The sequence below is a fragment of the Rhinolophus hipposideros genome (genome assembly GCF_964194185.1).
Source record: "Rhinolophus hipposideros genome assembly, chromosome: 13".
Lineage (NCBI taxonomy): Eukaryota > Metazoa > Chordata > Mammalia > Chiroptera > Rhinolophidae > Rhinolophus > Rhinolophus hipposideros.
In genome coordinates this window covers 36,166,123-36,238,211 of record NC_138059.1, presented here as the reverse complement: position 1 = coordinate 36,238,211, position 72,089 = coordinate 36,166,123, and the positions used below count along the sequence as shown (strand labels likewise).

Here is a 72,089-nt window from a genome sequence, read left to right as displayed (position 1 = left end):
TAGAAACTGCACAAATGCTGCTCCTCACTTCCTCTGCAACACCTCCCTAATGTTACTAAACATTAGTAATAAGTTCACTTTATTCTCTACCCTCCCTCTAAACACACACACACACACACACACACACACACACACACACACACACACACTGTATTATTAAAGTTCTCTCTTCCCCTGGCTTCCATGACATTGTCTTCTTTTGAACCATCTTCTATGTTGCTGATCTCCTCTTGCTCTGTGTCTTTCTCTAACACTTCTACCCTCTTAAATGAGCTGTTCACCAGTGATATGTTTTTTCACTCCATTGATGTTTTACAACTCTCGCTGAATGTCAGAATTACCTGTGTAGCTTTGGAAAGAAATATGCTCCAAGCCCTGCTCTTGGAGTTTCTGGTTCAGTATGTCTGGAGTGGAGAGCAGCTATTTAATTTTTTAAAACTGCCCAGATGATTCTGACATACATCTAAGATGGAAACCACTGTTCTGCCGTTTTTGTTCATCAGAAATCTCATCAAGTAAATGAATGAATAAAGGAGTGAATAAAGGAATGAGTGGCTTCATTATTATGCCCATGTTGATGACAACCATGACAAACTACAAGTTTTCCCTGGATTTAAATTTAGCATGTCAAGAAGTCATTTATTAATTTTCTTGTACCATAGAGCTGAGATTTAGTTTCAGCTTTAAGCACATTATTGGTTTCCAATAAATAATGATTGAATGATTAGTGGAGTAGTTATTCTAGCCCTAACATCTCTTATAAGCTCTAGCCCAACATGTCCAACTGTTTGCATGCATCTCAAACTAAATTTGTCTAAAACTGAACTCATCATCTTTCATGCAAAAATTGAATTACTAGCATCACCATCATCTCAGTCTCTCAGAACTGAAACTTCAGCATCATCTTTGTCTCCATGTTTGTGCAAATTGTAGATCTGACCAGTTAACAAATCCTTTTCAACACTTTTCAATAGTGTCCTTTGCATCTTGGGAGTAGAACACCCAGGTGTGAAATATGCTACCTCCAGGTGCTAGATGAGGTAAACATTCTTCATTTTGAGGAGGATGTCATAGCATGTTCTAGACCACAAGACCTCTGAAGGTTTCACTGATAGGGCAGGCCCTTAAATCGTTTATGGTTTATCTTCACCCTCTGGAACTTATGTATCTTATCAGCACTCTAAATTTACTTGACACTTCTTAGTCATTTGGTTTGATTAGCATGTTGTCATCAGTAGAGTAGATTAGTGTTATGTTCTGAATGTCCAGATGGCCCAGGTTTCTTTGAACTATAATATGACAGAGAACAGGAGAGTCACCATAGCCCTGGGGCAACACTATAAAAGCATCCTGTTGTCCACTCCAAGTGAATGCCAAATGTTTCTGATCTTCTTTTCTGATACTGGCAATGGGTGGGGGAAAAACAACTATTTCCCAGATCAGTGGCTGCATACCATATTCCTGAGGCCATGTCAATGTGCTTTAGCAAAGATACCACATCTGGAAGAGCAGCCTCAAATAGGGACTTGTAATTGGTTGAGTTGTGGGGATCTACTATCATCTTCCACGATTACCTGGTTTTTTAAGGATCAGAATAATGAATTAAATATGGACATAATCAGGGCCACCAACCTTACATGTGTTAGATATTTAAAGGTGGCAGCAATTTCTCTCATCCCCCTGAGAGGTAATATTAGTTTTATTTACTATCTTGGCTGGAGGCTTCCAGTTGGGTTTCTCCACTATAAGAGCTCTTAACCCAGTAGCCAAGGAACCCAGTATTAAGTTTATTCAGGTGTGTTCATGGTCCCAGTGAACCCACTGTGTAGAAATCTAGGCTAGGACTCCACTTACCATTTAGTCCTTGTGTGTCCTTATTCTAAGAGTAGCCTATGGTGACACTTAGAGTCCCCAGATATAAAGTCCATCGGGCCTTGAAATGTTTAGCTATTTCCTTTTTCTCAGTATATAGTTACAGCATCCTGTAATTATTTTTGGAAAATTTCTAGCTAATAAAACAGAAAGAATAAAGCACCATTTGCAGCCCCCAATGAAAGAGTGAGTACAGGCAACAATTATATAGTAAAACCATTAACTAAATGAATGAAGGTGTACCTTATAATGAATGGATGAGGCTGACAACACACAAACGCATTGCTCAGTCTTAGCACCACTAAAAGAGGAACAAACACACATTATGTGCCTCCTAACATAATAGAATAGAAAGTACACCACCTTTCAAATAGTCTCCCCTAAATAAAATGAACATGAATCAAATTAATCCTAGAACTAACTACTAGTTTATAGGAAAATAAAAGGAATAAAATAGTAAGTTAAAGGGCACCAAGAAGAAGCAATCAGCCAAATCTGGAATGTGAGACATTCTACAGAACAAACTGCCCAGTCTCTTCAACAAAGAAACAGCATGGAGGGGAGGAAGGTGGACAAAAGTGGGTGGACTGACGTAGATGAAAGAAGACAAGAGACATAATTAAATGCAATGTATGGACCTTGTTTGGATCCTTATTTGAACAAACCAACTGTAAAATGCTATTTTCAGACAAATAAAGAAAATTTAAAAGAAATTGTGTATCCATGGTATTTAGGGAACATTGTTAACTGTGGTAGGTGTGACGACGATACTGTAGTTTAGTTAAAAAGCAGCATTTTGGTCAAATGGTATAGAACTTATTTTAAAATGTCCAGGTAAACCAGTGCTAATGTATGTTCTTTTTTATTCACCCTGTACATTGTCCTATACCATGCTTCCTGTCTTTATGACATGGCAAAATGAAACAAGATGTGACAAAACGTACCTATAAAAATCCCTGTGGAATATAAGAAGCACCCGTGAATACAGTTCAGGGGAAATTACATTATTTTTGGATGAGATAGTGGCAATTGGTTTAAGCAACAGGTTTCCAGGGCAAATTCATGGTCCAATTCAGCAAGCTAAGAGCCCTCAGAAAGCAGATCAGTTCCACAGTAGTATCAGTGAACCAGCCACGAACCCCAGTTTTCAATGGTGCTCATGTGAACAGATCTTCCTGCCTGTCATTTTGGATTTTTTAAAAATTAGTGGTTGTGAGCCAGTTTTGTGCAACATGGCAGGTCTCCCCTGAAGAGAGTTTCATGCTTGTATCTTGCAATCCAACACAGGATGTAGAAACCAAATTCCCCAAAACAGAGAATATCTGGATATCACTGCATCTCAAAATATCTGAATTTCCTCCAAATGATAATAGGAAACTTTCTTTTTTTTTTCTTTTTTTTAAATTTATTGGGGTGACATTTGTTAGTAAAATTACATAGATTTCAGGTGTACAATTCTGTATTACATCATATGATATGATCTATTAAAAACCAAGACTTCAAGCATTATACCATTGTGCAAGTATTTCAAATAGCCACTAACAAAATGTCTCCCTTCATACCTTATATAATTAATCTAAATTTTGTGACCCACACAGTGTATGCAGATTGGAGGACTTCCCAGGTTAAACCTCTATACAGAAAGGCCGTTTTAAAGATCCGAACAAATACAAACTAAATATAAATATAGGCCATAATCACCCATTTTATATATTTTTCTGTTCATACATACCCATTTTATCCTAGTCATACTGTTATGCTTTAAGTATTTGCCCCATCAATAAGTATTTGTTGAATGAATGAATGAATGAATGAATGAATGAATATTTAGGGTGTTGTATTAGTCCAGACCTTCTCAGAAGTATTCAGTGGTTTATAAAGAAAAACTCAAACTGGATTCTGATTTTTAAAAACAGAAGAAGAAGACAGTGTTGGCCATTATTCTATTGTGTCACTAGAAAATTTCAGGTCTAGTCTGCTTTTAGGCCCAAATGAATCAGGTACCACAAACAATGTTATCAGGGTGTGATTTCTCTCCATCTCTCAGCATGGTTTTTCTCTCAATATCTTTATTTCCAGGCAATCTCTGCCCAAGGCTACCAACATTCCGGAAAGATATGCTCAAGTCTGCAATCCTAGCAGAAGAAAGTATTACTTAAAGGGTTGGAGTTCACTCTGATTAAATAAACTTGCAACATGTTCTCATTCCTCCACCAATCACAAGGACCAAGAGAATGTGGTGCTCCAATTCACTACCCTGAACCACTTATACAGATTAAGGGCATTTGGGTTTCCAACTGGCCAGCCTGCATCTCATGTCAATTCCTGAGTTGGAGAGTGAACCCCTACAGAATTACATGACAGAAGAGAGGAGGGGTATCCCCAAAGAAAACATGAGAAAACATGAGCTGTTGTTACCTACAGCTGGTAGCGGTGGGGGGAGGGGGGAGAGAGAAAGAGGGTGGAAATAAATGCAAGGCAGCTCATTTACTTTTTGTTTCATACATAATTTCATAGTTTTGCTATGAAAGAAAAAGCTGCTTCTAATGTCAAGTTACTTTGCTTTTCCATCATCTGAGATGATTCCATAGCACTGAAAAGTTTGATTTCAAGGCAGTGACAACACATTTCAGAAAGTTAGCCCCTGAAAGCACACTGCCTCAGGCACAGAGATCTTCTCTGGGACTCAGTAAGGTATAAAGCCAGGCCCGCTGCTTCCTCTTACTTCTTGGAAGCACAAATCTAAACAAACTAATACAGAGGAGAAAGAAAAGAAAAGCATAATAGGTGTCTGAGCAATAAATTTTCAGGAACTTAAGCCTCTAAATGAGTGCTATCTTCAAAGCTGCACCTCAAGTGGCACCCTGACCCCAGCAGACCTGCCATCAGAAACCTCTTTTGAAATTGCCTTCAGAGTCCTTTTTCAAATATTGCTAGAGGCCAGGAATATTGTCCATCTCGTTGACTGTGGAAGCCTCAGAACTGGCACAATTCCTGGTATATATAGGTACTCAATAAATACTTTTGTGTGAATACATAAGATACTTCAAATCTCCTTAGATAGACTTAATATTGACATCACTCCTTAACCCCTGCAAAAGGACTTAGCTTAAGTGGCTTTTGTCTATTTGTATCATAGTAAAGATAGTAAAGTTCCTGAATTTTAGTAAGGGTATCTCATACAGTAAATTGTACAGTGTTTTCAGCATGCTATCACATATATTCTTATCAAAATGATTCTCACCTGGGCATTAATATCATGACGAGGTGGAAACAACAGAGCTATTAGGTGCTAGAAGTTAGGTGATAAGGTCACATGGCTATTATGTGGCTCAGCCAAGATCAATATCTCATTCCTGTTCTTTTTGCACACTCTCTAACCCTCACACTACTATAATCTATCTGTGTGACTTGCAACAAATCTCTAAACAGTGGATCCATCTCTAAAATAGTTGAACTAGATACAGTGAGTTTTTAAATATTTTGTAGCAGCAGAACCCATTTTCAAACAAAATGTTAACCATAACCCCAATTTTAAATAATTAATAAGTAAGTAATGTGAGTCCTCTCTAGTTGAAGAAGGAAGAGGTGCATGAAGTCCTGAGGCACCTCTGCTTAACCCTAAAACTACTAAACAAAATTTCATGACCTCAAAGTCTCTTGTTGGCTCCTAACAGAAAAGAAAGAGAAGGAAGAAAAGAGAGATTTATTGGAACAAAAAAATGTTAATGATCATTAGTAGCCAGTACTCATGACCATCTCCACTGAGTTTTAAATAATGTCCCATGGATTCCAAAGGCTCTGAAAATCAACAAATTTATCAAACCTGTCTGCACAACAGAATCACTGGGAGAGCTTTCAAAAATAGTGATGACTGGGTCCCACACTGAACCAATTAGATCAGAATCTTCAGAGGTGGAGCCAGGGTGTGCGTGTGGATGGGTATGGGTGTGTTTGTGTGTGTATGTGTGTGTGTGCATTTTATCTTTTTAAATATTTTTACTTAAATATAGCTAACATAAAATATTGTATTAGTTTCAGGTGTACACCATAGTTATTCAACGTATATATACCTAAAGAAGTAATTACCAAAAGTCTAGCAACCATCTGACACTATACTATGCTATCACAATATTATTGACTATATTCCCTATGCTGTACATTACATCCCCATGACTTACTTTTTTAAATTTTATGCTAGTTTCAGGTGTACAACGCAGTGGTCAGGCATTTATATAATCTATGAAGTGAAACACTACATAGTTTTTACACTATTGATTATATTCCCCATACTGTATTTCACAGCCCTATGACTATTTTGAGACTACCACTTTGTACTTCCTAATCCTTTCAGCTTTTTCCCCCAACCCCCATGCCCTTCCCATCTAGCAACCATCAGTTTATCTCTGTATCTATGAGTCTATTTCTGTTTTGTTTGCTCATTTGTTCTGTTCTTTAGATTCCACATATAAGTGAGATCATATGGTATTTGTCTTTCTCAGCCTGACTTAGTTCACTTAGCATGATATCTTTTAGGTCCATCCATTGTTGCAAATGGCAAGATTTCATTCTTTTTTATGGCAGAGTACTACGCCATTGTATAAATGTACCACAATTTCTTTATCCAATCATCTATTGATAGGCATTTCAGTTGTTTCTATATCTTGGCTATTATGAATAGTGCTGTAGTAAACATAAGCGTGCATATATTTTTTCAAATTAGTGTTTTGGATTTCTTTGGAGTGGAATTGCTGGGTCATAATATAGTTCATTTTTATTTTATTTTAATTTTTTTAAAGATTTTATTGGGGAAGGGGAACAGGACTTTATTGGGGAACAGTGTGTACTTCCAGGATTTTTTCCAAGTCAAGTTGTTGTCCTTTCAATCGTAGTTGTGGAGGGCACAGTTCAGCTCCAGATCCCGTTGCCATTGTTAGTTGCAGGGGGCAGCCACTATCCCTTGGGGGAGTCGAACCGGCAACCTTGTGGTTGAGAGCCCACTGGCCCACGTGGGAATCGAACCGGCAGCCTTAGGCGTTAGGAGCACCGAACTCCAACCTCCTGAGCCACCAGTTCGGCCCAAGGTAGTTCTATTTTTAATTTTTTTGAGAAACCTCCCTGCTGTTTTCCATAGTGGCAGTACCAATTTGCAATCCCATCAACAGTGCATAAGGGTCCCCTTTTTTCCACATCCTCACTAGCACTTGTTTGTTGATTTATTGATGATAGCCATTGTGACAGGTGTGAGGTTTTCATTTGCATTTCATTGTGGTTTTCATTTGCATTTCTCTGATGATTAGTGATGTTGAGCGTCTGAAAATATGTCCTCTGGAGAAATGTCTTTTCAGGTCCTCTGCCCATTTTTTAATTGGTTTGCTTTTTGTTTTTGTTTCTGTGGGGTTTTTTTGGTGTTGAGTTGTGTGAGTTTTTTATAAATTTTTGATATTGTGTGTGTGTGTGTGTGTGTGTGTGTGTGTGTTTAAGTTGCCCCCAACTGATTCTATTCTGTCCCAGAGAGTAAGAACAACCCCTACTTTAAACTTTTCATCCTAACATTAGAATCCTTCCTACTGTCTCTAATTCCTTCTTCTCAGCCTAATTTCTCACCTCTCCAGGCTGTCCAGCTAAGCCACCTGCTTTCTGAGCCCTTCAAACATTTTGGTATAATTACAGTGATAGGTGGCATTCTTCCAAAGTGTCTAAAAAAAATCTGATGATACCTCTTGAAGCAGAGAGTCTTGAATTAAATTTAGAAGAACAGAAGTAATCATAAAGGGATAGATGTTTCATACATGGAGCTCAGCTAGAGTGAAGGTTGAGAATGCCCTAACTAATGTGTAGGTACAACAAATAACTGTGGGAAAGGAGAGAGAGCCATAAATGAGAGAAACAGTGGAGGCAGAATGTTCTCCAAAACACAGGAGAATGTGATACATTGAGCATGAAAATCAATGAGGTTAAAAGAAAAGAAAAGAAAAGAAAAGACTACCCTGGAAAATGAATGAGGTGAAAACAGACCAGCCTCTAAACTATTCCCTCTTATATCTGTACCTGTTTCCAAAAGCCAGCATCTGTTTCATCCCCATAACTGCCTGCACTAAACCAAACATGCAAACCTCCCTTCACCAGTTCCCTGGCCCTCAGCCAAACCCCATCATTTCTCACCAGCCCAAGCCCCCAAAATCCTTACAAGCTTTAAACAGACCAAATTCATCTCATTATTTTTGATGTGAGTAAAATCAATGTGTATATTCAACATAAGTGTAGTCACCCAACAAACATATCCTGAGGGCCCATTCAGCGCTGGACACAATGCTAAGTCTAATGATTCAGAGCTGAGGAGAATGTGGCATCTTCCCTAAGCCAGGGCCAGGTTAAATGAGAGACAGTGACATAAAACCAGTGACAGCTGCTTGAGAAGAGCCATTATAGGGGGTTCCATGGGATCTCAAAGGAAGAGGCTCCTCAATCTGCCAAGAGAGGCCGTTCAAAGAAGAAGATACTTCCAAAGGGAAGGTTGAGCAAGAATTTTCAAGTGGGCAGAGATGAAGAACATTCCAGGGTCAGAGAATCACATGGGCAAATGTACCCAGGCAGAACAAAGAAAAGCCTTTATGAGCAACATAGAGATAGCTGAGAGGCTGGGAGTCAGGGAGCAGATTCTGGAGGGCCTCTGGAGTTTTTAGAGTTGGGACTTGATCTTATAGGTAACAGATGATTCAGAAAGTTGATGATGATGTGCTTTTATTTTCTATGGAGGCTGGATTGAAATAAGTAAGATTGGAGCTAGGAAAACTAGTTTGAGTCAGGTTAGCCATGTAGTAGACACTACTCAAGATCACCCACACACAACTTCCTCAGCCCATGTGACAACAATACTTCTCAGCCATCTTGCAGTTGAAATGAGAAGTAATGTTGCATGTCACTTCCAGGCTGAGGCATTTAAGAACTGTCAGCCCCCTTGGCATTGTCTCTCCCATGCTGCAGTCTTGGAAGGACCCGGTTGAAAAGGTATTGTCACAGGACGGAGGAAGCCTAAATCCTTAGGAAAGCAATTCAGCACTTCCCAACCTGCCCCTGCAAACAGCATCATCATTTGCATAAATAAGAAATAAACTTTTGTTGTGCTAATACATGAAGTAAAATACTTCATTCCTATCACCAAAGGCCTTGTCTATTAGGAAGATTGGGGAAATACCAATGAATCCATCCAAGAATAATACACAGCTAAGAGTAAAATCAGATGGATAGGTTGTCATGTGAGGAGGAGTCTGGAAGGCTTCATGGAATAGGTAGCCTCTGTAAGAGCCTTGAAGAATGTCAAGTAGAACTTGAAGAGGTCACAGAGGTCATTGGGCAAGTGGTTGAATGGAACATCACAAATATGCCTGCTTTAATTGGGAAATGCTTGACTTTTCATGGGGCAGGAATCTATAAAAGGATGGTGATAGCTCAAGTTCCATCTGATTGTTTTTCCAAGTGAGGAAGATCGAGCCTGGTTTGTTTTTTTAACAAACCATATTTTTAGTGGAGTCCATTATGAATCTTACATTTTTCAAGCTGTCTCAAAGCTTATTTTATGTTGACATATTTCAAAGCTTGCAAAATTCTTGCTCAGGCTGAGATGGGGAGTTCAAAACGGAAGGAAAGTGCATAGACAAGAGCATTACTTCAAAACCCATTTAAGAAGAGGGAACTCGAGAGAGAAATGCTCATTTGTGGAATCCCTCACATTATCATCCTGCTATTTTAAAACACTTCTGTTTAGAGTCAGCCCTGCTTGGTGAGAATTCATTGCAGACCACATGGCCAGCTTCTGCTCAGTCCTCCCCACCACCCCCCACCCCCGCTCAGAATCTACTTCAAAACAAGTCACCCTCTCTTACTGCTGCTAGGCAGGTCTGGAACCATGATACACAAGGAGCCTTTACGATTCATTTGTGTCAATGTCCTATGGCCTCATGTCGCACAGGGCAAAAATACAGACTCCGAGACTTAGCACAATACTTCACTCATTTAATATATTTCAGTTTCTAATACCCAGTCCTAACTGATTTATTTGATGATTCATTCAACAAATGTTCAATGTCTAATGACAAACTACCATACATAAAACATGGTACTAAGTGCCAAGGGGGGAGAAGAAGATGAAGAAGACGTGACTCTTCTCTTCAAAAAACCCAGGTTCTCTCTTGGCTGGGTGGTTAACTCACAGGTTGGCTGGGTGGTTAAGTCGCAGGTTGCTCGGGTAAATAGGAGTTTTCCCTGGAGTTGTGGGAAATCAAACTACATCCTCTGATTTTGGTACTATTCTTCTCTACTATTTCTTGGGCAAAAGCCAAACCAAAGTATTGGCCATGGCCAAAGTCATCAGCCCCTCTTCTTCCAGCCAGAGTTGCGAGTGCTAGTGTGGAACCTCCAGCAGACACAGAGATGCTCGAGTCATCTCACTGGGCTGTGAAATCCATTTGGTCACCTGAGATTTTCACACAAAAGTAATTCAAGAAAGAAGCTGTTCTCAAAAAAAAAAAAAAAAAAAAGAAAAAGAAGCTGTTCTCCCCTTACTGGCCTGCTAGATGGGATTTCATTCAACCATCAACCAGGTTAACAAAATTCACAACTAGATATGGCAGCCTGAACAGAACTTACCCAAAAGGAGCTCTATGGTATCCAGAGGGAAGAAAATGTTCCCCCTAAAATTTGATAAGTGACAGTCTTAATTTAATAGTCAGAAATAGCATGAGCAATAACTCATTTCTATTCCCCTACTTAGCTTCCAAATACACCCGGATATGAAATGAAGAGGAAGAGAAACTGAAGTTGGACTCAATAGTAGAAACACGCTATTACTTAAAGGCATCAGCTAAGCACATCAAAATACTAACAATGATCTTATTAGATGGAAGAACACGGGCTTTTATTTTTAGATATTATATTCTAAAGTTCCACAAATCCATACATAATTTTTAACATAACAGTAAAACACACTAATTTCACAGAAAACCTGAAGTAGGCAACTATGGTTAAGGGAATAATGTTGGTGATTAGTGATGCCTTTATACAGAACCTTTTGTCTTGGTTTTACTATACATTTTATTTTGTGGCTGGCTTGTCATATGTATCTGATTTATTTGCACACACTAGTTTCAAAAGTGGAAAACATTTATTTTGTTTTGTTTGTCAAAGAATTGCCTTGCAAAACACACTGTTGTTCTGAGACATTTATTTGAACTGGCATCATCCTGTGTTCAGGCTTGACCTGTGGCCAAAACACTGGTTCTTCTCCAGCTGTGCCATACAGCGGAAACGCATTTGCACATATGTTATAATGTAACTTCTCCAGCTAAACAAGAGTAAACCTTCCTCTGAGAAATAAGGAAGACCTTCTCGTCACCTACCAAACGCTCAGAATTCCCTGGAATTAGCTGCCAAAAGTGAGTGTCCACCCATAGAACTGATCACCCCTAATGTGGTATGCAGTTGGGTTAAAAATGGGGCAAAGTCTTCAAGAATCCTAAGAATTAGGCAAGGATATATGCACAAACACATTCACCACAATAGCCTTCATAATTGCAAAGGAAAAGAAAACAAAATCCTCAACATTGAGATAGTTAAGTAAATTGAGTTTAATTCTTATGATAGACTATTATGCATCCTCTAAAATTATGTTAATAGGGAGGTTAGATGGCATGTTGAAATGGGTATTATAAAACAAGTAAAAAAATAAGAATGCAAAGTACAGAGTGGTCTCTGCTATGTATAACAGTAGAGGAAAAAAACTATTGAAAGTAATAGACTAAAATATGTAATCTACCATTGTGATGAGATGGGAGTGGGGATGGAGACTATATGTTGAGAATGATTATCTTTTTCTGTATTCTTTATATTTTCCAAAATTTCCACAATTGCATACATTAGCTCCATGTTTGGTTGTTCCTGTTTAGTAGATGTTGAGACAAAGAAAGAAAAAGGATCTTCTGTCACTGGAACACAGCTTAGTTATCACCATGACCAATATCTAACTTCTTTTAAGATGGTTTTATGATCCTTGAATTGCATAGTAACTTATGTGTTTGGGAGAAGATTGAGTTTGGGGAGAATTTAGAGACACAAAATACTTTAGTTTCCATTTTATAATACATGGGGGAGGGGATATAAAAAGGAAACATCACCTGGAGGAAATTGCATCCAAATTATGCAGAGGATACCACTGCATAGCCTTGTGTGAGGTCAGGACAAAAATGGTAGGTTTTGAATTCACAGCTAACCCCTATGTGTGTAAGAGGAAAAAATACATGAAATGCATAGGCTTCACTCACACTCACCCAACAGTAACGACCTTATTTTCCTTTTTGGGGGTACCTATTTCCAAGATTTCCAAATGTTGGTCCCCCTTATTGAAATGCTTAAAGAATCAAATAAAGCTTGACAACTCCAGTACTATAAATAAGACCTCCTTCCTCTCCCCTATTTAGGTATGCATATAGACACCACCTAGCAAAGAAATGAGCTTTGTCAGGCTTCTTTAGGGCAATGAGTAAGCTGGGAATGGAACTGAGCAATTGAGTCCCAACCCTTGTTCAAAATACACCAAGATATGTGAGAATTTCCTAAGAGCAAAAATGATGAATGAAGAGGAGTAGATAATGATTTAAAGAGAAATGCTCTGTTCTTAAATTTGGTGCACCTCTGGGTTGTTGGGTTGTTTTATTTTTTTTAAGGGGAAAAAAAGAAAGAAAAATACAAAAAAGAGCCCTTTGTGGTTACAAAAATCACATAGCTATGTTATGAGGACCAATAAAACTATTAGCTATTGGCCCAAAGCCAAGAATCCATTAATGACAGACTGGTATCTATCCAGGAATGTAAAATGTTTTACTAAATAAACACTAGGGCAGGAAACATTCAACTTCTGTCATTATGTAAAACTTAAGTGTGATTCTATCCTGAAGTGGGGCAGCCAACAGTCCAGTTCAAAAAGAAGAAGAAAAAAAAGAAGAAGCTCTCTGATACCAGGAAGAACCAACAAAACTTAAAATATTCTACAGTGTAATTTACAAAGCCTGCTATATAAAATGTAATACTATTGTTAGAGAATGCCAATGGTAGCATTTAAAAAACTAAATGAAAGAAGGAACTTGCTGAGAAGGAAGTAGAGTTAGCCACCCGGGATAATGGTTAGTAATTAAACTATAATGACTGATTTTTACAGCTTTTCAAGGCTATACAAACAAAAGATTAACGCTAATTGAAATATGAGATTAAAATAACAATTACTATTTGTTACCTGAGGCTAACTACAGCTTTCTCACACATATTTACATATTTCTTCAGTGTAATGAAATCTTGTGAAAAATTACCAATAAATATATAACAGATTCCCTGAAAGCATAGACCATCAGACAATACATTGAAGCAGAATAATGCTTCACCACTCTTAAGACACTTAGGACTTTGTATGTATCTCGTAACACTTAGGATTTTTCATGTGAACTTTATCTGCATTCTTGTAGCCTACAGGGAATAGTTTCCAATTTGATTATGCTTGAATTAGCATTAGATTTCATCAAGATTTAAAACTTTATCTAACTGAAGAATCAGTTAGGAGATCTATGGGGGTCATACAAAATTAAATGACATAAAAATAGTTTAAGACACAAGGGTAGCATCAAACAAGTCATTTTGACTAAAACAATCACATTTAGCTAAAGAATACCTAGCTTGCCATTTCCTCCTAACACAGCCTTCCTGTCTTCTGACATGAATCAGCAGTGTAACTACTAAACCCTCTGGATGTCTTTCATCCCTTGGGAAACCAAAATAAACATGTTTTTTTTTTTTAAAAAATGACAAGACCTTTATTATATTTTTGAAAGCAACTCAGACTGTCAATGATGAACCAGTTCAGACTTTTCTATTCGTAAGACAAGATCATTTTCAGGATATTGTTTTTCATCCTCAGCTGTCAGATGAAAGCTCGGTCATATATTGTACAGCTCAGGAAAAAGAAAATGTGAATTGTACAGTCTTCAAACCTGAGGATATGAGATAGAAGCACAGTCAAGTCACCAGCTACTGCTATAACTGACAGCCAATTTTGAGCTTCATTAAAGAGCTAGAAATTTTTTCTTTATGGCTGCGTAATGGGGGGAGGGGGGTTCACGATGTGAGGGATGTAAAAATAAAATAAAATAAAATAAAATAAAACTATAAAAAAAAGAGCTAGAAATTTAAGGGGTAGCTCTTCAGAATGCCAAGGTCAAGTTAGTAAAGTTAGGTCCTTGATCTTTCAAATATTGTTACCACCTGTGGATAATACAGAGGTAGGAAAATCTCCACATGACACAACAAAAATCGCCAAGGCGACAGCACTCACCCAAGCCCTTCTCCAATATCATCTGTATTTCCATTATAAAGTCCATTTTCGTGTTGTTGTTGTTTTTAAAAAAAGAAAGAAAGAAAAGACGTGAAAGAAATATTGCAGAAAAGCTCACTTTTGAAATCCACTTATTAAACATGCTTTTCTAGTACAATAATAATTCAGGCACCACTTTAACAGGGAGAATAAACTCTGAATTAGTGAAAAGTCTAAATGATAGAATTTTAAAATAAATTCTGTTTATTTCAAATACATAAACTGCTTGCTATAATAAGTAGCCTGTTTGAAATTAGAGAATCTTGGTAAAAGAGATTTAAAAACCAAAATCAAAACTTCCATTTCTCTTCAATACCATTGAGTTTTTGCTTCAATCTACCTTTAGAAGAATGTATCAACTCACAAAACCGTAAATCTGCATCAGAAAATATCTTTCAAAACTTCCATAAACCCAATATCCTAATTATTAACATCTACTGATGTGGGCAGATTTATGACTATTGTCCAGAATAATATCCCTGAGGATATATAATATTCATAATTGAATTCAATTAACATGTAAGCTGACACAAAAGAGGGAAAATATTTTTACAATGTTTCACAACAAAAGCAAAATTTTATGATGAAAAATGTTAAATGACCCTATCAAGATTTTGCCATATTATGCTAATATTCTCAAAAGCAGTTTGTTCTCTACAATCTGATTTACACTATTATTTGCTTAGCAAAACTCTCGTTCCACAGCAAGGGCACATTTAAACACAGTGCAGGATGAATTATCACAATGTCTAAATTTAGGGAACTCTTTTTTTAAATTAAAGTTTATTGGGGTGACAACTGTTAGTAAAGTCTTAATTAATGGGTTCTTACCATTTTGGGAAATCTCTGCCCACAACCAGTTTTATCAAAAAACTCTGCTACCTATTGCTGATAATCATACCTGGTTGGACTCCAAAGTTGAGAAAAACATTTTACCAAGTCTTATAACATAAGTGTGGCAATAATTAAAGAAAAGTTATTTCCATAACTTTTATTGGTAAGAATGATTTTAAAAAATAAATAAACTCAAGAGTAGAAGAATTTTTTTTTTTTTACAAACTACCACAGTACAAAATTGATAATAATTAGTAAAAGAGGAAAGATTAGGCTAAATCTGGAAAACCTCAGAACAAAAGTGTCCAAGATTAGGAATGGAAGCAGCTTTGCTCTTTGAAATAACAAAAAGAAATAAAATAATGCAATGCATACTATAGATAAAGTTTGGTGACCTAAATGCATAGAATTTTTTACATTCTCTCATATCTGGTAATCTAACTATTGGATAAAAACAAAACGTGAGCTAATTAAAAAATTATTTGTAATAGATACTAAGAAACTACAAAAATAACATTATCTAAATGGATTGCACTATACAGGCTTGTTTTTGTTTTTGTTTTCATTATACAAACTAAAATATATATGGAAGCTTTATACTAATGCCAGAAGATAGCAATGTCCTTCTTATGTCTTAATATTAATATGGTTATGATGTGTGTGTGCACACGCATTCGTATCAACAACTGGCAACAGTATTCCACAGATAAAATCTAAGGGTAGGAAATGTGAAGGTGGAAAACTGATAGAGTCCTTATGACTCTCTTAAATAGAGTTAAGACCTATTAGGTCAAACCCTGCTGGGTAAATAAACTGCTCCCTAGTGTATATTAGAATCTTTTGGAGGTGCATTAGCTTTCTCAGGCCCCTAAGGTACTGGTCAGTAAATTACTGTTCCAGTGAACTAAATGATACCCTAGGGGCCTGAAAGAGTTAATGCACCTTCAAAAATGAGCAATTTACTCTCTTCTCACCAGTAGGATATCACACGCCTACACAGCCTTGCTTTACAAGCTGAGCACTTCAAATAAGATGTATTTGTTCATTCATTTATTCATTCAATGACTGTTCATCGAGCTCCAGCTCTGAGCTAGCCAATGTTCTAGACACTAGGAATCCAGCAGTGAAAGGACAGACAGACTTTCACTAAGTTGACATTCCGGTGGGGAAAGACAAACACTAAACAAGAAAGAAGAGAGGCCAGAAATGATATCTGCAAGGAAGATGATAAAACAAGGTAATGTGCTAAAAAGAGACAGGAGAACTATTCTGCCTTGCGTGTCAGCTCCCGGAGTTATCATGAAAGCCAGAACCTGAATGCGGAGAGTGAAACAGAAGGGACCATCTTGGAGGATGTGGTAATAAGCACCACAAGCCGCAAATGCGAAGCCCAGAAGGAGCCTTGTCAAAGAACAAGAAGGTCGGTGCACTTTGCATGAGAGGGGACAGTAAGAGGGGGGCACCTGCTGTGGACCAGAAATTCTCAGCCCTGTAAGTTCACTCTCAGAAAGCAAGCTAATAAGTGGGGAGACAACCGTAATTTTAAAAAATTAGAAGAGAAAAATGTCTTTCGGATACTCAGTAGCACTTGGACAGAGCTTTCCAGGAGGAAGGAAATAAAAAGCTGCTTAGCCACTGCACTGTATACCTGAAGCTGATGTTGAATAATATTGTATGTCAACTATAATTTAATATATACATATAGTCATGGGATATAGAGTACAGCATGGGGAATAGAGTCAATGGAATTATAACAGCTATATACAATGTCAGAGGGGCAATAGATTGGGGGAGGGGTGTTATCACTTTGTGAGGGGTTACATTGTTTTGTACACCTGAAACTAAAAAAAAAAAAATGCTGCAGGGGATCCTAGAGGAAAAGTTAGATGATCAGTAACAGTTTTTGAAGATATCCTGTCCTAAATTGGACAGGTTCCGTATTGTTTAGGGTTTTCCTGAGAAACAGAAGCAACAGGATGTGAGTGTGTGTGCGTGTGTGTGTACGCAGAGGGTGCCAATAACCATATACACATTTTAAGAAAGGAAAACTGTAGTAAAATTATAATACTTAATATATACCAGTAACAAAAGGTGAGTACAAGTCACGTTTGACTTCTGCAATTACAAGAAGTGCTCAAAGTGGTTACCATCAGCATCCAGACACTTCTGATTACGGCGAACTACTGCTTGAGCAACGTTGACCAAAGTATCCGCTTGTATACATTTCTTTTTGGCATCCCCAGTATATACAGAAAGAGATTATTTTAAGGAATTAGCTCATGTGATTATGGAGGCTTGGTGAATCCCAAATCCTCAGGGTAGGCCGGCAGGCTGGAGGCCCAGGGAAGAGTTGCTGTGTGATTCTAGAAGTAAGTTGGCGGAATTCCTTCTTGCTGGGGCAGGAGAAGGCAGGGGTGTCAGTCTTTCTTCTTTGACGGCCTTTGACTGATGGAATAAGGCCCACCTGTATTATGTCAGGAAATCTGCTTAACTCGAAGTTTACTGATTCAAATGTTATTGAAGCTCATCCAAAAAAAACACCCTCACAGAAGCATCCAGAATAATGTTTGAGCAAATGTCTGGGCACTATAGCACAGCCAGGTTGATACATAAAATGAACCATAACAAGATCTTAAAAAGAAATAAGAGCAAATGATCTGTGTCAGGAGTATGAACCCAACTCAGCACTTCCAGGGCCTTAATTACCCACTTATTGTCCTCACAGACCCCACACCAGCTGAAAAAGTGAGGGTTCTGAGACAATTCTGCAATACTTCAAGGTCAGATCTCTAAGAAGTGTAGAGCCCATAGCCTCTGCCATTCTGATGTGAATCTGACTTCGGAGTCTGTTAGACCTGGGCTTGAACTCTGACTCTGTCACAGAATAGCTGCATGAGTACGAGCAAGTAATGTAATCTCTTTGACCCCTAGTTTTCTCATGTGTAAAAGGGGGCGATAATAACAACCACCTCAGGCAAGAGTTTTTGGTTATTATCAAATGAGGTATAAAATGAGATAATACAAGCTGTGCCCAGTTCATCCAATAAATGTTAGTTCTGTTGGCTGAAGAGTTTTTCCAGCTGTGTTCTCGAAAATCCTTGAATCCTTGTGCATGTGTGTATGCATGTGTGCATTTGTGTGTGTGCACAAATATGTGTGTATGCATGCATATGTACACATAGATGGCAAGAGCAGGGATATGTCCACAGTAAAATTCTGCTGATCAGGTAAGTAAATAATTCCTCCAGTGACTAACCCTATTCAACAACCAAGGAGAAAAGAAGTTTCTTCAGAGGACACATGTCATGCCTCAGAGAGCACAGTAACTCTTATAACTCTTTCCTCCTGTATCCTCCCCGCTCCTCCTCTAAATGTTTGCGAAGACTCCTTTTCTCTAAAGATTTCAGGAAATTGTAAAGGCCTAAACATTGACTTCTGCATTCAGGAAACTAAAGTAAAGCAGGCAAACTTGATTTTTGTAAGGGTGCTAAGGGAATTGGCTTCAGAGAGTATTTTTGACACATCTGTAGAGAAATTGGGAAGTAAAATAATAACATTTCCAAAATAATTTCAAAAAAGTATTTGTTAAATAATAATTTGCTGTTAAACAGCCACATGAAGCAAGTATTTTATAGGTAGCATAATAATAAATTCTAATAATAATATGCCTGTAAAAACCAACATCTTGCTGCTAAAGTACTGCCAATAAACAGGATGGGTTAAACCTGAGATATGTCTGAATAAAGATGGAGCCCTTGGTCTCTCCCCTCAGGTCACTCATGTATTTTTCAGTAGCCAGTGCTGTAAAAGACAATCTCTTTGAATGAGGAGAGTAAGTGCAGCATGCAAGTTGTGTCAAGTTGGGTCAGACAGCTCCCATTATATGTTACAAGCCTCACAGTTAAAAGCACCCAGACATGGCAAGCCAAATCCTGGCCGGGTTTTGTCATAATTGCTTTACTGAATGTAAGGCAGCCTATTTAGAAACTGCTCCACTTAATGGTACAGCTTTTTAAACAGGCCACCCCCATATAAAAGTGAGAGGAAGAAACAATTACTTCTAAGAACTGAGTATATAGTAGCAATCGCCTGTGGGTAGAGCCAATTGAAGAAAGCCACAGGACAGCCACAGCCAGCTTGTCACTAAGCAGAAGATAACCTGATAAGATAATTTAAAAAAAAAAAAAAAAAAAAAAAAAGACAGCATTCTGTTCTAGTCCATTCCTAAAAAAAAAGAAAGAAAAGAAAAGAAAAGAAATCACAAAAATCGGCATCTAGGATCTAATGGTCATCTTATCATAACTAGTAGTCCTACATCTCATGAGCACTTTGTTACTATTGCTAGATAGAAAGAAACCGCTGAGAGGCCAAACCAGAGACAGTGTCTTTGGGCTTCAGGTCCTAACTAATTCATTAAGTTTTTGTGACTTTTAATATAAAGTTTAGTAAAGAGTATAATATATAAGTGAAAGATCAAACATGACATTTTCCTATTAATTTCCTATTCACATTCCCAATGAATTCCTAAGATACAGGTAGGCTGAGGGTGGTGACACTCAGTTAGCCTGCCGAGTTTCATGACTGCTAAACAATGGGATCACACTCAAAGTCCTTATTTCCTAATTCAAGGTCAATGCTCATTCCACCAAACTACAATGCAAATAATCATACATTTTGAGATCAGAATCACATGCCAGAATCTATGTGAAATAGGTGTATGTTCTCATATGTGTATGTAGATCCCCATCCTATCATGTCAAGAGCAAGCTATTATTGAATGAGTGTTTTGTTGGTTTAGGACAATAATCATGTAAATGACTGTTTTAGAAGAAAATTTTTACAGTATTGGAAAGTGTCTGTAGCATTGTTAAATCAGAAATTTACATAATGATATATACAATGATTCCAATTTTGTCAGAAGCAAAATATATCTACATGTGACTGTGTGTGAGTAGACATGCATAATCACAGAAAGAGAGAGCTTACATCAATCAGCAAGTGAACAGTGGCGCTCTTTGAGTATGGGATAATAGGTGACGTTTAGTTCTCTTTGTACTTTTCTATATTTTCCAAATTTTCTAACATGAACATATTTTGTTTTTAATCAGAGAAAAAAGACTATCATTTATAAACCAGTGAAATCTCTTATTTTACTATGAAATGATAGTCATTTGATGTTAATCTAATGTTTAATTCAAACAATAAATTCTTATAAAGGACTCAGGAAAGTATATATCTCTACAAAACTTTTGTGAAGCAATTTGGCAATATGTATTATGGGAATTTAAATTGTTCATACCTTTTGACCAGTAACTTCGTTTCTGGAATTTATTTTAAACCATTTATTCTAGATTCCTGTGCCTACCTACATACACAACACTAATTATAATAGCAAAAAAATGGAAATAACCAAAATGTTTAACAATAAGGGATTTGATTTAAAAAGTAAATTCAAAAGAGAAAAAAATATTTATAAAATAAAATTATGACATCCACTCAATGAAATATTAAGCCAGTATTAAAAATAATGTTTAGAAAGAAATCTTGAAGATAATAGGGGAAATCAGAATATAAAATAAATCTATAGAATAACCAACAGGTACAGATTTTAGTCCACAAACCCAATGGTGAAAAAATATTTTTCTATACAATTCGATTTCCCTTTTGGGAAGTGCTAGGAACTCAACCTTCAAATCCAAGATTTCTTTTTTTCTCCTAGCTGTTCCCCAGTATCAACATGGTGCTTGGGCATCTATGGAAAAGTCGATCCCCCCAATTTGGCCATGGTCCTCATTTCCGGCCAAAGTCAACTTCTAGTCTTGGATCATCTTGCTGCTTCCAAACCATAACAAGATATAAGATATTCTGTGAGACTGATTCAGGCTTTGTTGTCTAGACACACAGCCGTTTCTTCTCTATAATTTCGCCACTTCCCTGGCCCCACCTGGAAAATGAAAACAAGCTGTGCTGTCAGATCCAACAATCTATCTTGATTTGTTGCCATTTTCCTGTGGATAAACCTGGAGAACAGGGCTTAGGACCCTTATTTCTGGAATCCCCTGAACTTCCCGTTTCTGTTCTCTTCTCCCAGGGAAGAGAGACAGAGAGAGAGAAAGACAGAGAGAGAAAGAAAGAGAGAGAGAGAGAGAGAGAGAGAGAGAGAGAGAGAGAGAGAGAGAGAGAGAGAGAGACAGGTGGGGGGAAGGTCTTGTAATCCTCCAACCCTGTTCTCAGAACTCTGGTCTACGACTTCTACATAACTAAGTGCATTGGCTTTTCAGACCCTGAAGCCAGACAGAGATTATTGTCTCTGCTCTCTGCTCAGTCACATATTTCTCCAGAATCAATGATCCTAGAATAGTCCAGCTTGTTTGGAAGTATGAATAACATAAAATATGATGTTTACATGATCATTAATAAATAAAAAGTAACTAAACATAGGGGGAAAAATCCACTATAAGTTAAACATGCTAAAATGTTACTAGTGGCTATTGATTCTGGAGAATGGTTTTATGGGAGATTTGGCTTTTTAATATCTTCCTTCTCCCAAGTTTTTCTGAAAGTCTGAGAGTATGAGGGGGAGAGATATGAAACACCTATTAATGGAAAAGGACACAAAAAGTTACACATACTGTGGGAAAAAATATAATTGAGATGTTATTGAAAATATTCACAATGTCAATTTTTTAAAAAGTTCTCTGAAGATCGATTAGGTTAAGGTAGAATATGCGGTGCATTAAGAATGCTATTGAAATGATAATGCAGGAAAATTTTATAAGCACCACTAGATTATATATTGCACTGACTGTCTCAAAATACACAATTCGCGTCTCTTAAGGCTTCACCTTGAAGATAACATGGGTTGCAAAAAACTGTTTATTCTACCTGGAGGACTTAAAGAATTTTTACAACACACGTGTCCAAAACATCTCCATGTATTCTGATAGGACTGCTCTTTAAGAGTTTGAAAAAAAAAAAGAAGCTTTCAATAGGGTTGCGCAGACAATGTCTCTGAAGAAGCAGATTTGAAAGTTAAATTTATAACTATACAAGTGCTGCTTGCTTATTAATTGCTCAATCCCATGAAGTCACCAGGATCCACAGGTAATTTTTCTTTCCTTTGGCTTTGCTTATTGTATTGTCAGGTTTATAGCATTTATAATGTGCTGTCTAATTACATACTTGTCTAAATGAGCTTCAAAGAAAAAAGTTTTCTGCTTTACTGAAGGTTTGGTCCCCATCCCCATTACAATTAGGTGTTCTGTTTTTGACTCCTGAATAGGCAAATTCCTAAGAGGAGTACTTACTGTTAGTTTGTCATTGACTACCGGTAGCTATGTGACAAATACATCACTTCTCCCTTCTGGGACTCAATTTTTCCTTATCTAAAACTGCAAACTCCCATGATCCATTTTGGAGATTCTCTGTGGGCTCCAAACAGTGACAACTTCTCAGTCTCCTGCTCTGGTCTCTCCTTTCCTTTGGACCTATTTTAACATTAGTTCATCCTGAGTGCATTTTAGGGCCTTCTCCCTTCTCTATCTACACTCACTCTAAAGATGATTTCCTCAAAGTGACAACAGACACCACAGAAGTACAAAAAGTTTTAAGAAATTACTAGGAACAACTATATACCAACAAATTAGACAATCTGGAAGAAATGGACAATTTTCTAGATGCATACAACCTCCCAAGGCTAACTCAAGAAGAAACGGTAAACCTGAATAAACTGATTACCACCAGGGATATTGAATCAGTAATCAACAAGCTCCCAATAAACAAAAGCCCTGGACCAGATGACTACACAGGTGAATTTTACAAACATTCAAAAAAGAATTATCAGCTATTCTCCTCAAGCTATTCCAAAAAATTAAGAAGGAGGGAAGGCTCCCAAACACTTTTTACGAGGCCACTATCACCCTTATCCCAAAATCAGACAAAGACACTACAAAAAAAGAAAACCACAGGCCGATATCGCTAATGAACATAGATGCAAAAATCCTCAACAAAATATTAGCAAACAGAATTCAGCAATATATTAAAAAGATCATACACCATGATCAAGTAGGATTAATTCCTGATATGCAAGGGTGGTTCAACATCTGCAAATCAATTAATGTGATACACCACATTAACAAAATGAAAAATAAAAATCACATGATCATATCAATAGATACAGAAAAAGCACTTGACAAAATCTAGCAGCCATGTATGATAAAAACTCTTAAGAAAGTGGGAATAGAGGGATCATATCTCAACATAATAAAGGCCACATATAATAAACCCACAGCTAACATCATACTCAATGGGGAAAAGCTAAAACCATTCCCCTGAAGATCAGAAACAAGGCAAAGTTGCCCACTTTCTCCACTTCTATTCAACATAGTGCTGGAAGTTCTAGCCACAGCGATCAGACAAGAAAAAGAAATAAAAGGCATCCAAATCGGTAAGGAGGAAGTAAAACTATCATTATATGCAGATGACATGATACTATATATAGAGAACCATAAAGACTCCACCAAAAAGCTATTAGAACTGATAAATGTATTTAGTAAAGTAGCAGGATACAAAATTAATATTCAGAAATTAGTTGCATTTGTATATGCCAATAATAAAAGATAAGAAGGAAAAATTAAGAAAACCCCATTTACAATTGCTTCAAAGACTATAAAATACCTGGGAATAAATTTAACCAAAGAAGTAAAAGATCTGTACTCAGAAAATTACAAGACACTGACGAAAGAAATTAAAGAAGATACAAATAGATGGAAACACATACCATGTTCTTGGATAGAAAGAATCAATATAGTTAAAATGTCCGTACTGTCTAAGCCAATATATAGATTCAACGCAATTCCCATCAAACTAGGAAATGTCAAACAAGGACATTTTTCACAGAAATAGAACATATAATCCTAAAATTTATATGGAACCATAAAAGACCCTGGATAGCCTCAGCAATGTTGAGAAATAAGAAAAAAGTGGGAAGTATAACAATACCTGACATCAAATTATACTACAAGTCTACAGTAATCAAAACAGTATGGTATTGGCATAAAAACAGACACATAGATCAATGGAACAGAATAGAGATCCCAGAAATAAATCCATGCCTATATGGTCATTTAATCTACAACAATGGAAGCAAGAATTTACGGTGGGGTAAAGACAGTCTATTCAATAAGTGGTTCTGGGAAACCTGGACAGACACATGCAAAAAAATGAAGCTGGACCACCTCCTTACACCATATGTAAGAATAAAATCAAAATGGGTTAAATACTTAAATGTAAGATCTAAAACCATAAAATTCCTATAAGAAAATATAGGAAGAAATTTTACAGACATTACCCAGAGTAAGATTTTTACTGATATATCCCCTCGGGCAATGGAAGTAAGAGAAAAAATAAACACATGGGATTACATCAAACTAAAAAGTTTTTTCACAGCAAAAGAAACCACCAATAAAAAAAAAGGGATCCTACTGAATGGGCGAAGATATTTGCCAATGATATATCCGATAAGGGGTTAATATCCCAAATTTATTTAAAAAATTCACTCAACTCAACTCCAAAAAATATAAACAACCCAATTAAAAAATGGGCAGAGGACATGAAGAGACATTTTTCTAAAAAGAACATACAGATGGCAAACAGACATATGAAAAGATGCTCAACCTCACTAATCATTAGAGAAATGCAAATAAAAACCACAATGAGATACCACCTCACCCCAGTCAAAATGGCTATCATCAACAAATCAACAAAAAACAAGTGCTAGCAAGGATGTGGAGAAAAGGGAACCCTTGTGCACTGTTCGTGGGATTGCAGATTGGTGCAGCCACTATGGAAAACAGTACAGAGGTATTTCAAAAATTTGGAAAATGGGCCAGCCCGGTGGCTCAGGCGGTTGGAGCTCCGTGCTCCTAACACCGAAGGCTGCAGTTCTATTCCTACATGGGCCAGTGGGCTCTCAACCACAAGGTTGCTGGTTGGATTCCTCAACTCCCACAAGGGATGGTGGGCTGCACCCCCTGCAACTAGCAACAGCAACTGGACCTGGAGCTGAGCTGCGCCTTCCACAACTAAGATTTAAAGGACAACAACTTGACTTGGTAAAAGTCCTGGAAGTACACACTGTTCCCCAATAAAGTCCTGTTCCCTTTCCCGAATAAAATCTTTTAAAAAAAATTGGAAATGGAACTACCTTATGACCCAGCAATTCCACTTATAGGTATCTATCTGGAGAAATCCCAAATAATAATTCAAAACAATTTATGCACCCCTATGTTTATTGCAGCACTGTACACAATAGCCAAGACTTGGAAACAACCAAAATGTGGATCAGTAGATGACTGGATTAAGAAACTGTGGTACATTTATATATGGAGTATTACGCAGCCATAAAGAAGCATGAAATTTTACCATTTGCAACAATATGGATGGACCTAGAGAACATTATGTTAAGTGAAATAAGTCAGACAGAGAAAGACAAATACCGTATGATCTCACTTATATGTGGAATCTAAAGAAAAGAATAAATGAATGAACTAATCAGAAACAGTCTTAGAGACAGAGAGGAAAAACTGAGCTTTGCTAGATGAGTGGGCTGAGGATAAGGGGGAAGGTGAGGGGATTAGAAAGCACAATCAGTAACTACAAGATTGCCACAGGGATACGAAAGTTAATTTGGGGAATGTAATCAATAATGTTATGAACATTTTGTAGGGTATCCCATGGACACTTGTCTCGTTAGGGAGACCACCTCAGGGATGATGTAGATTCCTGATCACTGTACTGTACACCTGAAGCTGAAGCTGAAGAATAATGAATGCCAACTACAATTTTATATATATATAAATATATATATACAATTTATATTTGTATATATATATATATATAATTGAATAATGAATGTCAACTATTATGAATGTCAACAATTTTTTATATATATAATATATATACAAATATATGTATTTGTATATATACATAACAATTTATATACTATATATATATACAATTTTATATATATATGTATGTATATAGTTACATGAAGCAGAGTACAGCATTAGGAATAGAGACAGTGGAAATGTAATGACTGTGTGAGATGTCAGAGGGATAGTGGATCGGGGAGGGGGGTTGTCACTGTGTGAGGGATATAAATGATAAATGTCTATTACATTGTTTTGTGCACCTGAAATTAATTTTAAAATGTTTTAAAATAAAATAAAAATAAATAAAATAAAATAAAGATGACCTCCTCCAGGCCCACGGCTTTCAATCTACACTGTATGTTAATGACTCCTCAATTGATTTCTCCAACTGGAACCTCCCCCTTAACTCCAGACCCCTATATCTACTGATGTTCTTTGAATATGTGATCATCATCTCTAACTTAACGTATCTAAATCAAACATCTGCTCTTATTCCCCAATCCTGCTCTACCTGACCCTCTCTCCATTTCAATTAACAGTAACTCCATTCTTCCAGTTGCTGAGGATAGAAGACTTGGGGTCACTCTTGATTCGTTTTTTCTTTCACACACCATTTCCAATCCATTAGGAAATTCAACTGACTTTCAAATTTTATCTAGAATCTAGCCACTTCTCAACACTGCCACTGTTCCCACCTGGGTCCAAACCATAGTAATTCTTTGATTCCCGTCAATGCAGTCACTTCCAAGCGTTCTCCTGACTTCCTTTTGTGCCCCCTACAGTCCTTTCTCAGCACAGCAGGTGCAGTGATCCCATCAACACAGCCAGCTCCTTGCTCTTGTCTGTTAAGAGTCCTACTGTGGCCTGGCCCTTACTCAGGATAAAAGCCATATCCTTACAATGGTTTCCAAGGCCCAGCACAATTGTCTACTTCTCTTCCACTTGCTCGCTTGGCTCAGTCCTCGCTGGGCTCCTGTCTCTCACACATGCCAAGCCACCTAAGGCCTTTGCTCTAGCTATATCCTTTGCCTAAAATGTTCTTCCCCCATAGCCATATGGCTCTCTCCCTCACCATTTCAAGTCTTCACTCAAATGTCACTCTCTCAGTGAGGCTTACCCCAAAGACCTCTTTTTTTAATTTGCAACACCAAATCCATCCTGCACACCAACTACCTGTCACATTGCTTTATTTTGTCTCTACAACATTATCACTTTCTAACAAAACTGCTATCATTACTTATTTTTTTTATTTTTAATTGTAGTAAAATGAACATACATAGTTCACCATCTTAACCATTTTTAAATGTACAGTTCAGTAGTGTTAGGTACCTTCACATTACTGTGCAGTCAATCTCCAGAATTCTTTTCATCTTGTAAATCCTCAAACTCAATACCCATTAAACAACAATTCTCCATTCCCTCCTCCCCTCATCCCTTGGACACAACAATTTTATTTTCTGTTTCTAGAAATTTGACTACCCTAGGTATCTCATATAGGTGGAATCATACAATATTTGTCTTTCTGTGATTGCCTAATGTCCTCAGACTTCCTCCGTGTTGTAGCATATGTGAGAATTCTCATTCTTTTTAAGGCTGACTAATATTTCATTGTATGTATAGACCATATTTTATCCATTAGTTCGTTTATCCATTAGTCCGTTGGTGAACACTTGGGTTGCTTTCACCTTTTGGCTATTGTGAATAATGCTACCATGAGCATGAGTGTATAAATTTTTCTTTCAGACCTGCTTTCAATTTTTTGGAGTATATGATACAATCAGAAGTGAAATTATTGAATCACATGGTAATTCTATTTTTAATCTTTTGAAAAACTGCCATACTATTTTCCATAGCGGCTATGCCATTTTACATTTCCACTAACAGTGTATAATGTTTTAATTTCTCAGCAACACATTATTTTTCTGTGGTTTTTTTCAAGTAGCCATCTTAATGGGTGTGAGATGGAATATCATTCTGGTTCTGATTTGCCTTTCCCTAGTAATTAGTGATGTTGAGCATCTTTTCATGTTTCCTGGCCATTTGTATATCTTCTTTGGAGAAATGTCTATTCAAGTCCTTTGCACATTTTTAATCTGGTTACTTGTTTTGTTGTTGTTATAGTTGAGTTATTACCCGTTTATCAGATTTGTGATTTGTAAAAATTTTCTCTCATTCCATAGGTTGCTTTTTTCATTCTATTGATTGTGTCCTTGATGCATAAAAGTCCTTTACTTATTATGCTCACTGTTTTACTGTCTGTCTCCCTCTCTAGTTCCATGAAGGCAAGACCATGTCTATTTTACCCCAGTATTCAGAACGGTACTTGGCACTTAGTGGGATCTCAACAAATATTTGTCAAATAAATATACGAGTGAATGGTCAGGTCAGAGATGTGGACCCAGCTTTTTGCAATTCCTAAGACTCACATGCATTACAAAAGTGGATGAAATCCAAAGCATAAGTAACAGTTATTTAAAAAATAATAATGCTCTAAAACAATAACTTACAAATAAATTTCCTGAATTAAGGGCTTTTTAAAAATCTTCTCTGTATGCAGCTTGTTTCCCAGGCTACCTGGAGAGCATGTCTGCCTCCTTTGGAATGCATTATAGTGACAATTCCAGATATGTATGAACACAAACTGCTCTCCCTGCTCCATTTCCTTCACCGGGGATTATTGGTTCTCCTCTCTTCACCCCACCCCTTACTGCTTGGCCTCTCTCCCAGTCCTCTTCCCTTTCTGGGCTAGTCCTTATGGCCCTCTCTCATACTGCAGGGCCAGGTTGTGCCCCCATATCTGCTTTATGTCGAGGGTCCCAGCCTGCTCTGTCAGGGATTACTTTGCCTCCATTGTTCCGCTAAGGACCACACACCAGGGCAGGTACCCTTCACTCTAAGAAGGCCTGTGGGAATCTGGAAGAAAGGAACGAAAAGGGACAATGATTGAACAGTACTTGGTGGGGGTAGGGGATTATTAAATGTCAACTCCAATTAATGATAATGTTAATTTACAATCTGCTTTTGGTTTTCATTATCAGGCTTTGCCAAGTTTCCAACATGAAATTTCAAAGGGTTCCGGGTCTTGGCTGATGCTGCAAACCAACTTTCCACTGCATAGGGCATCAGGGGAGCAGGGTGTGTATGGTTTAAGAGGAGTGGCATGTCCTGTCATTAATTTGGGTCCTGTCTGGTCAGGTGCGCCTCCTCATTCATGTTCACCAGTACCTACCCACCCCAGTTCAGCCATTTAGAGACAAGAAACTTGATTATTTTCACTACAAAGACATGTTGTTGGGTGGCCTGTTTGCCTTTATTCCCTCTTCTAGGTTTCTATGTTTATCCAAGGGGAAAAAAACAGTAACTACACTTCCCAACTGAGAACAATGGACTTTAAGCAAGCTTTGTTGTGGAGGAGGATTACAACAAGTGGTTCATTGTAAATTCATTCCTTTAAGTTGTTGAGGTTCAGATTCAGACCCATCTTCTTTCTAGCTTTGGAATTTTCAGCAAGCCACTTAATCTCCCCACAATTCATTCTCCTCATCTGAAAAAAAAAGATGATTATAACCTCCCTTGTTATCTATTATGAGAAATAAATGAGATATCACGTGTAAAACCCTCTGACACATGGCAAGTGCCAGACAAATGTTAGCTATTACTATCATTGCACAATTAGTGAAGGGTCAAGGGTCTCCTTCTTTAGATCAGGGCTTCTCAACCTCAGCACTCTTGACATTTTCGCCGTGATCATTCTTGGTTGTGGGAGGCTGTCTGTGTATTGAAGGATGTTTAGCTGCATCCCTGATGTCTACCTACTAGACACCAGTAACAATCTCCCCTCCTCCCAGCCTCTGCACCCAAGTTATGACAAGCAAAAATGCCTTCAGACATTACTAAATGTCCCTGAAAAGGGGTGGGGGAGGGAAGGCAAACTTCCCTTTGGTTGAGAACTCTGCTTTAGAATAAGGAGCAAAAATTATATAAAGATGCTTATTAGTGGCTATCCATTACTGGATGAAAAACATTTTCCTTAAACTGGGAATTTCAATATTCCCAGAGGGGCTTTGAAGAGTTATAAGATCACAGAAGATGATCCCAACACTCTTCGTTTCCTTGCAGTACGAGTTAGCCACTTTAAACCCCCCACCCCATCCTGCCTTCCTCCTTGCCATCCAAAGGTTAAGTTAGGGAGCTAAGTACTGGCTCAGTCAGAACTCAGTATTACCAGTTGCCTAAGCTGGTGGGTGAGGCAAAACCTGGCATCAGTAAGTGAGATAAGAAATAGGGACTGGGAAGACTACCTGTTTGTGGAAGCTAGTATTGAACTGGCTGGGGAAATGGAGACAGGCAGACTAAGATGAGGTTGCTCAGTGTCTTAGCCAGTTCAAGCTGCTACAACATATACTGGGTGGCTTAGGCAATGAATATTAATTTCTAACAGCCCTGGAGGCTAAGAAGTCCAAGGTCAAAGTGCCAGTCAATTCAGTTCCTGGAGACAGCCCATTTCCTGGATTGCAGATAGATGCCTTCTTGCTGTGTCCTCACATGAGTGAGGGTGGATGAAGAAAAGAAGCAAGCTCTCTCACCTCTCTTCTTATAAGGGCTCTAATCACATCATGAGGACTTCACCTTCATGATCTAATTACCTTCCAAAGGCCCCCATCTCCAAATACCATCACATTGGGGATTAGGGGTTTAACATATGGATTTAGGGTGGACACAAACATGCAGTGCACAACATATGGGTGACTATCTATCAGAGTGATCATGTTGAAGTTTCGGGAGCAAATTAGAGCACTCCATCATTAATAGTCTCCACCAACCAATGAAAAAAAAAGATGGTATTTGGCCATGGTATCTAAGGCTTTGGGTGAAGGCAACATGCTAAAGGTTTTCATAAGGTGGTCAGGGTCCTGGACACAGATCTTGCTAATGAGAAGAGTGTCCATCTTATACCCTATGTCTCCCACCCAGCCAGTGAGTCACTAGGAAATCCTGAAACTTCTAACATCTATACATTCTTACTGTGATGGATTCTTAATTATTATCAAGATAACTTTAGATACCCTATTATGATGGAGTCTTTCATTGTTGTTTCCTTTTTCCTGGAGGAGGCTCTTGCCTACTCCAAACTGCCCAAAGATAATGTTGTCTGTCCTGAGATTGGTCCAAAAGGACTTGAACAAACATATTTCATAATCTTTGGTTTACAATTACCTTAAGTGACATGAGGAACAAGTCAACTACCTATAGCTTCATTATAACATCTGGAGATATAGTCTGGCTACAGATCACTTCTCCATTGTAGGTGCTCACAGGCTCGATGCTGTGCTTATCACTGAGCACCAACCAGAACTTGGCACTCACGTGATTGCCACATTGGACAGCTTGGATAGGCAAAGTTTCCCTCAGGGGTAGAATTTATTTTTATTTTTTATTCACCTCAAAGTATATGGAGAACAAGAGAATTATACAATTTTTTCCTGCTTATCACACTTTAAGAATGGTACATGGCCCAGAAAGCTGCAGCCACTATGTCTGAGTTCAGAGATTCTAAGAGTTCTGCAGCTCTGGGTCTTAATTTATTTTTCTGATTGTTTCTGCCTGTTTTAGGTTAGAAGCATCTAAAGGGCAAAGAGAGTACCTTCTCCATTCTATTAACTGGTACTGTACATAGAAGACTGTTCAAGACTGGTTCAATGGTTCAATAATCATTGACTAAAAGAAAAAAAACTGCAGACTGTCAACACATACGAGTATCTCTCACACTCTTCATTTCTCAAACGTGACACATGGGTGGATTTGGCTTAAAAGAAGATGAAATATTAGTGGTGTTAGGATAGCAATTTTTCAGGTCTCCATTATTTTGTGTTGCTCACTTTTCTTATTTTCAGAACTGAAGAAGCACCAGCTACACATACATCAAGATAAAAGCTGTGCTTCCATTAATGAAAGGGGAGGGTTCACTGGGAATCAAGGAGTTTTTTACATTGCAAATGGTGAAAGGGAATTTGTTTCAGAATCTTATCTGGCTTTTGATCATCTGGACAGGCTTACAGAGGAGAAAAGTTGGTGTTTATTTTAAAGACAAAAATTGCTTTTCATTGCATTAAATATGTGTTGCAGCTGCTTAGACACATTTCTCTAAGAGGAAAATAGGGTGAGGCTGTCCAGCCTAGGTATACAAGACAGTCAGTACACTGATTTTAACAAAAGAACTGTACTTAATGCAACCAGTTTGTAAAAGTCACAAGGACTTTCAAAATCCACATTGGACTGCCTGAATGAACAGCATCCTACAATAACCAGAGGTTAACACAGTTCATAAACAAGTGTCTGTTCACATTAAGAGAAATAGAACAGGAAAACAGAGAGAACCACATTCATCTGGTTCCTCTTTCCAACGTGGAATCAAGACTCCAAGAGAGAGCAAATCTTACCTAGACCACCAATGCCCAAACTAGCAGCTGTTTCAGGCATGTTAACTGCACGACTTTATTAATTCATTCTGGCCATGTAGATACCTCTCTGTGGCTCCCTCTGAGCTAAAATTCATGGACTTATCCCCAGTCTGCAGACCAGTCAGCACTATAATGATATCAGATTGCTGCTCTGTTTCAATAAAGTACTTCTAGGGAGAAAATCATGCATTTTCTTAATACAGTGTTTTGCAGATGTTAATAAACTTTTACTAAGCAAGTGAAAGGAACAATGAATGAATGAATGAATGAATGAATGGGCTTCTTTCAGTATTCCAGAGTGTGATTATCATCACGACAAATTTTTCTCCTTGCGTACACAAGAGAGAGAAAAAAAGTGAATCCCCAGGGCACTTTTAATTCATAGGCTGATGTCCATCAGTGAAATATACTCCACCTCAAAGGTGGCCTTTAGATGTTAGATGTCTGGCTAGCCCTTGTCGGGTCATCCATGCCTTTTCATCCCTATCAACCTTATTTTTATAACCTCCAACAATCTCTGCTTCTGCCTCTCTTTCATTCCTACACTTAACTATCTCCCTTCTTCAGTCACCTTCCTGTGCTTCCATAACATCCCCCCTATATCCTTTTATCAAATGGCAAGTAAGAAAACCCAATCTAGATGGCTTAAATGCAAGAGAGATGGTATATTGCTCATATAATTGAAAATCCCATGGCTAGGGCTAGCTTCAGGCACATGGCTCAGAAGCTGTCATGAAGACCCAGTTTCTCTCTCCATCTATTAGTTGTCCACTGTTTTGTCTGTATTTTCTAACAGGTGCTCCTCTCAAGGTGTCTGTAGCAATTCCAATCTTATATTCTTCCAGGTTCAAGTCCAGCATAAAAGGAAGGGTCATCTCCCTCACTAGTTCAATAATCAATCCCCAAATTGGGCCTCCTTAGCTCTGATGAGCTATGTGCATACACAGTAGCAATCACTATGCCCAGGGGCTGGAATACACTGTTAGGGTTGAATCAAGTGTCACATTCCAGTGTTGGGGCTCAGCGCAATCAACTAAATGCTAAGCACTTGAGCTAAATGTTGACTAAGGATGGTTTCCTCAAAACACACTCAGAGCATTCTCACCTCAGAATGTGGGTATGAATGTCAGGTGGCAAAAACAGCAAACACCCACTAGCATTCTAAACTTGCTTTCTGCTTTTCTTATCATTTCTTGTGTCCTCAGCATCCACATGATTCCACACATACCCTCTCTTTATTTTCCCTTCTCCCCTGGTATCTCTGTTGATACCTCAGTCCCTAAATGAAAGATACACTAGTTCCATTTTTGTCTCTAGTGCTCTCTGCCTCTTCAGCAATGTCTCTTTTTCTGCCATCCTCCCCACAATTTTCACCTGGATTTTAACTCACCACCACCATCTTCAAGAATTGGCATACCTTCTGGTAGCAAGCCTAGTACCAGAATTATAACATCTGCTAGAACTGTTTGCTTTCTCTGGTGAACACAGAATCTCCCTCATTTTTCATCAGCTTTTTCCTTCTGTTTCTATAACCCCATCAAAACCAAATATACCCAGGCTTCCCCATCCATCTTAGGAAACAAGACAAAACCACTTTCATTTAGCCTTGGCAGCATGCCTGCCCCCACCCTTCTCCTTCCTGTTCTCTGTCCCCTCCCCCATCACACTATCACCCCATCTCAACCCCTCCAGGCTTAAGCCTGTCTCTGTTTTCTTTCATCAAACTCATTTCTTACATCCCTGAAGTTCTGTTTCTGGGGCTGTCTCCTTTCACCACCCTCCCAAAGATTTCCTCACAGTCAAAATATTTGTCCTCTTTCTCCCTCGCCTTCCATATCTAAATTGCCCTCAAGACCTTTCAAATAGACCCTGCAAATGTTCCTTAGCTCCTTCCCCTCTGCTCTGTTCCTCCTGCCATATCAGGAATTCTCTCATAGCTCACCTATGTAACCTTTCTAGCCTCTCTGTCCTTCAATCTGTCCTTCCATCCATTGCTCACAGTTGATTTGCTGAACACTTCCATTCTGTGACAATATTAGTTCCATGGTGAGCCATGGAATAAAAGTATTATGCTCAAGCTTAGAATTCAAGACCCCTGGTCATGTGCCTTTATCTGCTGTCATAATCCTCGAGTAACTCTGAACTCCAATTGCATCTCCCTGCGTGTGCTCACACTGATCCCTCCACCTGGAATAATGTTCTCCTCCTCCCTTCCACCACTTCTGTGGCTGAAAAACTATTCTTCCTTCCAGACCCCCATCAACCATCTCCAACTCTTTGACACTAGCTTTTAGACACCTCTCCCCATCTTAAAGTAGGGTTAAGTCTTTCCTATGTTCCTCTAACAGTTATCACTTTGATTTGTGAGTATCTTAAAGTACCAGACCATGAACTTATGAGAGTTACCTCCATGCATCGCTTGTGTCTGTCTCTGTCACTATGCCTTAAACAGTGCCTGTTGTTACACACTGGAAATTGGTGGTTACACACCACCACTGCATTCCCAAAGCTTCCTCTACTCTACATTTCTTCCATTTCCCCAATGGTTATTGCCTATATATTTTCTCTTCAGTCCCCTTTATCTGACCCACTAAGAACAAGAATCCACAGAGCCCTCCACACTTCGTCGTAGACATCATGTCCCCCGAAAACCAAATCTGCTTTCAACTGCTCACTCTCAGGCTTTTTGATCTCACCCCTTTTTTACATCAGGTTCTGCTGCCTCCACCTGAGGACAATTTCATTCATCTAACAAGCATGTATTATTTTTCAACATTTTTATTTAATAAATAGCTGTTGTCTCTAGGGATCTTGCTATCACATGGAGCAACGCATCATTCACTTATAGTCCCACTCATGTCCCCTTGTGACAAGAGATCACCAGTTACGTCACTTTTCACTGTTCCAATCATCTTGCTTTTCTTGTTTGTTTTACAGCAATCTCTCCAAAATCTACCCCTCCCTTTCCATATGTAAAATAAGGCTAGGGGGACTATGTCATTTACCAACCAAATTGGGATGCTTAAAAAGTGAACAAGGCAGCAGGTGTAAACTGAGACCTTCCCAGTTCAATTAATACATCTGGCCTCCCTAACTATGGCCTTATTACTTGAGTTTTCCCCCACCATTATCCACCACTTTAAATGCTTCCGTCATAATCCTTACTCTTCATTCCAGCATCATTACTTTTCAGTGATTCCCCACTGCTTTTAACATCAAATTCATATTAGTCTTCCTCCTGCACTTTGCCACAAGTCTGTCTGATCTAAAGTCTTTGTTCCATCTGCTGTCAAGCAGATGCTGGAGATTTTTTGTTGTATTGTTTTTCTCTGTCTCTTGTTTTTCTCTATCTCTTGTTTTTCTCTGTCTCTTCTTCCATCTAGTCCTCACCTGTAGGAATCACTTCCCCTTCGGAGTTCCAATTTACTTTTCTCCTCCTAATTAAAACACAACCTGAAGTTCACCTTCACCAGGAATCCTGCCATGATTATGAAGAATAGGGGAGGAAAGATTCCTATCCAAAGCCAAACATTAACTTCCCCATTTGTTTGCATTCTGCGTTATTTACAAGAAAGAGATGCAAAGAAAATAAAGTGGGGGTGGAAATTATAGTATCTTCATCACCTCTTTCACATTTTAACCTATAAGTACCGTGCAGATAGGATTCATGCCTTCTGCCTGATATATGTGTATCTTGACAGTAACAATATCAAAGATGTTGAAGGCTTTCCCAAGTAATTAATGCACATTTAGGGGCAGCTTCTGCATGTTTCAAAGTGAATTTGCCCAAAATGGTACCTAGAGACTCTCAGAGCCACCAGAAAATATTGGTAATTTTCTGTTCTCAGTGGTGTGTTTTTAGTCTCAAAAGTCTGAGCGTTTTTGGAGTTAGGTGCCTATTCTACCAGGTGCCTGTACGCTGCTCACCTTCCCACTTCCCACGGAGGCTGCTCCCTCTTCTGGTCAACGCTGAGGGAAAGTGCAGAGGAAGAACCATCTCCCCTCTGAGTGCGCTGAGGTGGAGTGTTCGCAGAGAAAGATGGTTCAGTGTGCGCAGAGAAAGATGGTTCATCTGAGTTTGCAAGACAAACACCAAGATGTGAGATAGGCTCGACTCAATTATTACACTTGGTTTAATCAGCTTTGTGAGTCTTTCACACTACGCTCTTCAGAGTCAGAAAGTGCCCACCTTCACTCCCAGCAACTGGAGAGGGTGAGAACAATCACTTCCTTTCTCATGAAAGCCTGCAGCCCTGCCAGCTCACTGTGTCGCTGGAGTTCGGGGCCCACCCCGCTCCTGTCAGCTCGACACCAGGGAGCCCTGCCAAGATGAAAAGGAAGGAGACGGCAGTTCGGGTCATTAGAAAGAGTTGCCAAAAAGTGCTTAGAAAATGAACAATTAATTTCGGCTGTCAAAACAGATACTAGAGGAGCCCAGTTAAGTTTCAAGCATTTTTTCTCTACCAGCAAATCCAAAACTTTGTCGGTGATAAGAGATGGACCAGAATCTCAGGAGGTTTGTGAGACAATATTACATAGTGATTAAGACCGCCGCGGGCTTGGGGATCAAATTGCCTGGTGTGGATCTCAGCTTTGCCTTTTTTCTGGCTGTTATCCATAGGCATTTCATGTAACCTCTCTGAGCCTCGGTTTTCTGATCTGTATATTGGGCGGTTTCTTATCTGTAAATTTCTTGTCTGTAAATGGGGGAGATAGGTAAGTAGTCAATAAATGGTTACTGTTTATTATTATTATTGGTGGTGGTAGAATTATCATGCAAAACCTCCTGCTTCTGGAGGGCAATAAGTTTAATTTGTTTGTTCCCTCTTCCTGAATGATTAGTGCTTTGCCCCAATTTCAGAAAATTTTCTGAAGATCAATTCTTTGGGGGAACCCTCTTTGGTAAGCAGCAATTTATTGACCCAGTAAAAAATGTTCCGTGAGAATGTAAAACCTCAAAGAAAAGAGAAATCTTTTATGTTGTTGTTCTCCCCCCGGTGAGGCTGTAGTGAGAATGACACATACATAAGCAAAATGGAATTTGAAAAGCAAGAGGCAGCGTATTTTGAAAAATTAAAAGTTTCTTATAAATCTTTACGAAAATGCATCTGTGTCAACACAATAAAAATAATAACCCAGCCTACTGGTTTTCATCTTCTAGGCCTGGTTAAGCACTAACTCATTAACCCTTCCACTGCTGTTCAGTGGATAGGAAAAGTAACTGCTACTGCTCTTCAGGGCATGTAAGTAAACTCTACCCTCATCTCCTGTGACATCAGCTTTCTCCCCTCACAGTGTCACAATTTTCCAGATAACTCAAGAAAGCACGTTATGCAGTAACACTTAATAATACTAAAAATAAATCATCTTCATAATTAAGAAAAGTAGGCTTTTTATTTTTTGGTTTGTCCTTTTAAAAAAACTCACCCTACATTCCTGGCTCCTCTTCCCTTCTCTATTCCCAATGACATGTCCCACAGTACTAGGGAGAATTTATGCCAGCACTCTTCTTTAAAAAGATGCAGGCTGGTAATCTATACTCGTGTCTATTATTTTGTAGACTGCTAGTATCTTTCCAATATCCATTTTCTCCATTATTCTATGGTTATAGAATGTCAGTTTTATTTCCAGTAATAACATGTACAGTTTCCATCCTTCCTCGTATTCGGGTGAAGCCCCATGACTGAGTTCTAGCCAATGAGACGTAAGTGACACTTCAGAAAGGCTCCTTAAAGGTTGCTAACCCTGCTGGGATTGGACTGTACTCTTTTTCCCTTTCCCTTTTTCTTTTTCTTGCTTACTAGAACATGGATGTGATGACCAGAGCTCCAGCAGCTATCTTGGACTATGTAGCAAACTTGAGGATAGACCACATTTAAATGATGAAAAAATTCCTTTATGACATATAAATCACCAAATCAACCCTGCATTAGGCTGTTCAATCTCTGGGTACCAGGTCTGCATTTGCTATGACAACACTATAATTATTTGGAGTAACCTGGTCTTTTCATCTATCTCATTGAAGATCTTTGGTTTGGAAGCTAAGGAGCTTTCTGTTCTTAACTATGGTTAGCCTGACTAGTTCTTACCTCTAGCCATTGACCACTGATCAAGAGCCCAGTTCAGCACTGCATTTTAATCAGAGTAAGTATGGCTTAGCACCTACAACTCATTTGAGTTTTCACTTATTTTCCATCACTGGCAAATGACAATAAAAACTGTATTTTCATGGCACATACCATGAGATTGCCTAAAATAATTTATAGCAGTGCTGCCTAGCATTTGGGGGTCAGTGTACACACTGAAAATAATACTGGTTATGGAACACACTGGGATAAACAGAAGAGTTTATCTAGTCTTGGATAGAAGTGGTCTGCTGTAGGCATTGGTTGTCCCAAGCCCAATATCTCAACACACCTGTAACCCTTTCAGTGCCCATTAGTTGCAGAGCTCAAAGTTATAAGATTATATATAGCACAAGAAATGTATAAAGATATGTAGTATATCTGTGTACATATAATAATATTATTATTTATACATCTGTAGGTATCTATGTCTAGATACTTATACAGCCTAGCAAGAACACCTATAGTAGGAAAGTTAAAGTTGGTATAGTATCTTCCACTTTATGCCCTTTCCCTTATTAGCTCCTTCCCATAGAAGGAGGAATTCCTAATCCGATTAATCAAAGTCAATCATTTGTCTTACTAGTCAACATTTCCCTTTATATGCACTTGCTCTCTTCTTTCAGTTTAACCTTCTTTATTCCTATAATTAAGTAGCTAAGTCATATGGGTATTCTCTATGGATCCAGAAATTTTCAAGTCTGGAGGAAGAGAGCAAAGACCTTTGTCTTCCAAGCCTCCTCTTGGTTCTCTAGTCAGGCTTTTACTAGAGAGCCTGCACTTCTCTACCATCACTTTTGAGACACTGGTTTCCTTTAAAGCTAATAGTACTCTGTGTGAGGAGCTCTCTGTCTTGGAAATACCCAAGGATAAAGAGATAGAAGTGATAGGATTGGATCTATGCCTTGATACCACAGTATTAAGAGGCTACTTGTTGCCCAACAGAAAAATGGTTACATGCTATATGGAATAAGACTACATTTCTTAGTTTCTCTTGAAGCCAGGTGTGAATATGTACTGGTCAATAAAAAATGAAGATAAATGTTGCTTGAAACTTCTAGAAAGGCTGCTTGAAGGAAACTGATCCAGTTGAGAAGAGCACTTTTTTGTCCTTCAGTTTTCTTCTTTCTTTTGGCCTCTATCTGGGATGTAATGGCTGGACTCCAGCTGCCAACTTGGACCATGTGGTAACCTTGAATGCACTAGAATGGTGGAGCAGAAAGAGAGAGGAATGTTAGGCTCTGAAGACATTGTGAAACCATCATTAAGCCTTGGACTGCCTATTATTGGCCGTAGCTCATGTGTGATTGACCCTCTTTAGAACAGAGAGAATTGATAGGCAGTCAAGGGCTTAATGGAATTAAAAAGATTCTTTTAATGTAAAAATTAAACTTTTCTTTATCTTTGTTATGTGAGAAATCAACTTTTCTTATTTAAGCTACTCATCTGAGGGCTTCTGTTAAATAAAACTAAATAAAGTTCTAAGTGATACAATTATCTATTATTACCAAAACGTTGTCTCTCATTTCTAATGATTAAAATGACCGACATTATAACCAGCATTACTACCATCATTGTCTATAACCTTATATAACTAGCAGAGAGTCAAATCTTACCACCAACTACAAAGTTTACCAACATCCCAGCAAGAGTGAGTAAAGAGCCTGTCCTAATGACCTCTCCTTCACACTCAACTTCCTGGGCAGGTACAAATTTCTGGCTACATCCCTGCTAGAAAACAAAGGTGGACCTACATGGACCCAGGAAACATGATCATAGAGTGCCCACCCATAGCCTGGGTCACTGAGAGACACTAACATAAAGGAGCTAGATCCGCCTTTACCTGCACCCCACTACTAGGCAAGTGGCCCAAAATCAATTCTAAGATACAGTAGCTGTTCAGATCATGCCTTAAAGGGGTCTTCTTTAACCACTCTGGCCCACTATTTAATCCAGGCACTCTCACTGCCAACTAAGCAACAACTATCAGTGTGCTGGCTAAGAAGTCATTTTCCAATTAATACAAATAAACTTAAGAAAATAGAAAATGGTTTTTAAATGAAAATGCTGTCTGCTTATTTGGGAAAAACATTTGTTCACTGCAGTGGCAGAGATTTTCGCTCACTGGCACCTCTTTCTGAACAAATTTCAGTAGTCAGGTTTTAGTAAAAGTTGAAATCGAGAATGAACACATACAGTTTTGTTTAATCCTAAACCAAACATTCCTATAAGATGAATGTGGTCCATTTACTCCTGCCAGCAATTTTAAAATGAGCAACATTAAAAGTTCTTTGTAATGTGAATAAAGCATGAACTGAGCCCTCTAACTAAGGACATTGAATAACTATAAATCTACCCTGATTTGAATGCTACTGGTATCCAGTAAACATTAACTACTAGTAAGGACAAAAATAATAATATAACTCAGAACCTAATTATCTCCATGGTTTGCTCAACTTATCAGAGATTATAAATATAAAACTAGAGATAAGGGAAGTTTCAAAGTTAAACTGAACCTCTGAGACTTTTAAGTCTATCTCAACACAGACAGATATATATTCGCCTATACAAATGAGTACGTTAGCTTCAAAGGAAAGGAGTGAAGACATTTGGTAGCCGCCTTTTTCCAACAAATTGGAGCCCATCATTTCCCTAGAACTTACAAAAGAAAACATAGGGATCACATCAAGAATTTTTTTAAAAAAGAAAAAGTTTTAAGGGACAACTGGCTTGTGTAAATCATTTGGTTTTCCCAAGTAAATCAATCAGGTCTTCTGGGTAGAGACACAAGATTGTCTCTGTTTCAAAGAGGGTCAATCACATATGGAGCTGTGGCCAGCCAAATCTCTGCATCACGGATATATCCCATTCAGTCACTGTCCTAGGTCAAGAGTAAATAATCCTTTTAACTTGTCTTAAAATTCCCTGCATACATACTCTTGTTTTCCTAACTGTTTTGAGGAGAAAAAGTATATTAACTAATTTCGCGTTCTTTCTATTAAATAATTATCATGATTAAGAGTTTCCAACAGAGGTAAAAGAATAATCACTTGGAATTATGAATTTTCAAAAACAAATTCACATCAAGGGGTTCTAATTTCCACTCCTGTGATTATTCTCAGTTACCTGATGAATTCTGCCTCTAGTCACAGATATAGAACACGTATTTATTAAATTCTCTCTTTTTAAATCAAACACATTTTATTCCAAGTAAGTTTGAACTACTTGGAAGGGTTAGCGTTACACCCTTTGTAATGTTGAACATCGGAATGGTACAGAATTGCAAATGTTGCCCTTTTCTCCTGTCCCTCAACCCTAATCCTATTCTTCCTGCATCCTCAATTGTTATGGAGGATGGAGATTAAGCTTTCAGAGAATTCCTGAGTTGGAAAGGAAAAGAATAAATCATAAAAAGCAGAACTTAGCCTGTCTTTAGAGGTCTGCAGTTTGGGAAATTCAACTCAATTTGGGAACTTCCTTTATCTCTACTTCTATTTGTAAAGTTTCCCAGAGCCTCAAACAGTGCCTGCTCGACTGTGGGAATTTAGTAAATAACTGCCAAATGACTGAGCAGATGAGAATGCACTAGCTTCTCTCCAGCAAGTGACTGAAACTCACTAAGCCTCAGTTTTCTCATCTGTAAAGCAGAGTAATAATAGAGTTTTTGTAATGATTACTTAATAAGGTAGTAGTAATAATAGTAGTAGTAACATTCCAGTGAACTCCTAAAGCATTATTATTCTGCATAATTCTTCCACAACCTCTGTCAGCTTTATCACTGAACTGTGGTAATAGAAACCTGTGGTTTTTTTCCTATATTCTTTTTGTCTGAAAGAGACTCATAGATATTTCAATGGAAGCTGCATATACCCTGTTCCATGTCTACTTCTGTGGTCACAATACTAAAGTTGTGTTAATGCTTTAGGAGTTCACAGGAATGCTACTGGTAGTAATTTTAAAGCCAATAGTGAAAACAAAGAAATATCCTAAGATTGTTAATAAATATGAAATTCAATTAATCAGTAAAAAAGTTTAGCTACAGTCTTAATGGGGAGAGTGGAATTCAATTTCCTCAAATCAGAAGGAAAAATTAATTAATGGCCTATCTTGAACCCAGGAAAGATCAACTCATAGAAGATGCAGATTTGGGTTTCCTGTTGTTACAGTGACTTAAGGGTAGTTGGAATGTTGGTCAATGTCCTAGAGAGAGTCCATTTCCTTTCTGGTAGATTTGCAGCCACAGTCTGATGAAATGTCTCCCTACCTTGCTGGTGACACTATAATTTTTCAGTAGTGAATTACTGCTTGTAACCCAAAGAAATTGTGGAATAGAGTACAAAGATTAACTAAATCAAAGCTAAATGATTGATATTTTTATATCTAGTTCAAAATATTTTTTATGCCATTGAGATAATCTGTATATTTTTGGTACTTAAAATGTTTGCAACTTTTAAGAAAATGTAGTTTATTAAGGTATCTAACAGATTAGATTTCTGACATCAATTTAAGTGGATAACTGAGAAATTAATTTTACATTCCTGATGTGAAGTCAAAAAAGTATAAACAGTATTGGAATGCTTAATGGAACTTAAGCATCATCATATTTAGAAGTTTAATTTATTAGCTCTATTTATAGTGGTTTAAGTATATGGAAAGATTTTTCCTGCTAGAGAAATTTGAAAGGCTTTAAAAGGAAAATTAAATATGTTAAATTGATAAAAGCAATGTACAATATTTAAGGTAAGTTTATTAACTAAGTTTGTAACCACAAGTGATTGATTAAAGGAGCTTGGTCTATTCAACTTGAGGTGAAGAAACATAAATCAAAGGCTCCCTTGAAAGTGCTTGCTAAAATTACTAGGTTAGTAAGTGCAATAATATTTGTAAATTTATTTATTCAACATATTTATTGTCTGCTATGTGTTGGGCACTATTCTGAATGCTAGGAATATAGCAATGAACAAAACAAAGGCAAAAAAATATTTTTATGGGGTCTACATCATTAAATTTAAGTGCTTTCGGGGGGAAAAAACTAAGTTATTAAATCGTTTGCTTTAATACACTGGGTATTACTGTTAAAACAAGTTAGCTAGTCTTTTCATTGCACAAAATGTCCCCTAATGGATGCCAAAACATTCACATTGATGAGTGTCTCCACTCATCCTTGTATCATCAGTACCTAGCTCACCCACAACTCTCAAAATTGTGTGGGGTTTGATTGTTGAATCTTCTCCTATATTGTCTGATTTTTTTCACTTCATTCACAAGAAATCTGAGTGAACCAAGATTTTTCTTCTTAAAATGCAAATGTCTCCAATGTAGCAGAGCTAGGAGATGTTTACATCTTCATGTAATTCAGTCAAATTGTGTTTCTCCTAACAGCTGAGTTATGGAATAAACTTTCTGATGGAGGGAAGAGAGGAAAATAACTTTGGAGATGAAAATATTTGTGCAGAAAAGGGAAATCTCTAGACTGGGAACATATTAAGATGCAGGGCTGGGAGTCCTAAGGGCAGTTAGGGGAATTGTGCTTTTCCAGTGATTATGTTCCCAAAATCCAAAAGTCAAAATGGCTTTGTGAAAAAGTTCCGTTTGGGTAAATAAAGCTTTTGCAAAAAGCTTTAACCTAAAAACTCAAATGAACATTGTTTCCATACGAACATGTTTCTCAGTTCTAAACAGCCCACTTACAACTAGTCTATTGAAACGTGACCTATTTGTAAATTGACCATTACTTTGATAACCAAAACCTAAAAACCACACCAAGGCAGTTTCAGGAAACTGTAGAGAAGCTAGAGAAGCCCATCAATGACCTAAACTATGAGTTTCTCAAGGCAAGCCCGAAGCTAAGAACTCACTGAGTTTTGCAATCCTAATCCATTTTCAGTTTCCCAGTAGTCACAATTCACATATTTCAAAACTACAGGCAATGCTGTTGGCCCCTGTGGCAGCTCCTCCTCCACTAGCTGGCTGCCCCCAATCATTGTTGCTAATTGCGAATTTCCCACACTAACATTTAGTAACCAAATTAGAGAGCAGGTAGATGATCTGGGGATAGAATTGTATAGTGGTTAACTCCTTGAGCTCTGGGGTCTGAAAGAAGTAGGTTTAAATCTTAACTACTACCCCCTGGCTGGATGACCATGGGCTAGTTACTTAAATTCTGCACCTGTTTCTTCATCTGTAAAATGGGAACTATAATAATACCTACCTCATGAAGTTTCTAAGGGGCCTAAATGAGATATTGTATGTACAACATCATTCCTGACAGATAGTGAGCTCAGAATTACACTTGCAAGTGGGTTTCCTGATTTACAAGTGAACAAACAGAAAAACATTTCATATCTTCTACATTTCTTTTACTTCATTCACAAGAAATGAGCTAGGTACTGATGATACAAAATCTTCTGCATTTCATATCTTCTGTACATTTATGGCCATAAATGTACATAGTAATTACCGACATTTGGGTTGGATTTGGTTTGGTAATTTATAGCTTTCTTTTTTCAACATTAAAGAAACCAAGAAATAACCCAATTCCTATTTGGGCTCTGAGATGCTGAAATAAGGTACAAGCCTAGAAACACTGTTCTAATAGCTGATATGGATTTGGTTTTAATGTGGTGAATGAAAATTTCATAAAAAGAGAGTTATGGAAGAGCTGTGAAGGAAACGGGCAATGCTCTAAATGAGGGCTTTTAAAATAATCAGTGTCTTTTCAGACATTCAGGGCCCACAGTGTAACTGACAATAATTCCTCAAGAAAATAATTTTTCTAAATAGATCCATATAAACCAGGCTGAGTTATTAAGGGGGAAAATGAGTTTAATAATACAGTATTAGATTGAGTATCATCCAGAAAAAGTATACTGTAAAAATGTTTCCAATATTAATTGATCTCTGGTAACTTAAGTGTTGGAAATACTTGTATTATAGTGAGGTAGACAGTTTTTTAAAAAAAAGAACTCTCCATTAGACAGACTTAAAATTTTGTAATAATATTATAGAAAATGATAACATTAAGAAAGAATGAAATATCTGATTGATGCTTAACTTTGTACAACTCGAATATAGCTTTAAAATATTAGAAATTATAACATTTGAGTGCATAAACATTTTGTACATTAAGATGAATTTCATGCTGTCCATTTCCTCCTTGCACTTTCAGTTACCTTAAATAAACAAATATATACAGCCTTAACAGAACAACAGTGCATCCAAAGCAAATGTGCATTTTAAATTATTTCTCCTGGCCAAGTCTTTTTTTTTCTTTTTCCTCTTTTCTCTCTTTTTTTTTTAACTTAGCATTTTATATTAGTATTTATTATCATTCTCACCCTTTCTTTGACATATTGTAGTTCTCAAACAAGCAACAGGTTTAGGTCAAGAGAGAGCAAAACCACTTAGGAAAAAAATAAAAACTTTTTTTAATGGTTGGCAGAAATTCCTTGTTTAAACCATTTCATGGTCAAAGATGAGAAGGACTCTTCAAAGGGCCTACTTATGGGCAATGTTTAAAATAATACTGGTGCAGGCTGGGGGAAAGTTCATGTTTTTGACAGTCCCCGAGTGGGCATTTCAGCTGTGCTCTGCTCTCCTGCTTCCTTCTGGAAGATGAATTCCACCCCTGCCTCCTTCCTCACTGCCTGGTCCCCATCTCCCACCCCAAGCTCAATGTAACACTTTGCTCTTTTCACAGTTTCTCATTACTAAGTTTTAAAAACATTGCCTAACTGGTAATTACAATCTGAAACAATTCTTTTGGGGGAGCCCTGGGCTATTGCTGGCTGGTAATCTTTCAGGAATGTCAAAGAGAGGGGAGGGAACAGAGATTTTAAAGAAACTTCGGAGACAGGGACTTGGGTTCCCTTTCATCCTTCTCTTCCCTGCTCCTAGCCTGTCCCTTCTCCCCGTCCTCCTGTGGGGCCCACTGCCTCTCCTCCTGACTTCACCCTTCTACTCCTGGGTCATTTTTTCCCTCTGTATCTCTTACCTTAGCTATATAGTTCCCACCTCTAACCATTTTTTGTTTAACTGGGAAATTGTCTTCTCCTTAAAAGGGAAATACCTGAATTTTGGCAAATTCTGTTCAAAGAAATCAATTAGGAACTGACATCAGGAAGGGCTTTTTCTGGGCTACCTCCAGCCAAGGCTAATGCACCTCAGCGTCAAGCATCAGAGGCAGGCCTTATGGTTTCTCATTATCCTTCAGGGGGTTCCTTTTGGACTCATTCTTGTCATTCCATCCATACCAGCTTCCCTTTCCCCCACCAGAAAAAGCTATTGTGAAGGCAGTGATCTGAGCCCCCTAAAGTGAGATGCAGGTTGCCAGTTCCCTATACTGGGAGAGGCTGAGGCAGAACCAGGTATACAAGCAAGTGAAAAAGGCCTGTTTGGACCCATCTCTCTCAACTCTCTTCTAAAGGCAGGGGCCTTCTTGGCTTTCCTATTCCTGCTGCCAATTCCTCTATTTTAACACTTTCTGCTTGGGAGGTCATAAGGCATGGGCTGACATGACCAGAAAGGCCCACCTTCTTTACACAGGTAAAAAACAATCAAACCAAGATGTGGTCAAAGGTGTTTCTTCCTCCCACACTATTTCCCTTCTTAAACTATCATTTTTTCAATCCATGGAGCAGGTATGTGTCTCCCCTCCCCCCACCTCCAATCAAAACCTGTGGGACACACAAAGAATTCCAAAGCCACAATAATAACGATAAAAACTAAAGAAATCCTCCTTGGCTTGTTTTTCCAGGGTGGCCAGTCAAGGTGTGAAAATCCGTATCTCCCTCTGGTCTTGCAGGTGGAAAGTTCTGGGAGGGCTGAGCTCCCTTCCCTCCCACCGGAGTGCATGTCCAGGTTATCCCCTGACCCTCTGCCTCCAAGGCCAGCTCCTCCTCCTTCGCCTCTGCAGTCAGGCCTCCCCTGTGGTCACGAGCCAAGGTGGCAGGGAAGGCGCCTGCTACCTGCAGCCGCATGACTCCACCACCATGTCCTCATACTGCTTGTAGACCACGTTATTGCCGGCATCAATGTACAGGATGCTGATCGGAGTCAATTTGGTGGGCACACAGCAGCTGGGCGGGGTGGAGCCGGGGTCCATGGAGTTCATCAGAGTCTGGATGATGGCGTGGTTGGTGGGCTCCAGGTGCGAGCGCAGCGGGAAGTCGCACACGCCTTCGCAGTGGTAGGCCTCGTACTCCAGGGGTGCGATAATCCAGTCGTCCCATCCCAGCTCCTTGAAGTTCACGTGCAGGGCCTTCTTGCTGCAGCGCAGCCTCGACTTCTTGCCGTGCCGCTTGCCGTGGCGGCTGGCAAAGGCCGTGCGCCGCCGCCGGCGGCCAGGTGAGGGCAGCCAAAGCCCGGCGTCTGGGGCTCCCGACGGCAGCAGCCACGACCCCTCCGCGCCGGCGCCGGAGTCAGCAGCCTCGGAGGAACCCAGCTGTTCGCGCATCTCAGAGAACAGGTTCTTGCGCTGGGATCTGGTGAACACGACGAGCAGGGCACGTTCCTGGGGGGGCCGCACCCTCCGGCCGAAGCCCAGACTCCGCAGGTCCGGGGGCAGCGGCTGCTCGGGCCCCGACGCGCGCTCCTGGGCCTCCACGGTGTCGGGCTCGCCCCATGCGGCCCGCAGCTCCAAGCACAGCTGTTTCCAGGGCTGGTGGCGCAGGCCTTGCCACACGTCGAACACTTCCCAGCCGGTCCGGGGCGCCCCCTGCGGGTCCAGGGTCCGCGCGTCCAGCAGCAGGGGAGACAGGCAAGGGAAGAGCTGCACGTGGAGTGGCCCGGTGGGAGGCCCCCAGGGCGATGCGGGCGCCTGGCGAAAGAGCCGCAGCTCTGCGCCCACCAGCTCTTCTTTGTCTGAGAGCGTGGACACATCAAACAAATACTTCTGTCTCCGGAGAGCAGTGTGCGAGAGATCGTCTGCGAGATAAAAAATAATTACAGTCAGTTTCACTTAAGAGGGAGATCAGCCCGGTGCTCTGCAGCTGCCCCCGGGAGGGAAAGGGCGGGGAGCGGGGCAGGCGGGCCGGGGTCCAGCTGGGCCAGCCCGGGGCTTGACCACCCCGGCTCCCCGCCCCGGTAGTGCACCGTGAAGGGAGGTGCACCAGGGCAGGCCCCCAACTCCTGGTCAGCCCGGGACTCCCAGGGCGGAAGTTGGTGGCTGCTGGAGAGGAGGCCTCGGAGTTTTTCCCCAGGAGCCTGCAAGTAACCACTAATGTGCCCTTTGTGGTTGCGAGCCTGGGCCGCACTTCCCCCAGACCTCCTTTCGGTTGGCTCGTTCTCATCATTCACGTCTCGGTTTAAATGTCACTTCCTCCAAGAGGCCATCCTCGACCACCCTGATCTAAAGTAGCTTTCCTCGGTCACTATCACAGGACCTTGGTTTATTATCTTCCTGGCACTTAGTAATATCTACAATTATCTCGTTATTATTATTATTATTTGTCTCTTTAGTGGTCAGTTTTTCCTTACAACTCCCTGCCCGCCTCCACGAGCCTATAGGGACTAGGATCATGTCAAGTCCATCTTGGTCATCACAGCGCTCAGAGTCACACCTGACCTAGAGAACACGCTGGTCAATAAGTGAGAAACTGATAGAATAGCCATTCTCAATCTTGATGCCCATTATAATCATGAAGAGAACTTAAAAATTATCAGTTGCTCCAACTTGCTTCAGCCAACTGAATGTCTGCACACAGAACCTGGGTATTTGGGATTTGCCGGGGTTTTTGTTAGCTTTCTTTTAAGATCCAAGATTATTTAAAGATGCAGTCCTAGTTTCTACCTACTGGTCTAGGAAAAGGTGCTGCCATCAAGCACTTTTGCTGAAGAATTTGGCCTAACACAAAGCAGACAGAATACAGTTATGTGATTTCTTTCTTTCTCTTTTGAATTCACCATTTCACAACAAACAAAAGAGAAATGAGGTTTTCAAAAGTCTGAAGGGGGGGGGGGCAAATGAAGAAACAGAGACCTGACATCTATCCATTAAGAAGATCCTGCAGTCAATAAGAAATAGATGCTTCTGGAAGGAGAAAACCTTAGAGAGAGACACACACACAGAGACACACACACAAGCACTGACATTCTCCCCTCCTCCACCCACACTACCTGAAATCTTCTGACTTTGCAACTAATCCTGAAGATAAATTATTTTGGTTACAGGTTAAAAAGAGAAATTTGGGGTATGGGGGCAGGGGCATGGAGAGTAACAGGCTATTAAAATCAAAGGTGAATTCTTTGGGATGAAGACAAAACGACTTTTTTTTTTTTGACATATTTGTGCATGAAGCCAACCCCACTTCAATGTGCAAGGCAGAAAGCTAACCAGATTTTTCTGCCTTCTCATAAAATATTTACAACCCAGCAAATACAAAAATCCCCAAAGCTCCCAGCTTTCCCCAGAAGCTAGTAAACTTTGGGTGGATTTCAATAGTAAAAGTGTCACTGGGTCCTGGATCTGACCCTCACTCCCTGTCCAGATGTAGCCCCAGGGCATTGGATGTAGCCACACCCAGTCCCCACTCTGGGCTGCCCACCACGCTGGCTGCCTCACTCTAACACACAAGTCCTGACCTGAGAGGGAGCTGTGGGAAGGTTTAGAGAGGTGAAAAGGGAAAAGCTGCTGGAGGCAGTTGATTTATGGAAGCCAAGACCTTCAAACTGACCAGGGTCACATTAAAATCAGTGGAAATTCAACACACTTTCTTCTCCTCCTTTAAAGAAACCTGTGCCACCACCCAGATCCCTGGGCCTACAGCCTTACACTTCATTTTCCTGCATCTCGTATTTCTCCCCAAACCAAGGATGTGATGAGAGGAACAAATCTAAGGCACTCAGTGCACCAGGTAAATGTTGTGAGAGCTGACATATTTTTCATCCTTACTTTATCCACAAGCATGGAACAGTTCTGGAAACAAAAGGTAGATCCTATTGTTCCCATTTTATAAATGGGAAAATCAGAGCTTAGAGAAATTAAGTTAATTACCAAAGTCTGACAGCTAGTAAATGGTAAGGTTGAAATCCAAACCTAGGTCTATTTAACTCCAGAGTGGAAACATTTAGTTCCTAAGCCCCATTTTATTTCTGATTATAGTCCAGGTACTGAATCTAAATGCAACCATTAGTGACCAGTGGTATAAGGGACACGTGATACAGTCCAAACTGTATTTGCAGGGCTTGATAGGAATAAAACCTGGGCTCCCTTAGGGAAATTATTTCCATCTCTGCTTACATAATTCTTGAGATAGCTGGCACCGGCTGGAGAACATTAGGCAGGTGTAAAGGATAATGATTTATTGATTTCTCTTTCATGCAATATGGAGCGATCAACTTGCTTATGTTGCATTCTTTTTTAAGTTTTTAAGTATGGGCTAATCAACGGTTGGTCCTCAGGAGTGGTCAAAACAGAGGAAAGTGTCCGTAGAGAGAGGGCTCTACTAATTCTGTAGATTTGGGCACTCCTACCCTTTCCAGGGATCAGGACCAAGTATAAATGGGAGCTTACACCTGTATCTTGCTCCTTCTCTTCCCATACTAGGCTCAACCCATGGTTTGATGGGCTTCACCTGCATGTATGTGGACACCCTGACTGACCCACAGGTCCAAGTTCCCAGGCTACAGGGGCATGGATCAATGCGGTGAGGCACTCTTAGGAGGACAGACCCCATGGAGAGGCTGTCCAGGCCCTGGAGGTGGGCTCAGAACTATTTGGGCAAGAACTCTGTAGCACAATAGAGTAGTAGTTTCAAACAACTAAACCTGCAGGGGTCTTTCCATCTGCATCCTTAGCATCACACTGAAACTTGTTCAAAATGTAAACTCTCTCAGGCCCCAGATGTTTGTGGTAGGACCCAGAATTTGCATTTCTAGTACGTTCCCAGGTGATACTGATTCTGCTGGTTGGGGTCCCACTTAAGAATAACTAATCTAGATGAGTATGTCCTTTCGCTCTTCAGGTTACCCACCATTTGGGGAGGACACCGTTGGAGATGGACAAAACAGAGCATTTCAAAGCACAGGGCCCAGGGCAGAGTTGGAAGTGGTCTCACAGAATCAAGTCACCTTCTTGCCCCAGCTGCCCCAGCCCCTTCCTGCCCCACCCTCAGCTAACCTCATTTTTTTTTTTTTTTTTTACTTTCTCAGCCATGTGTTCTCTCACTGGGTCTCCAGAAGCTCTAAGTCCCTAAACAGAGGGTCCAAGAAGGTGGCTGCTCTGTGCACCTCCCCTGCAGACCACATTCCCCACCTGTCTGGACCTGCTTTGGAGCCAGGAATCAAGAAATAGCCCAGAGGAGGCACCTGACCTGGGGAGTGCACACACCACCATCCACTGTGACCCTACAAACACTTTGCCTAGTGACCAAGCATCACAAGGCCTGGCCCTGCTGCTGTGGCCACCTGTGGGTAGGAAGCTGGCCCTTCGACTCCTTTCCACAAGCCTCCTCTTCCATTGTTTTGTATAAATAAGGATATCATCAAACAACCCTCTTTCCCATGCTCTTGACTAGAAAATATTACACTTTTCATTTCAAAATCTACTTGTGACACTTTCTTGCATCCTGGAAGCGAATTCTATGCTTTGGGCCTTTAAATGAAATTGATCAGTAATGTATTGTGGAAGTTTTTATTTCTGTTTTGCTTTTAATTTACACCAATCGAGATTATTGCATTTTGGCTCACACCCCAGTTAACTCAGTGTTTTTTAAGTATTAGACATGTAGACCTTTCAAGTTACAATCGCTGGATTTGTGCTTATCAACTTTTCCCTGGTGGGTGGTAGAGGAAGGAGGGGGAGAAGGAGGAAACCACAGACATATCTGAAGAATTTTTTTTTTTTATAAATAGGTTAGCCTTTTTTGATTTAAGAGCAAGTTGGTAAAGGCTGAGGGCACCTTAAACATTCCCATCTGGTGTGAGATTGATTAAAAATAAAATAAAATGGAAAGCAAATAAGTAAATGAGGAAAAAAACTAATCACTTGCAAGGTAGGGACTATCACTCCCATTTTAAATGAAGAAACTAGCTGAGAGAGGTAAAGGCATCTGTGCAGGGTCTCAGTACCTGGCTGGAGAAAACAAGAAGCAAACGCCAGATCGGAAAATAAAGGATGCCCACGGTACCAAAGACCGGACCCCAGGGATCCTGAGTCTCAGGACAGCGGCCTAAGGGAGGCAAGCGCAGCGGCTGAAACCGGGCCTTGCAAGCGGATCCGGACTCCTTCTGCTGCTGGAGGCTCCAATAGACCACTCTGTAGAGGGTTTCTGAAAATCTGCCACTTCGTTTGGTCTGGGGCAGGAAGAGCCCGCACTACATTTTTTTCCAAGACATCTCTGAGATAGGCACTCAGCTTGAGGTTCCTCTTGAGAGTCCTAGTTGGATTTTCTGTTACTCGCCGGCCCGGAAGGTGTGCCGGCGGCTCCAGCTTTTCCGACCCCCTGGGCCCACAGACTCTGCTTCCCGCCGCTCTTCCGCGCGAGTCGCCCTAGCAGTTACCCTGGACCGCTACTGTTCAGGTGTCTGGTCAGCCCCCGCCCGCCTCCAGCGGTTCCACCACGCGTCCCGCCCCACGTCCTCCAAAGGCACAGACGCTGCGGCTCAGAAAGCCCAGATGACGGGGCTTTCCCACCCCGAAGCGTCTAGATGGAGATGGGGGGACGGGGTAATCATCTTCATAAAGGAAACTCCACAAGTCCTTACAGCTAAGTCTTTCCCCCACCTCTCATTTTTGAGCCAACAGCCGCAATGAAGCTTATGGGGCACCGCCTTTGTGCCAGGCACGTGCACAGGGCTTTGATGACCTCTGTCACTGAATCTTCACCTCTTGTGCCTGAGTTCTGTCTTACTGATATACTCGTTTATAGATGGGGTGTCTTAACTTGCCCACTCTTTCAGCAGGTAAGGGACAGGTCTGAAGGTCTTCGTTCCAACCCTCGCCTTCAGTCCTTCTGCCACGCCCTCTACCACAGCTCTGATAGGGCCTTGGAGCAAAGAGGGAGGGAGGAAAAGGAACACACACTTATTATCAACATAATCAACACAAGGTGGGCTGGATTCCCCCAGGATATATTCTTTTTAAGCAGGGAATTCGTGACTGGGTTTGGAGTCACTTCTTCCCTAGGTCCCTCAGCTTCAGCATTGCCCTGAGGCGTCACAGTCCACAGATGTACTGGGAAAGTAATAATGAGCCACCAGCCCTTCCAGAAGCTTGCTTTTACATTAAGCCCTGTATAAATGAGGTCTCTGGGTAATTTGTGCTCCAACCACCACCCTTTCCTGGGACACAGTGATCTTCTGGACATCCCTCTGTACTCTTGTCTTGAGTCCACCTCTGTTGAGATCTGCGCCTTAAAAACTGCTGAGCTTGCTAAGCTCCTCACAGAGGCTCAGATTCAGGAGGCAGTCCACACAGTTCAGCTTCTTCAGGGTGCTGTTCCTTGAACACCCAGCAAAATAATCATAATAGCAAATTCTGGTGTAGCACTTACCATGTGCTGGGCAAGGTATAAATTCCTATAATAATTCATTTAAGCCTCAAAACCACCCATAGTAAAAAAAAAAAAAAAAGATATCACCACTATGCCCATGTTATGGGTCAGAGAACTAAAGCAGAGCTTAAAGTAACTTGCCCAAAATAGTAAGAAGTCTGACTCCAGTATCTGTGCCACGAACCTGTACATCCCAGTTCTTGATCTCTGTGCCTGGCAGAATTCCTGAGAAGTCTCCAGCTCTTTTCTGCTGCCCTTGCCTAGAGGGAGGGATCAATCCAGGTCTCCAAGAGGCACTCACTTTCTAATCAGCAGAACTGAAGGGATGCCAATGATTGGACTTTTGAAAGAGAACTTACAAGGAAACTTAATTTTCTCATATACAAAATGAGGATAATAACACCAGCTTACAGTCACTAAGGGAAGGGTGGCAAACGAGATAAGGAGTAGGAAAGACCTCTGACAATGTGTGCAAATGTTAATTTCTACTGACAATATGGAATGAGCCCAGGTATCTAGAGTCTAGGACGTATAGATTTGAACCCTGACATGTAACTTACTGGCTGGATAACCTTGGGTGGACAAATAATCTCTCCCAGTCTCAAATGAATCATCTGTGAAATGGAAGAACCACCCCTACTCCACAGAGTGATTGGAAAGGTCAGAGTCAAGGCACTCAGCGCAGTGCATGACACACAGACACCCAATGAATGCAGCAAGTATTACTACAGCTACCTGCATCCAGATAAGGTAAGATGCACCTCGTCTCCTCTTGGCCTTCTTTGAGGAGGTACAGTTCGGTTCTCTCCATAGGATTCCTAGAAATGAGTGGAGGAAAGGTGCTGCGCAGAAGGGATAAAAAGGGAAGCAGATGTCTAAGTTCTGCTCATCTAAGTTCCAGTAAAGAGACCCATAGGAGCTGGGCCTGACTCCCATCACCTTGATCCTTCTCTGTCCCTAATGCCATATCCACCACTGCAGTCCCTCTCAAAATGTCAGGTGAACAGTCAACTTCCAGCCTACATCCTGTCAAAGAGAGGGCCCTTCTTGCAGGTCCCCTCCTCCGTGGGATCAGGACCAGTGCTAGCCCATATGCTAGCCCACGTGGCTCCCTGGCTGGGAGGTAGCAGCCCTGAGAAGCCTGGCGGTTAGTCTCCTTGTTCCTCCCACCCCCACTCCGTTTTGGTGCACTTTTGTGAGGCACGATCTGTCCACCAAACCAGTTTACGGTGGTGGCGGGTGCGATGTTCCCTATCTTCTTAACTTTGCCAAGTGCCAGGCACGTGTTGAAGGAGAAGGGGGTGGTTATAGCAATGAACGACCTCTTGGGCAGCGTGGCCCCGCCAGCAGCGAAGTTGTCGGTCTGCCAGGGTGTGAGACTCCTGGACATACACTCATCAGCCCAGCTCTTCTCTGGGTCTTTCCGCTTCTCTCAAGTTTTCTACGATAGCTTGCCCTGCATTTCTCAACTTCGTCCTTTGAAAGACCAGAGGGACCCAAGACAAATCCTCCACAGAGGCTTTTCCACCCTCGCTCCAGGCCTCGCGGACCCGCGCCCTCCTCCCTGCGACGAGCTTGCTCCTTGTAAACCCACACGATTAAGCGGATCTAGTGGCCGGCCTGTATCCTGCAGAGAAATCCAGCTTTCGCGCAGCAAACTCTAGCTTAGCATGAGGCAAAGAAGTGAGGTTGGGAAAGGATCAGGGAGGGAAGGGGAACCCCATCTTCCACTAGACAGAGAATGTAACTCTGTGCGTCCTCGGGGTCTCAGCCTCCCAAGCAGTAGCGCCAGTATCTGGTGGAAGACGCGGGCCAGGCTTTTCTCCTGAGCACTGGGCAATGGGCACTCCCAGCAGGAGTCCGAAGGCGCTTGAAGGAGACTGCCTTCATCTCCCTATAATGAAATGGAATCATTTATAAAGTAGTTTTCATGAACTTGGTGTAAACCCTCGTGGTCACGCTTTGGTGAAAGGGGCCCAAGAGCCAGAGATGTGAAGCCGACCGAGATCAAGGACACTTCACGAGCAGTCTCTTTTTACAGTGGTCTCACTCTGGGCTCCCACCATAGCAGCTCAAGTCTTAGTTTGACATTACTTTAGATGAACACCAAGTTCGGTACAGTCCCCACACTCCAGACCCACTCTCCCCACCTTACTGCTGGGCGAAAGCAGCCTGCACCCCGATTTCCTCTGCCCTGGTGTCCTCTCCAAGTCGCTGCACTTCCCCTGGGGCCGCGCGTGCTGGGCCCGGACCGGGTTGATCGTTTGGGGGGGGGTGCCCTACCAGCACCGCCGACCAGTAGGGCCTCCCGGCAGCCACAGGCCAGGGTGGGGGTGGGAGCAGAGGCGAAAAAAACCACAGACTTGAACCCGCTGTCTGGGCGGGAACATGATCCGGCGTTTTGACTTGCGAGCTTTAAGGTCAAAAGTAGAAGAAAAGGTTCCCACCATATGTGGTTCCCCCCTTGGACCAGTTCTGTGGTTGTAGGTGGGTGAAAAGGTTCAAACTGGCATGTTGTTGTGGGCAGGAAGGATACTGGACGCTCAGGGCGCAGGGGTCCTGCTCAGGAGAAACCTCAGTGGTGTGTTCTTTAAAGTGCTAGGCCCGGCGCAGCTTCTGAAGAAGGGATTGCCCAACTCCATTCCACTTGGGCTGACTCCCGAAGTCAAACCATAGGAAAATGAGATTCGTTGTGGCAGGGCCTATGGGCCAGGGTCGAGCATCGTTCAATATCGTCCTAACGGGGCGTGGGAGGGGCAGTGGGCTGGGAAGTGGGGTGGGAGCTGGACCAACTTGCTTAGTAGCCAGATTTACAAGGCAGGCGCGCTGATTTTCTTCGGTGTCATTTAGTGGGGAGGCGGGGCGTGTAAACCACCTCGGGACCCCAAAGACAACACTCCGCGCTGACCCTGCTCGCGCTTTCTGCTTGGCTCCGGAAGCTAAACCCCGCCAGCCTGAGCCAGAGGCCCGCCCCACTTTTCTCCTGCACGCCCACTAACGGGTCCCTAAACCGTGCCCCGCCCCCAGGCGCCCGGGCCACTCGCCAAGTCGCGAGCTCAGCTGGGGGAACGGTGGCCAGTGCCGCGCAGCCAACCTGCTCCAAACGCCTGCAGCCCCTCTAAGCTCACTCAACCCTCGATCCTCAGCAGCGCTAATGGACTGTCCTGGAAGGAAGGGAGCAACAACCCTGAAAACCATTAGGCCGACGAAGACCTATTTAATTTCTGTAAACAAGAGATACCATTTAACCGGCATTGAACTTAAAAATAAACAGCCAAGGCTTTATAAAGAGGGGAGAAAGGCAGTAGATGCCAAGAAACGAAATGGCGCGATAGATCCACTTTCCTGCATTCTACGCCTCGCGGCCTCGGCTCAGATATCCTCCCCCGGTCCAGAGAGCATCGTTTGAGCAGGGTTATTCTATACGCCAGGGGTTATGAAATTAATGCCCTTCACTAACCTCCCCAGGATTCTTGTTTATTTGTTCGAGTTCGTTTGCTGCACGCATCAGCCTTGGCGGGAAACAAAAGTTCTCGTTTTGCTCTATTTTCACCATACCATCTTTCTCCCATCTCTCAGTCGGGTTCCCTTGTTCTCTCTCCACGCCGCCCCAGGAAGTCGTCACCAATTTCAAGGAGGTGTGCAGCCGCCAGAACCCCGAGCTGGGGAAAAACGGGGTGCGCTAGGGCCTCCATCAATGCACCACTCCACGTTCCCAGGAGGTCCTAACGATACGCATCGTCCTCTCTGATCCGAAGGTGGAGCGTTCATGTCTTGATTCAGTTTGCTGGGGAAAGTATTCACAAGGCCTGTCATGGGCTATAGCTTAGGTAATTTTTTCTTTTTATGTGCAGAAATGACAAGGATGTTTGAACACATTTTTCGATCCCCACCCCCACTGGCAACTCAACTGCGCAAACTCCCAGAGCCAGAGGACCTCCGCCGCGGGGAGGAACGCTCGGTGTCCTTCTCAAATTAGCCTTCCCTGCGCAGGAAGCTCGCTCAGAATTCTGGCACAACTTGCACTCTTGCTTCCGAAGACACCAGTTGTTATTAGTTTCTTGCTAAGGCGGCCCTTGAGGCCTCAGGAATGGGGAGTGACAATAACTGATATTTAGCAAGCCAATGGCTAAAGGGTTGTTTTGTGGCCTTAGTGTTTTAATCATTCCAACCAGAAGAGCAGAACAAACTTGTAGTTTAAGGCTTCCTTCCCTAACCCCCGGGCTTTTACCAGGACCTTCCAGTTTACCTGGCTGGAGAAGGGTCCTGAACCTTCAGGGTGATGCGAACCCCGCGCCTGAGCGCGCGAGCGCGCGCGCGCGCGCACACACACACACACACACACACACATTTGAATGCTCAGCAATCCTTTTCCAAGGCTGTTCCCTCTTTCCGGGGAAATAAAGCCTAGATTAGAACCTTCTGCTGGCTTCCTCACTTGGCCGTCTGGTCTGCATTAGTGTTTTTATAAGGGACTCAAACAAATCGAATACAAGGTCACCAAATAATTAACAGTTGTGAATTCCCTCCGTCCCCATTAAAATACTTCCCTGCTTATATTTCATTTTCCGTTTGCCAACGACAACAGGGTCCAGGCAAAAGCACTGCTGGGTTGATTACACCACTCTGCGGCCCAGGTCCACCCAGAAACTCGCTGTTTTGCATAAACATGCTGTACCAGGCGAACTTCAATCGCGAGGGAACTTTGCGACTCTTAGAATGCGCTCCTTGCAGCCCGGCTAACCCTCAATTGTCCTGCTCTGCCCCTGATAATCACCATCCAGAAGGTAAACCAAGAAGCCAACAAGCAATCAACGGCAAACTCTCCTGAGATTCATTTCTAGAGTGTCAATTTCCTCAGGGATGTTCAGATCTCGTTTTTGGTTTTTGTCTGTTCTGTGCTGCCTCCTTTCTGAGAGTGCTATTGTGACAACAACACCACAAAATATTTTGAAAGAGTATTCTTATTTCGAATCATCTGAAAATTTAACTCACAGCAATATTCTTAGACTCATTTTGGTTTCCTCGTCCTTGGGAGGCTTTTTGTCCACCTTGTTGGAATTTTGTGACACTTCTCACTACATAAACTGAAAGTCTGAGTTTTGTTTTGCCCTCCCCCTCTAACTCTCAGCCATGTAGAATTCATAGGCGTTCTAATGGTCCTCTTTTTCCAGGCCCCAGGGTACTGAGTCCTGTCTTTTAATGGGTTATATCTTGTGCTGACTATTATTTCCCTATATGCAACCTGGTCCATTCTGGTTTGATAACTGTACCAACACACACATGCACACACTTTCTCATCTTCATGGCTCCAAAATCATTTTAAAGCATAATATGGAGGCATTTTAAAAGATCAGGGGTAACATAATTTGTGCCTTTACAAAAAGTATAAAGAAGAAACAAGGCACTGCACAGAGTCAGACCCTTAAATCCAAAGTACCACTCCAACCACTAACTGGGTCTTAAGAGATTACAGAGGAACCTTAGACAGGGTAGGAAATCTCCATTGTTTTACTTCTGCTTCTTGCCACTTTCCTTTAGAAACTTCCTCACCCCTTATCCTATTCATATAGTGCCATAGGCAATAGAACCAGGGGTGAGCTTCACTTCTCCCTAGCTGGTGACCTTGAACAACTTGCTTAACCTCTCAGTCTTCCTTAATTTACCTGTAAACCAGTGATTTTAGGACTTTCCTGGAAGTTGTTAGAATTAAGTGAAATAACTCATGTAACAGATTTTAGCACAGTACTTGGTACACAGTAAATGCTCAGTGTATCTTATTATTATTACCCCTAGGTGTTTGGAATTTGGAGAGCAAACCAAAAGGAGGAACATAGTTTTTTAAAATCTGCTATAAGGTCTCCTCATGGTTGTGGTAGTGGTGGTGGGGAGGATTGCAAGGGGGAAGGTATGACAGAAAGTGCTGTCTTAAAGCGCTCTTCTTTCGCTTTGGACAGTTTATCCCTGCTCTCCCACTATTAATTACATACACTTCACGTGTAACTTTCAGAGTTTGTATTTCCCAGGTGAGGAAAGTTTTTACAAATACTGTACATGAATAAGTAGCTCATGCCTCTTCAGGATTCCAGCCATTTTCTTTGCTCTTCCCCCGGAGGGACCTAGGCTCCCACAAGCTGACCAACCATGCCATGTTCGATGGCTATTTAAACATCACCGAGGCAAGGCGCCAAGTTAATGCGGCTGGCCCAGCTCTCGGCTGTTGGTTGCTCTTTCCTGCTTGCCCCGCCATCCACGGGTTGGGGGAGGGGATTCTGAGGGGTTTGGCGCGGTTGAGAGTCCCCACGTGAGAGGGGCGGAAGTCCTCCTCAGGAGCCGGGGATGCGCGTCTGGCGTGTCATTTCCATCACGGGAGACTAGACAACGTTTGATGTGTTATGACATGAACCCTCAATTAGATCGCTGAGTTGAAACACTCCAATCAGGGGTCCGATGCTAAACAAGCCCCGGAAGGTCCAGCCCGAGGTCACCGCTGGTGACACATCAAATCACAATCAGTGAAAGGGAAAGTGAGGCTTTCCCTTTATCATGCTGGGGCTGTAGCCTGCCCGGTACCCCCTCCTCTGCGTCCCCCCTCCAGCTCGCGGCTCCGCACTCCTTGGTCCCAGCGCGGCCTGCGACGAGCCGCGCAGACTTCCCAGTCAACTAACTGCCTTTTTTAGCGTTTTCTGGGAAACTGAAGGCATGGAGGACACCGCGCCTTTGAAGCTAGGGTCCAGGTGGTCACGTCTTCTCCAGCTGGGGACCGAGCGCAGCTCCATCTCTCGACGGCATTCCGGAGTTGAAGCCGGACGTCTGGATCTCGGTCCCGCTAGCCTGGAGACCTTGGCTCGGAAACAGAGCCCACCCCACCCCGAGCCTGGGCGCACAGCCAGGCCCTTCCCTACCTCCGGCGCCCAGGGGCGCTCAGCGCGGGGTGCCTGGGGAGAAGCTGCAGTGCAAGATAGGTTGAAGCCAGCCGAAGTCAGCCCCAGACCTGAAGCCCCCCAAAGCTTCCCCACTCTTGCCTGAACGCCTCAGGCTTCGGCAGAAACCTCCCAACCGCCTGCAGGGTCCCTTGGTCCTGTGCCAAACATACAGGGCGCAGCGAACGAGCCAGGGGTGCCTGCTTGGAGGAGGGGCAGAGATTCTTGAAACTTCCCTTCGGGAGAAAAGAAAATGCTTGCCCAACCGCCCGCCAACCTGGGCCTCCCGGATTTCTTCCCTTGGGGAAAGGCCTCTTGAGCAATCTAAACTGAGCTTTCTTAGTCTCTCCTTCGTCTAGGGTGGTGAAAAAGGAAGCTAGTAAACAGATTAGGATAGAGAGAGACAGAGGCAGAGCTGGGGGTGGACAGGGGACGTTGGCGAGCTGCGCTGGCAGCACCAATATCTGGCACCCAGTTCTAGCGCTGTGAAGAAGCCACGTGTATTTATTTGCAAAGGTGACTTTAGTAGTCCTAAAATCGCCATAAAATACCCGGCATTAATTTGCGGCCTGGAGCTTTCAGCAGCTCATGAACCTCGCTGACCTCCGGCTGCAGCCGAGAACCTGACCAGGGCAAGACCCTTGCCCGCAAGGAAGGCGTCTGCAAGTGAGGAGGCTGGGGATTGGAGCCGAAGTCCCGAGCCATCAGCCTTCTCTGACAAGCTTCGAGGACGTGCGGGTACCCAAGGCAGACCCGAAGGAGTAGCGCTCTCAGCCTGAACCCCGGCGCATTTATGTTCCTGGGCGACCCCACTTTCACTGACCGTAGTGGGAAGTGGGGAATCGTTCAATGCGCGGAGCTAAATCTGGGCAGGATGGCGGAGCAGATAACTGCCTAAATCTCTTTTATCTGCTCCTTCTTTTCTTCTCGTCCTTCCTTTCCTTTTCCTCCCTCCTTTCCTGTCTCCTTACACGTTGTTGTCTCTCCTCTGCAGGAGCTGAGATCCAGCGCTTGTGGATGCCTCCCCAATTTCTGGGACCAGAGGGAGCGCGAGGTTCTCTCGAAGGCACTCGCCATGCTGCTGACCAACACCCGCAGCAAGGAGCCTGCGCAGGAGTTCCTCAGATACCCGCTCCCGCAGAGGAGACTAGTGACCCGGGCCCTGGTAGGAGCGCAGAGAGAAGAGCGTTGGCTAGCTGAGAAAGGTGGGTGAACACACCCATGCACCCATATGGATTGAGTACTGTAACAACAAATCCCCAAACTTAGCTGCCCTGACCCTGTCTCCCGCCCGCACTGCCAATTGCTTCCTCTGCCTTTGGAGAAACCACTTCGTTGTGGCCTCTAAGCTGCCAAGGACGTGCTTCAGGAGGAAAAAAGCCCGAGGGCGCGGGCTCCAGTCCGACTGACTATACCCACACCTAGCACAGGGACAAGCCGAGAAGCCTTGCAGTTGCAGAGCCAGGGCACTGCCACTCGCCGCTAGCGGACTCGCTTCTGCCGGCTTTTCCAGAGCCAACAGGAACTCCAACGCTACCTTACGCTGGAGCGTTGGGGCTTTCCAACGCTCACTTATGCTGCAGGGCCCGCCCGGCCCCCACCGCAGTTCAGGGCTTTGACCGCGCACCCCATACAACCCGGGAACCCGTGGCACGGATTCCGTTAGTCTCCGCAGCGACCCCTCTACAGCCCAGGTCATTTGCCTGCCACCTCCCGTCCTTCACGCTTCCTCCACCAGCCACCAGAGGAGCGGCCACCACACTGCTTTCTGCAAAGAATAAGAGAAAGAAGGAAGGAAGGGAGAGAGAAAGGAAGGAAGACGAAGAAGGAAGCAAGGGAGGATTGCAAACTATAATTAAATCTGCAGCCGCATCCAGAAACTTACTCGGGCATGAGAAAAAAAACAATTTAAGAAAAGAAAAGGGGAGGTGTCCAGAGCGGGAAGGGAATTCACAAATGCAGCCTCCTGCCAGAGCCAGAGCAGCGCCCAGGCTGCGGAGCTCCAGGGGGAAAGGAGTCGGGCGTCTTTGCCACTTACCTAGTCCCCTGTCTACAAAGCTAGTGATCGTATTAGCCGACTTGGAAGACTGGAAGAAGCTGGCATTGATGCCCAGCTTCTCGGCGATGGAGTAAGTCTTGTAGATTGACAGCATGTACTCGTGGGGCACCACTCGCGGGCCCCTGCCTGGAAGCTCCTGCGCCTGGGGCTGCCGTGGTGGCCGCCGCCGGGGCTCATCCTGCGGCTGCGACTGTGGCTCCTCGCGCACAAGGGGAGCCGTGGCCGAAGTACTCTCTGGCGGCGCTCTCGGCATCTTCCCTTCCTTGCGGCTTCGCATTACCTTGACTGAGCCCAGCTCCGCGGAGGACGAGGAGGATGAGATTGAAGCCTGCTGGAAACCCGGCAAATCCCACAGGAAACTGACGAGGAAGACGGCCGAGAGCAGGACCCTGGGAGTATCCATGGCGAGCGACTGGCAGCGTCTCCCGGAGAGGCGGCAGCGCCGGGCGCGAGGGGCACAGAGCGGCTGGACAGCGGCGGGGGCCCGGCTCCTCCCGCCGACTCCGAGTGCGAGGAGCGGGGTCCCAGCCACACAAACCTCGGCCCTGCCACGCCCCCTCCCGCCCCTAGCTGGGAGGGGAGGGGAGGAAAACGGAGGGGGGGAGGAGAGGCCCGGTGGTGCGGGCAAGAGGTGTAGGGGAGAGGGGCCGAGGTGTGCTGGTGTGGCAGTGAGAAGCAGCGCCCCCGTGGGACGCGCGCGGGGTTGCGGAGCGGTGCGCTCATCGCGGGTTGGGTGCTCTAAGCTGGGGAAGGCGGGAGCGGCCGTCCCGCTGCGAGCAAGCCAGGGGTATCTTCAGAGCCAGGGTCTCCCTAGCCCTGTCCGAAGGTCCGTCTCTCCGCAGCGCAGTGCAGGGTCTGGGTCCTCGCCAGCCGCCTCCACTTTGCTGGGAGCGTGCTGCCCCCGAGAAGGGAAGAGGAGGTGGCGCCCCCAGAGACAGCTCGGAACAGGCACCCCTGCAGCAGACTACGTGCTAACTCCCGGCTGTGGTACCTTCCTTCCTTGGCCCCAACTTCCAGGCAGGACGTTCGCTTCCTTCAGGTCCCAGCCCTGTGTCAGAGAAGCCATGACGCGCGCCAGGAGCAGGGCCCAACCCTGCACAGTCCCATTCTCTCGTTGGGATACCGCTCTCCATAAAGACAGGGCAACTGTTTCCGACTCCCGAGGTCAGGCAAAGGCCACGAGTTTTTAGAGTCTGGATGCTAAAAGCTGCCGCTCTCTCCTCCAGGCCCCAGCCTTCTCGAAATCCGCAACCTCTTCAAACTGGATTTATTTGCTTCTTTTCTCCTTCGTCTGTTCCCGGGTCCTCTTCTCTCTGGGAGGCCTGGCCCACGCCTCCGGTGCATCCCCATTTTTCCTCTCTTTTTTTTCCTCCCGCCTTCAATACTTCCTCCTTCCCCAAGTGCCTTTTGCATTCCAAACCCCGTTTCCCCAGCCGGCTTCCCTTCTCACTCTGCCCTCCCTTCGCTCTCTGCCTTCCCACCCTCTCCCGCCCTGGCCTCCACCTCCCCGTCCGCGGTCCCTCCCTTTGCAGCTCTTCCCCAATCTGTTTCTCTTCAGCCCAGCCTCGCCCCATCACGAGTTTCCCTTATCTATCCCCAGATTCTCCAGGCCTGTCTTCCCGCCCACTGCCCCTCTTTTTCCCTAGCCTGGGCGCTGCAAGTCCAGGCGAAGGTGCCCTGGAGCACTAAAGACATGGAGTTTCCCTGTGCATTGACTGGCTGCTCAGCCCCGAGCCGTAAAACGCTCTCCTTTAATCGTCCCCAAAACTCTGTGAGGTTGAAGTTGGCCTTACTATTTTCCCTTTCACAGATTAAAAATGAGACTGAGAGGGGATAAATGACTTTTCCAAGGACACTTAACCAAGAGGACATGCAGTCAGGGACAGAACCCAGGGCTCAGACCTCAAACCCCAGCGTTCTTCCCATTTCAGTATAGAAAAATCATTCACTGGCCTAATATCTCTACTTCATTCTTGCTTTTTTTCTTTTTTTATGGTTTTATTTGATCTCACATAATTTCCTCTCCATGCTGCTGACGTGTGTGTGCCCAACCTCTCTACCCCCCTCCTGCTCCCTTTCTTCCCCTTTCTCCCTTTTGCTTTTTCATTCTTTTTCTTGTCCCTGCAGAGACCATTCACCTAACTGCTGGGGGAGAGAGTTTATTTCCCTGTTGCCTTTGCTCCTGAACTTTCTTCAAATCTGGACTGTGCCCTCCACCCTAGACACTGGTCTCAACCAGGTAATGGCAAAAAAAGAGAACTTGTGCATTGGGCAGGGTTGTAAGCCCTATATGTATATTAATTCACTTAATACTCAAAATGATTTTATGAGATAAGTCCATATTGTCCCTATTCTACAGATAGAGAAACTGAGGCCAAAGGTCACACTAATGCAGAGTCTGGGTCTTTAACCACTAGGCTATGGAGCTGATGCTCTCCTCTTGATCTCCTTCATGGATTCCCCTTCTGGTCTGGTCCTAGTTTTGGTTTTATGATTGTCCAGTTCTGAGACTTTAGACTCTAAGGTGCTTTACCATAATCCTTTTGTTCCTTCCTCTCTCTGTGCTTTAAAGTAGTTTATTATTTACTAAATTGACATCATAAAAGGAAATAAAACTGAATGAAAACAATTTCTTCTCAGATTTTTGCTACTACAACAAATCAAAATATTTTTGCTTTTATGGGTTCCCTTCCATTCCTTCTTTATTTTTTTTTGTGCCACATCATTTTCTTATTATTGTAACCCAAGGATAGATGCTATGTTGTATCCTTCCTTTGTTACTTAACATAATGCCCAAAACATGTATGCTGGTCCTTCTTGGTTTGGTTTTGTACTACTGCCAAGATCATTTCCTTCAACATCTCTCCCCTGTGTCCTTCTGCTCCTCTCTGCAGGTCTTCACCACCCTTCTATGGCCTGCCCATGCCACCTCTGAAAAACCACAGACTCAAAACACCTCATTTGTCACTTGCAGGAGCAGCACTTTCCCTTCTGTCTAACTGTCACCTAGGCATGCACATGTCTTGTCTGGCCTGCTCTGCGCCTCACTCTGCCCATCTGCCTGAGAGTCATCCGGAGAGGCCTTCTCCTTATGGTCTCTCTCTACCCCTTCCCTGAGGGCAATGAACAATTGTGGTTTTTGTTATTAGTATTTTAATTTCTATCAGCATGGAGTCTGGTTAATTATGATTCATGGTTTTAGACCCTCCGTCCTGTGACTGCAGCCCTGTGTGTTCTCTCTTCATCTTGCCCACAGCAACTATTATCTGCTACAAGTTATTAGTAAACAGGAAACAAAGTGATGAGCCTATTTGCTCCAGCTTAGGATCTCTGAACACACAAAATGGAGTCATGTATAAGAGTAAATGGCACTGGGACAGTGACCACAAAGGATGTGGTCTGTCTTCCTGGCTTCAGGATTCCCCTGGAGCAGATATTATCCTGCTTTGTTGCTACTAGTCTCTGGTCTATGAAAGGAGTGTGCTGGCTGACTTTGCCAAACAGGGTTCCATTTCACAGGTGAGCAAACAGAGGGACAGATAAACTCAGAGGAGGGTCCCTAGGTCACAAGGTGTCAGAAACCTAGCCAGGACTAGGAGGCAAGTCTTTCTGACTCTTAATCCAACCCTTCCAGTATATTAAAAAAAAATTTCATTTTTCAAATATAGTGACAATGAACCACAGTAATGTATAAAGAAAGCCTTTTCTCCTCCTCTCTTTCAAATATAAATCCACCCCAAAGTTAACAAGGCTATACCAAGGCCTTTGCTGTGTGCGCGTGTGTGTGCGTGTGTGTGTGTGATAAAAATAAAGGTACAAAGAGCACACTACAAGTCAAAATATGCTTTTAGATCTCACATTTTGAGAATTTAAAATAATGTTATAGAATTAAGCTTTCAGTCTAGTCCTAGATTCTCTCATAATTTCTTCGGCAATTTAATCTATGAAGAACATAAAAATAGGTGAAAGGTTCTTGAGCTGAAGTGAGAAAGCCTGGTGTAGGCACCTTTAACAGGTTAACCCGGGCATTCTTTTCGGGGTTAGATTTTCTTCTCTCCAAATAGAAGGAAATACAGACGATTGTGCAGTATGGTATGTCCTGCCCCCCTGTGGACGCCTATGGAATTACCCACGGAAAATCAAAAACATGCTGTACATGGGAATGTTTACAGGCACTTGCAAGATGAGGAAGAGATAGTGACATCTATTAACATGATTTTAAGAAATTAGAGTCATATGTAAGGTGTGTGTAGCATTTGGCAACAAAACATCCATAAATGAAAGATCTGCGTGCAGAGAGACAGGACCAAAAGCAAACAGAATTTCCCTGTTACTATCCGAAATCTGTGCTGCTATCTTTAAATTATTATTTAATATTAAACCAAGGAGAGAAGATTCTCTAAAATAAATAAAGGAGTTTATCTCTTTTATTAGGTCATTTTTCACTGAAGTATCACTTGAAAGGCAACTTGTATAAAAGTGATTACGTACATTTGACTTTTTGTGCTGGCTCTACCCATAGGTGAAATGGGTAGAGCAGCAACGATTCTTTAAAGGCTCTGGAAATATATCCTAGGAAGACATTATAGTTTGAGGTACTGTCTTCATAAGATCCCAGTTAAAATACAAATGTTGTTCAGAATTTTCATATTTTACTGTCACTATTATGCTATTCTGAATAAATTGATAAACTGATAACCTGATAGGATTAGCTAGCTGTCACCTATGTTGTCCAACATACATGAGACTTTGTACTGGTATATTTTGATTAAAAGAAAGATGATGACCAGGACCAGGGCAGTGGGTTTAAAATTCTGTTTCTTGGAGCTCCTAGAGCTTCCGGCGAGAGTAATGGGGACACTTACCAGGGAGGGCTCACGTTGCAGACACTTGCTCCAACCTAAACAGTCCTGCTCTTTCATTTTTTTTACATTTCCATAAAATTTCATCTGCAGAAAACTCCCCTCAACAAAGAAAAAAATAAGAAAGCCATTGTCCTAGAGTCATGAGCAATATTTTCAAAGGGTGTCAAGGGTGAAAAACTTAGAAAGTCCTGAGGATCAGGGTAAAGGTGAGGACTCTGGAAAGGTGGAAGAAGAGTTTTTTTTGTTGGTTTGTTGTTTTTTTAAAGCCTCTTAGGGAAGGATACACGTGATAAAACTCCTTCACAACTTAGACCGGTAAATACCAGCCCAGTAATTCCTCCTGCTTTCCCCAATTTATATGGAGACTAATCTTTTCATTTCCTTTGTTTGTTTGTTTGGGCATTCCCATTCTTTCACAGAATGATTTACAGACAAGTTAGATGAAATGGAAGAAAGAGCTGTGCTCAATGGTATAATAGTCATAACTTTTCTGAGCCTCAGCTTCCCCACTCTATCAGCTGTACTAGGTCTGACTCAGAGATTCAGTCAGTCCCATGCCTGTCACCTGTTTGATAGTACTAAGATGTGCAGAGAATTCGACACAGTTCTGTATATTGATAGAAGTATGTAGACCCACTGTGTGTATCCAATCAATCCATTCACTGCTCTCCTTTGGTTGCATGCAGGGCATATACATGTCCAACATGTCGTAGTTTGCCACCACCAGCAGTGGTTCTCAAATGGTGCCCCCCAGATCAGCAGCATCAATACAACCTGGAAGCTTGTTAGGAATGCAAATTCTTAGGTTCTACCCCAGATCTACTGAATCAGAAATTCTGGGGCTGGGGCCCACTGATCTACACTTTAATAAGCTGAGGTTTGCAAACCATTGGTGTACACCATGAAATAGGGGCAAGCTACCTGCCAAGAACTTTAAGAAATGCTTTGATTTTTAAGAGAAAGCTGTAAAGGAAATGCATAGTATGCAACTTTATTCTTAAATTAATGATTCTCATTCCTAATGAGCAAATAATGTTCATCCCCCCATGCAAACCAGGTGTATTTAATTGCTTATAGTCATACCAGGCCAAATGTGGCTAATCTGGCCAGATCTCTGAAAATATGTGGGGTTGGGCCTGTTTAGAACCTGAAAGGGAGACAGAAACTGCATCAGAATGAAGCTGACTGTAGGTATCTTCTTAGAAACTATGGATGTTAAATGAAAGAGGAAGGCATTGGAGCTAATGGCTCTGATGCCAGCTCTGTCACTTCCTAGCTATACACACTCAGAATCTTCTAACTTTAATTTTGTCACCTTACATGGAAGTGAAAATACATCCCTTGAGGTTTTTTTTATGCAGATTATATACAACAGCATATGTAAATTCTTATTACAGATATTAGTAAGCACGATGATCTTTAATTACTTAACCATCAGGATTTTTTAAAATATCAGACAATTCTCTGTTAATTTTAGTAGTTCTCAGTCTTTATATCTTTGTTCTGGAATTACATTTTAAAAGTTCAATTTAACTAGCTTTCATATCTTCTTAAGAATTTCTTTTTCTTAGTAACTTCTCTAAAAATGCTAAATTTGTTTGTTGTAGTGAGCTTTCACCGTATTTCACTGTGAATTTGTGGCAACACTGTTCTTCTGTAATGATTCGACATGTTTTATGCTTATCCAAACATTCTAGATTAAAAACACATTGCAGTTTGCTAATAGGTATTGGGATACTTAAATTGAGCAAATGCCTTTTCAAATGAGCATATAAGATGCTTACGAGAGTAAAGATGATTAAATTCTAGGAATAATTTGATCCTTGCCAAATCTTGCATAGAAAATTACAGTTATATAGGAAATTATCTTTCCTATTTAGGATCAGAATTGGTTTTAAAAATTACTACCAACTGTAAACATTAAAGTAGGAGCAATAAAGATGTGAAATTTCACACAGGGGATCTACAATGTTTGGGTAATTATAAGCATATGGTTACTTCACATGAAATCTCTTTAAAAAGTGTATTTACTAGGGCTCTGGGAAAACAGAGGTTCTCAAATTCAAGGTTTATTTAGATGCACTGAGAATGTCACCTTTACTATCCATTTATCATAATCATTTTTGCTTTAGAACTCTAGATAATATTAGCTAAATGATTGCAGTATCTGTTGTTTATTGCTATTTGTCAATATTCCAGGTTTTACTTGTAAAAGAGATTGCAAAGAACAATTAACTACTTCATTAAAAGTGGTGAACGCTTTCTCAATAATTTTAGAAATTTCATGTATTTTATGTTAATATTTAGGACATGAGACTACACTAACTAGTTTCAATATATTCTAGTCAAACAGGAATGATTGATACAATGATTAAATTTCATGTACTTTTTAAAATCAATACTTCATGTATTTGTTTCTAGGAATCACTAAAAATAAAGACAAATCTGTTGCCTATTCATTTAGAATTAATTAAATATACACTTTAAATCAGAGAAATGGTTGAAATTTCATTTTGAAATTAATAAATATGGGATTTAACAATTTGAAGAGTCAGTGTAAGCCTTTCATTTTTCCTCAAAAAGCCTTCTGTCCATGACTTTGCTTCTCAAATGCTAAGATTACGAAATGCCACAGTTAAAAGCTATAATGAATTGGTCTTTAAAAAAAGTACAGAGACAGAAAGTAGACTAGTGGTTGCCAGAGGTTGGAGAGAGTAGGGAATAGGGAGTTAGTGTTTAGTGGATACAAAGTTTCAATTTGGGAAGATGAAAAAGTTGTAGAGATGGATGGTGGGGAAGGTATACAACAATAGGAATGTACTTAGTGCCACTGAATTGTACACTTTAAAAAAAATGGCAAAAATTGTCAATTTTATGTTGTGTATATTTTACCACAATAAAACCTACAAAGGTTAATAAAACAATTCAAGGCATACCCATTTGTAAAATAATATGCTTAAAAAGAACTTTCTAGACAGCTTTGTTGAAAATTTTGTCTTCTTAATCTTTTTTTGCACAGACTGTTGATAAGCATAACTGAGGGTGAATTTATACCTATCTACACAAATGTCGAATGAAAAATTCGTATTAAGCCCTTTGGGATTAAAACCCAACTCTTCTTCACCTTTCTGACCGTATCATGTGAACTCTCCTAAATTCCTTTTCTATTTTTTTTCCTTAGATAAGATCATTTTAGTTTGCCTTCAGTTATTCCCACTTTCTTGATTCCTGAGGCTTTTTGATCACAGCCTCTATCACTGTATGCACTTTCTCTCTATGAGTCATCTCTGCCTGTTTGGCCTAAGTTAGGTTCTGTTAGGTTTTTAGCTCTCATTGTCCTCATTCTTGATCCGTTATCCTCTCTCTTTTCATTCCCACCTCTTCCTTTTTCTCCTCGTCTTTTCTTTTTCTCTACTTATTCCATCACCCTCTTTTATATAGCTCTCTTTTATCTAGCTAGCATTTGGGGCTGAAGCATATTTAAAACTTTTCTTTCACATTGATAATAATTGAAGCACCAAATCAATTGAATCATATATTTTTCACTTTAAAAAAAAGACAAGGGGAGCCGGTTAGCTCAGCTGGTTAGAGCACGATGCTTGTAACAACAGGCTGCTGGTTCAATCCCCACATGGGCCAGTGTGAGTTGCGCCCTCCATAACTAGATTGAAACAACTACTTGACTTGGAGCTGATGGGTCCTGGAAAATCACACTTAAAATAAAGAAACGTTTTAAAAAAAAAGACAAAAAGAAAAATCCTACTACTTGAAACTAATCTACTTTGCCTTTTATTTAAATGTGTCCCTTAATACTATTTCAATCAAATCAGTAATCAAAACACTCCCTAAACACAAAAGTCCTGGACCAGATGTCTTCACAGGTGAATTTTACCAAACATTCAAAGAAGATTTAACACCTTCACTTCTCAAGCCATTCCAAAAATTTCAATAGGATGAAAAGCTCTCAATTTCATTTCTGGGGCCACTATTCCCCTGGTTTCAAGCCAGACAAAAACATAACAGAAAAAGAAAATTATAGACCAATATCCATGATGAACATATGAGGTATGATCAAACAATACAGCGAATGTTTAAATAAAATTTTTTTTATTA

The 72,089-nt window shown here is 41.5% G+C and overlaps 1 protein-coding gene across 1 annotated transcript; it reads right to left on the bottom strand.

Moving 5' to 3' along the window:
- Positions 1-47,600: 47,600 nt before the first annotated feature.
- GDF6 (growth differentiation factor 6) lies at positions 47,601-63,514 on the bottom strand (the record flags this gene model as incomplete). The annotated part of the gene is made up of 2 exons (XM_081070782.1): positions 47,601-48,562; positions 63,091-63,514. 2 exons carry the CDS (start codon positions 63,512-63,514, stop codon positions 47,601-47,603), a joined length of 1,386 nt encoding a protein of 461 aa, XP_080926908.1.
- Between the last annotated feature and the right edge of the window lie 8,575 nt (positions 63,515-72,089).